A 70,275-nucleotide genomic window follows, 5' to 3' on the forward strand; every position below is an offset into this window, starting at 1 on the left:
AATATAGAGAAAAGAAATAAAAGTAGTAATAATAGTAAAAAAAAAATATTATGCAGCTTTAAGACAAGATAAACTTATGAAGCATGTAATAACATGGATGGACCTAGAGAATATTATGCTGAGTCCAGCCAAAAACTTAGGGACAAATACTGTATGGTCCCACTGATGTGAACGGACATTCGAGAATAAACTTGAAATATGTCATTGGTAACAGAGTCCAGCAGTAGTTAGAAACAGGGTAAGATAATGGGTAATTGAAGCTGAAGGGATACAGACTGTGCAACAGGACTAGATACAAAAACTCAAAAATGGACAGCACAATAATACCTAATTGTAAAGTAATCATGTTAAAACCTGAATGAAGATGCATCTGAGCTATAGCTTTTTTTTTTTTTACTCTTATCCTAATTGTTTTTAATAAGACTGGGACCTGGGGGGTGAGGGTGCTTCTGGGCAGGGAGCAGATCTTTTCACCCCCAAGATAAACTTAGCAGAAGAAGAAGGGCAGGGCAGTCTCACGTGGCACTGGGCGACGCTGCTGGAGGCAGTTTCCTGCTGTCTTGGGGGCAGGGTGCTCCTGGGAGCAACGAGAGCATGTACAGTGAGGCCTCCCAAGGGGTTATCGCGCTCCTCAGCAGGGACCTGGCGGGCAGCGCTGCGCGCACTGAGAACATAGCACTGCGCGCACTGAGAACATAGCACTGCGCGCACTGAGAACATAGCACTGCGCGCACTGAGAACATAGCACTGCGCGCTCTGAACACACGCGTGTTCCCCAGCACGCTGCTAGAGGCCGGCAGCCACCCCGGAGCCGCCTCCCCCGGGGCTCCGCTCTACGAGGGGAGCAGGGTGTGCACGAGCAGCGGCTTGGGGGTGCTGAGGGCCGCTTTCCCGCCAAAGCCGGCCGGGTGGACGGCGCCCACCGCGGCGCATGCGCCCCAGCAGCTCGTCTGCCGCAGGCGCCAGGAAGCCATCCGCGCCGCACGGTGGCGCCCGGAGCGCCTGCTGGAGTTTGCTGGGAAGCGCCTGTGCGCCAGCCTTCTCTGCACCAGACCAGGGCCCATGGCGAGTGAAGCACGTCCTGGCGAGGCTTCGGCTCCTCCGGGATGCTCGGGAAACCTCGTTGGCCCGGCAGGTGGCCTTCTGGTAGGAGAGTCTGTGGGGCCTCGGGGGGAGCAGTCCCAGAGAGCAGCAGCGCAGGGGCAGAGGCGCAGGCCGCAGCCGTGCGGGAGGTGACGGAAGGCCAGCGAGGAGACTGCGATCCTTTGGGTGGGGATGGGGCTGGAGATTGAGAAGCTGGAAGGAAGAGTTGAGATAGAGATCCGGGGCGAGACTGGGCTGGTGAACGAGGACGGAATGGTGCTCGTTGAGGTAGTGGCAGGGGAGCCAGGGGTGCAAGAGTTGGAGGTGCAAGAGTTGGAGGTGCAAGACTTGGAGGTGCAAGAGCAGGAGGTGCAAGAGCAGGAGGTGCAAGAGCAGGAGGATCAGGAGCAGGAGGTGCAAGAGCAGGAGGAGCAGGAGCAGGAGCAGGAGAGCCCCCAGGAGCGTGAGCAGGCCCCGCCTCGGCCCCGCACATCCACGGAGGCGCTAGAGAGTCTGCATTTAGAACTGAGCAGTCTGATCGCACGAGGCAGCCAGGTGCTGTGCCTGGACAAGCGCAAGCTAATACACGAGCTTCAGCCCTACCTGGATTTCAGAAGCAGCAGCATCAGGTGCATTGCAGGCTTCTGGTTGCAAACTGTATCCTTAATGCACTTCGGAGGCGATAGCCTCACAGAGCTGTGGACTATGGAGGAGGGTTTGGGGAGGATGTCCTGGCTGGGGGCAAGGGGACAGCTTTAGTGCGGGGAGAGAGCAGTTCAGGAGGAAGGGGTGGCCGACAGTTGCAAACACAGGCTTTTTGAGAATCCTGATTGTGTTCATAATATGGTTCCATCCTGGTGGGTGGGGAGTTCAGCTTCCTTTGCAGAATTCAGACTGTATCGTGTTCCACTCAACCTTGCTTCTGCGGGGTATTGTTAGTCACACATGTTTAGGGTCAAAGGTCATGCTGCCTGCCTTTAAGGTCCACCTTCTGAGCACACAGGTTCTTTGGCATATAACAGTTGTCTCTTGCGTGGAGCTGCATTCACTGTATGCAGTCCTCTCTACATGTAGTTGCCCTCCATTGCACCCTGTCACACTTCAGGACTCTGAGTACACACATGCCCCACATGCGATTCCAGGGAACACGCGGCCTCCAGTCAACACTCTCAAACCCTCTGTAAGAGCTCAAGAAGTACCCTTCAAGACCTATCCATCATGCAAATAAAATAGAGAGGTCAGGAGTTCTCAAGAAACAGACTGTACGCCCGTGTGAGTTCAGACTCACAAAACACAGGCAACAGAAGGCTTAAGGAAGATTTTATAGGAGTGTGGGTATTGACTGAGATGGATTGGTAATGCCAGGAGGTCTGGCAGATGTGTGATCCCACTTCTGATTGCCCTCCAGATGTGCTCTAGCTGTTTCTACCCCTGCCAACCTAGCATGTTTGAGCTCCTTTACCCAGTACAGATTCTGAACCATCCTCAGCTGTCAACAATGATCACTGACCAAGATCGGGACCTGCTCAGCTACATGATCGACTTGGAGGTGAGAGATGGAAGGCTCAGCCTACAGAAATGAGTGAGGGAGGGCAGGTGGAAACGATTCAGCATGTAATCAGGCAAAGGCGTGTCCCTAGAATGATTTCTCCCTCCTCTGCTTTTCCCTGTCAGGTGGAAGTGTGCATCCCTCCCAAGAACTGCTGTACGATCACGTTTTCCTTTGGGAGAAACCCCTACTTCCGAAACCCGGTGATCACAAAGGCATATGACATTACCATCACTGGTAAGAAGTTGCTGTTCAGACGGTACAAGGGATGGGTGAACAATATAGTATCCCTCATTCTTTCTCTTTCTGCAGGATATCTGTTATCTCAGACCACTCCAATCCAATGGTTCGGGATTGTGAATGCCAGGCCTACAGGTGCAGTCGCCAGAACACCAGTATGAACTTCTTCAACTGGATTTCTGACCACAGTCCTTCAGGTCTAGCACAATTGCTGAGGTAAATCCCCCAGGGGCAGTTTCATAAATGGCTTGGTGTGCTTCCCAGATGCTAGGGAAGTAGAGTGCCAACCCCATTCACACCTTTCCCTCTACCAGATCATCTGTGAAGACCTCTGGCTGAATGCCCTGCAGTACTACCTGAGAATGGGAGGGCCCAGCAGATGGTATGGAGAGGCAGACAGGTGAGGATCTCAGTTGGCCAGAGAATAAATGCGTGCTGCCATCTGTCTGGGTTATTCCTCTTGGAAAGGAAGAGAGAGGATGGCAGTGAATAGCGCCAGGTCATTAGGTCGTCACCTGAGATAGGAGTTCTGGGATAGTGTAATGTAAACCAGCCTGTGGTTGGGGAAACCTCATCGATGTAGCAAGAGCATGACTAGCCATGGGCACTGATGCACACGGGAGTCATTATCTCCACTTCTCTGAGGCATCATTGCATGGGTACACAGGAGCCCTACTTCCGCTCCTATATTATGTTTGGCTCTCCTGAGACTTCCTTGCTGCCCACCCCACCCCCCACCTCACCCAGAACATCTGCACGTCTTTATGGAACTGCTAATCCAAAGACCCATGAGTTTTTTGATTCTCAGAGTTTTCTCTGAATACGAATTTCCATGTCCTGTCCTCCACAGCCAAACCAGAATACAGACAATTGAGTGCATTGAGTGCATAGGAGAATTTTGAGCTCTGAGGTACAATTTAAAGTTTTAACAATGTGAAAATATGGAGAGTTCATTAGGACTAGGATGCTTAAACATGAGCTTTTTTTTTTTTTTTTTTTTTTTTTTTTTTTTTTTTTTTAAGGAAAGACAGAGAGAAGGAAGGAAGGATAGAAGGAAGGAAGGAAGGAAGAAAGGGAAACATTTTTAAACATTTTCTTGTTTTTATTGTATTCTGTTTCTCCGTTTTTGTTACATGGGCTGGGGCCGGGAATCGAACCGAGGTCCTCCGGCATAGCAGGCAAGCACTTTGCCCGCTGAGCCACCGCGGCCCGCCCTAAACATGAGCTTTTAATTTATCATTTTCTGAAAGGGAAGTTTTGTTATCTTTGATGTAGATTTGAGTTGGTGTGCATGTGTTTTCCAGGGAACCCTCTCCATTTGATCTGGGGGCGATAGAGCATCAAACATAGCGAAAATATGGCAGAAGAGCACTTGAGATTTAGAAGATGAGTAACCCACCCCGTGGTTTTGCAGAACTTAAAACTGAAGGATGGAGCAGGTGGTGGAAATAGAAAGAATGAGATTCTTTAAACATTGAATGATAATCCTGGACAAAATAAATACTCTCAAGTGATTACCCGTGTGTGTCTGCAGTGCGTAGTTGTGCTTTGCGGGAGGTGGACCCAATGAAGGAAACGACGCACTATGGGCTTTTAATTTGCTGCCTGGGAATTAGTAACGTATGGAATATAAGCTTAGGAAGGTGAAGAGATGGGAAGTACTTGGGACTCCAGTTTGGTAAAATGGTTTTTCCTGCCTGTTCAGGTATGAGGCAATAGGAGTTTGGAAAAGAGAGGCCAATTAACTGTGCGCTTTTCAGTTTTACGTGGGACGTGAGGGAAGGCAAGCAGAAGGGCTTAAGGAGGAGGGGGTTCACAGTCGAGTAAAACCTAGATTTTGTGCTGTGTTGCTTGCGTGGAGCTTAAACCAGTGTCTGTTCCCTGGAATATTCTCAGGCAAGTTAATACCAGGAAATGCAGGAAATCTTAAAACTCTATTTATTTGTGAACAATATGTTTGCCAGATCCATATTAGTGCAGAATTTTTGGCAGGGTAGCAGTCACCCTGTCAGTACCAGCACGACAAGTAACAGATTGACTAATGCAGGTTGAGGCACAAGCAGGGAAGAAAAACTGTGATGAGGAGTTGGTAAAGGAACTACTGAGTTTCTGGCGGTGGTAAAGAGGCAGAAAGAGGAACAGTGGAGAAGAAGCATGTTTCCTTGTAAACGTATGACCTCATATGAGTTCCTTTGTTTTTCTCAGACTTCATTTTGGGGCAAAAACAGACTTGGACTGAGAAAAAGTGGGACGGTAAACTGGGAAAATTTGCAAATGCAAGGCCATCCACGCTTGTGTGCTGTTCCCTCAGTGACCCCGCCTTTAGACCTTTCTTACTTGTTCTCTTTTCCCGACAGATTAACTTTGGTCCGAGCATCCCTTTGGGTGCTCCACCCCAAAAAGTATACAGTAACCTCAAACTCAATAGGAGAGCAATTCTTGACCACACAACTCAAATTAGGATGTCTCCTATTTCCTGGCTGGTTCTCCACAAACATTTCAAAAACCAGGTCCTGCCTATTGGATGGGACTCCCGTTTTCTGGAATTTTTGCATTCTCTTCATGACGCTCCACATTGGATCGGCAGTAGCAGACTCAATTACACATTTAAAGCCTGTACATGTTTGAAATCTCACCTTGGAAGTGGTTACATTCAGGGTATCCATCATGATTATGTAATTGCTCCCCAGTAACGGCTCTAAGACGGACGCAGGCTAAAGGTTAGACCCTGCTGTCGTTGGAAAAGGGAGGCCGATTGTTTCCACGGGACTTCCTCCCGATTTCCACTTTAAAGACGCCGTATGTGCATCTCTATCGCTCCCTTCTCGCATTGGACTTGCTGTCTGCACAGAGGCCACTTTGCGATGTCGTGGGTGAAGTGTGTTCTACAGCAAACCAGTCGCAGTGGTGAGGTTTGATAGTAGCGTTCATGAAATCTTCCCCACCCCTTCAGACGAGCATAACTCCTTTCTGTACGTGTTGGAAACTTTAGGTAGCGGCATAGTCTCTACTTCAGGAGCCGGCCAAAGCTTGGTGGTGCTTTCCGGATGTGACCTCCCGAGCGGGACTGAGGCTGCTGAGAGATCTGGGGCAGGATACTGAGGTCGGAAGAGCCCATAAAGTCTATTTTGCCTGATGTTACAGCAGCCACCCAAGCTTTTTTTTGCTTACTGTTTGCATAGTGACTTTTTCCATCCCTTCACTTACAACCTATTTGTATCCGTGGGTCTAAAGTGGTGCTCTTGTAAACAGCATCTAGACAGATCATACATTTTAGCCATTCTGCAATCTGTGCCATTTTATTTGCAGCGTAATCTCGTAAAATTCAGTTTTAGTTCTGTTGAAGCTACACTTAACGTTGACCATTTTCACTTGGCTTTTAATTCTCAGCTGTATTGGTTTCCTCTGTTTGTAATACTTTATTAAGTTTGACTGACAGTCTTCACTTCAGTGCTCTCCTCTAAGCTTCTTTCTCTTATTGGTTTTGGTTTTTAAGGTTGTTTCTCTCTCTGTCTCTCTCTCTCTCTCTCTCTCTCTCTCTCTGTCTGTCCCACGCAGTGGAAAGAAATGGGGAACTGGGGAACTGGGAGTTGTGACCAGGACTACGATATGACCCGGAAGCAGATGAATAACAGGAGGCTCTAGGTAATGAGTGAATTGCGGGTCATAGTGAAGAATGCCAGAAGGAATGTTGTCGGGAGGTAAATGGAAATGTGTAGGGGGCCGGATAATTTGGTTAACGAATAGATTGTATGTGCTATTGGAACTATGAAACGAAGAAGAGAACTTAGGTGTTCAAATGAATTCGGAAACTGACAGCAGCGACCTGTCTGATGAAAAGAAAGACGCGGTCAGCCGGGATATGATACCACGTAAAAATGCACAGAGGAAAAAGCTTTTAATAAAAAATAAAAATAAAAAATTGCTGAACAGGAAAACTTTTCTCATTGACGATGACTTGTGTTTCTGACCCCCGATTGTGAGAATGACAGGAATTCTGACTCCTATTTGAGTTGCGGTGCACACAGAATAGAGGGAAAAAGGGGGACCTGGGGCTGATACCTGGTGTTGAGTGTGAGTGGGAATTGTGAGAGACAAGCAGTTTTGTTTGAACTCTGGTTAATGTCTGAAGTGTGGGTGACACATGGAATTGGGGGGGGTCATGGGAATTGTGGGAGTGACAGGGAACTGTGGGTGACAAAGAGAATGATGGGAGGGAAAACGTGGAAGAAGCTAAGAATGCGGACGAGATGGGGCACAAGCAGTAGTATCAGATCATCACAGACAGTCTAATAAACTTGACGTGTGTAAGGAGTTGCGTATAAACAAAACCACAGGGGAAGGAAATGGGGAAAGTTCATTGTGAGGGTGACTTGTCGTACGAACCCGGAAGTGTGTGAATGACAGGGAAGTCTGGGTCATCAGTGAATTGTGGGGGACACACGGAATGATGGGTGATGGAGATAACTGTCGGAGTGACAGGAAATTTGGGGCGGGGTAGGGAACAATGATTAAGACGCCGAATTCTGGGTCTAAAGGGAACGGTGGAAATAACGGGGGAATTGGGCATGTAAAGTGAATTTCATTAGGAATCATACGGCCGCTTTTAAGAATGAGGAACAGGATGGGAAGAAATGGGGAAATGGGGAAATGGGGAACTGGGGAACTGGGAGTTGTGATCGGGACTACGACATGACCCGGAAGCAGATGAATAACAGTCAGACTCTGGGTAACGAGTGAATTACGGGTTATAGAGAAGAATGTCAGAAGGAGGAAATGGCGGTGGGAAGTAAACGGAAATGTGTAAGGGTCCTTGATTGTACGTGCTATGGGAACTATGAAAGGAAGAAGAAAACTCGGTGTTCAGGTAAACTCAGAAACTGGCAGTAGTGGCGGTCAGTATGGCATGACGTCAAACTGCAAAGAAGCTTTCTATACAAAAAAAAAGAAAAAAATTGGCAAACCCCACAGCTGCCATCATCAACCAAGAATTGTATTTCTGACCCGGCATTGTGAGAATGACAGGAATTCTGACTCCTATTTGAGTTGTGGTACACACAGAATAGTGGGAAAAACGGGGACCTGGGGCTTATCCCTGGTGTTGGGTGTGAGGGGGAATTGTGAGAGACAAGCAGTTTTGTTTGAACTCTGGTTAATGTCTGAAGTGTGGGTGACACATGGAATTGGGGGGGGGGTCAAGGGAATTGTGGGAGTGACAGGGAACTGTGGGTGGGGCAGGGGATTGTGGGTACCATACACGGTTATGTGTCCAAGCGCATTGTGGGAGTGACAGGGAATTGTGGGTGACAAAGAGAATGATGGGAGGGAAAACATGGAAGAAGCTAAGAATGGGGACGAGATGGGGCACAAGCGGTAGTATCAGATCATCACAGACAGTCTAATAAACTTGACGTGTGTAAAGAGTTGCGTATAAACAAAACCACAGGGGAAGGAAATGGGGAAAGGTCGTTGTGAGGGTGACTTGTCGTACGAACCCGGAAGTGTGTGAATGACAGGGAAGTCTCGGTCATCAGTGAATTGTGGGGGACACACGGAATGATGGGTGACGGAGATAATTGTCGGAGTGACAGGAAATTTGGGGCGGGGTAGGTAATGGTAGTTAAGGCGCCGAATTTTGGGTGTAAAGGGAACGTGGGGTGGAGTATGGGAATGCGCATGTAAAGTGAATTTCGATAGGGATCATATGGCCGCTTCTAAGAATGAGGAGCACGTGGGGCAAGCAGCAGTACCTTACAGTCACAGACACTATAACAAACTTTGGTCGAGGAACGGGTTGTGTAAAAATAAGACCACGGTGCAAAGAAATGGGGAATTGGGAGTTCTGACCAGGACTTGTGATATGACCTGGAAGCGGTGAATAACAGCAGACTCTGGGTAATGAGTGAATTGTGGGTCACAGTGAAGGACGTCCGAAGAAGGGAATTATGGGAGGAAAACGTACAGGGACTGGGTAATTTGGTTAACACATGAAATATACATCATATTGGACCTATGAAACGAACAAGATAATTTGGGTATTAAACGTGGCTGATGAGAAGGAAGACACGAGGTTTCCCGAGCATCCTGGAGGAGCCGAAGCCTCGCCAGGACGTGCTTCACTCGCCATGGGCCCTGGTCTGGTGCAGAGAAGGCTGGCGCACAGGCGCTTCCCAGCAAACTCCAGCAGGCGCTCCGGGCGCCACCGTGCGGCGCGGATGGCTTCCTGGCGCCTGCGGCAGACGAGCTGCTGGGGCGCATGCGCCGCGGTGGGCGTCCGGCCGGCTTTGGCGGGAAAGCGGCCCTCAGCACCCCCAAGCCGCTGCTCGTGCACACCCTGCTCCCCTCGTAGAGCGGAGCCCCCGGGGAGGCGGCTCCGGGGTGGCTGCTGGCCTCTAGCAGCGTGCTGGGGAACACGCGTGTTCTCAGTGTGCGCAGTGCTATGTTCTCAGTGCGCGCAGTGCTATGTTCTCAGTGCGCGCAGTGCTATGTTCTCAGTGCGCGCAGTGCTATGTTCTCAGTGCGCACAGCGCTGCCCGCCAGGTCCCTGCAGAGGAGCGCCATAACCCCTTGGGAGGCCTCACTGTACATGCTCTCGTTGCTCCCAGGAGCACCCTGCCCCCAAGACAGCAGGAAACTGCCTCCAGCAGCGTCGCCCAGTGCCACGTGAGCCTGCCCTGCCCTTCTTCTTCTGCTAAGTTTCTCTTGGGGGCGAAAAGATCTGCTCCCTGCCCAGAAGCACCCTCACCCCCAGGTCCTAGTCTTATTAAAAAGCAATTAGGAAGGTAAACATGGCAAAGGGAAACTAACAGAAACAGCGTGCGGAGCTCCGCACGAACTTGGAATCGGTTGGGAACAACAAAATCTTGCTGAAAAGCAGCAAGCCATCACGCAGATACTACTCAAGTCAACTCTTGGGGGTTCTGGGTTACAGGGGAGCACATTTCAAGGCCAAAGTCCGTGAGGGATGAAACGTCTGAGAAAATGTGGGCAGAGACTCTGTTTCCAGCCTGGGTTCTGGGTGTCCAAAGCTGCCATCAGACCATTCAGTTATAAGTATCCTTGTATTTGATTGGCTATTGCCTGTATGTACCCATGCATTCATGTCCCGCGTAAGGGATCAGGAGCTCGGCCTCAGCCGAGTGGAAAATCTCCCCAGGTCCATGAAGAACACCTGGTAAATGGGGCCAGGATGTGGGAATTACACAAACACGTTTTTGCAAAAGCGAATAGCGCTTGTTTGCTTCTCTAGTAAGCTTGCTTGCTTACAGCTGAAAAACCAGTATGTGGTACTGTGAAACTAACGTCCCTGCTCTGCTTCTGTGGATAAGGTTGCGGTTTCAGCCTTTATAAGCCTACCTTGCAAGCTGCACGGGGCTGCTCTCTGAATCTTCCTTCTTTGAGGGTTTCTGAGGCAGTCGCTGGCCAGCTAATAAAGACGCTAACTTGGCTTGCCGTTTTTCAATTGTGTGGTCTCTCTCTCGGTACGCCCCACACATCCAGATCAGCTTCCAGCTTCATATAAGAACTTCTCTGCCCTTGCTCAGTAGGAAGAAATTACTAAATATTGGAACTTTTCCCATTTTCCCTTCATAATGTTCACAGATGGTGTTTCTTAGGAGTAAGGGCATATCACGTAGAAGAAGGGGGATTTGAAAGCTGGCTGGATAAAAAAAATACTCAATATAAATCTTTAGCTGTGAAAGGCTTAGTAACCAGAAAAGTATTTCTTATAATCATTTTACTTAAGCAGTAAGTCCTGACTGAGTTATTTTAAACCTAGAAACTACTGCTGAAATAGGCTGCTATTAATTTAATCACAAAAATTTTAGAAGGAGAGAATGAACCTTAATACAAAGTAAAAATTTAAAACTAATCAAGTTTAGACCTAGCTGACAGCGACTTAGCCTCCCTGCACTTACCTGTTGTCCCCAGCAGGTGGTGCTGCAAGGCTCCTCCCTCAGGCTCACTCCCTCCCCATCTGGAGCAGCTGCCCTGCACTTTCCCCAGCTCACCACCAGGTGGCAGGCCTGAGAGCGCTCGTCTATTAGCACGGCCCAGGCTGACCACAGTGGATCGAGTCCTGCCTACCTGGTTGAAGGTTCCTCCTCGCCTGGGCAGCTGGATGGCCAGTCTCTGCCGGCAGCACCGGGGAACTGAGCAGCACCCAGGGATCAAGTGACAATGATGCCAGACACTGCTTCTGTGGGGCTGGCTATTCCTGCACCCAGCTGGGTGAGTGCTGCCTCGCCATGTGGCCTGGGCCCCACAGTGCATCGTCACATCACCTCCAGGGTCACCCTAGGTGCTGTCAAGAATGACCCATGCAGGGAGTTCTCCCCGCCGGCAGCGGAGTCAGGCTGGGGCTGAGGATACTCACTTATTCCTTCATTCCTCCCCACATGCCATAGCCACCCCTTGGGATCACAGCTTCGACACAACCAGCCCTCCCCTCCGGGTGCCCCCCCCCCAACTCCCCAACACAAAACTGCCTCAGGATCCTGTTTGATTACTCACAACCATCCCGCAGTCCCGTCACTTTCTCCCCATCCCCTGTCTTCTTCCATGGAGCACCAGTGAACTGAAGCACTCCACTCTGCTCTACCATCTTCCTGGAAGTCTTCATACCATGTGTCCATCCTGCAAGCTGAGCCAGGGAGGGTTTTATTTCTGTAACAGGAAAGGAGCAGAAGGAAAGTTTTTGAGTTTAAATCGACAGTGAGTAATTCAACAGTAGCCTCTAGGCTTTAAATAAATCAGGACTGCTTGAGTGAAATGATCATAATAACAAGTTTTCTAGTTACTAAGCATTTCCAAGCTAAAGAGGTACACTGAGTATTTTTCTATCTGTCCAGCTGTCAAATCCCCCTTCTTTTGTGTGAAGAAAAGACCGGCATCTTGTTCCCAAGGACCGGCATCTTGGGATCATTTACTAGGAAGGGAAAATGGAAAAGGCGCGCTATTTTGTAATTTCTTCCTACTGAGCAAGGGCAGAGAAGTTGTTATATTCATCTGGAAGATGGTCTGGACATAAATACACAGGCACAGTACAGGCAAGAGCAAATCAAACAGCTAAGAAATTGGTCGTTATTATCCTACTGTCTTACCGGCAACTTAGAAGGCATGAGCTGGTGAGATGAAGACGATGACTGAGAGACGAGGTGGGGGGGGTGGGCACATGGGAAAGAGAACACACCCAACACATGCCAACACAGAGGCTATTTCCTGGCTCTGACATTTCTGTACTACTGCTCTTAAACACGGTGTTCATGCTGGTGCAGCTAACTAGTTTCCATCTTCTACACCCAATGCTATTCCATACTATGGACGTGCTATGCCATAACTCTCCCAGGCAGCAGCTTATACTGCTTAAAAGCCTTTAAAAGCTCTAATCTGAAGGTGTCGCAGTAAAGAAACATAAACACTGAGGGAAGAAATGTTATTACCCAGTGAAATCGTATCCAGGGAATTGGCCCATTTGTCACGAAAACCTGTGCTGTTTAGGGTATTCTGTATTTTCTCGGCAATGCTGAAATCTTCCACTACTATCTATCAATGTATAATTCAGAATGAATAAACTGTCTATCTTCGAAAAAATCATAGGAACTAATCCAGCGCCTCCCTACCTTTGATGGATACGATCAAAATCCCAAAATCACAAAAATGAGGGCCACAATACACATGAGCTGCTGACGCAACAGCTTTTCCTTTTTAATTTTTGTTTTCTCCGTCATTCTTTTCTGAACCTTAGCCAAGTCTTTGTCTGGGCATAGAAAAAAACAACCTTCCCTTCGCACTCTGAATGGGTCTTGGAAAGTTTTCTCTACAGTTCCTTGTTGTTGCATCTTCAATAAATTCACCTTCTCAGCAAGGCAAAGAAATGTGTTCCTCTGGTTCATGCGGGAACAGGCAGGCAAGGATACTTATAACTGAATGGTCTGATGGCAGCTTTGGACACCCAGAACCCAGGCTGGAAACAGAGTCTCTGCCCACATTTTCTCAGACGTTTCATCCCTCACGGACTTTGGCCTTGAAATGTGCTCCCCTGTAACCCAGAACCCCCAAGAGTTGACTTGAGTAGTATCTGCGTGATGCCTTGCTGCTTTTCGGCAAGATTTTGTTGTTCCCAACCGATTCCAAGTTCGTGCGGAGCTCCGCACGCTGTTTCTGTTAGTTTCCCTTTGCCATGTTTACCTTCCTAATTGCTTTTTAATAAGACTGGGACCTGGGGGTGAGGGTGCTTCTGGGCAGGGAGCAGATCTTTTCACCCCCAAGAGAAACTTAGCAGAAGAAGAAGGGCAGGGCAGGCTCACGTGGCACTGGGCGACGCTGCTGGAGGCAGTTTCCTGCTGTCTTGGGGGCAGGGTGCTCCTGGGAGCAAGGAGAGCATGTACAGTGAGGCCTCCCACCGGGTTATGGCGCTCCTCTGCAGGGACCTGGTGGGCAGCACTGCGCGTACTGAGAACATAGCACTGCACGCACTGAGAACATAGCACTGCGCGCACTGAGAACATAGCACTGCGCGCACTGAACACACGCGTTTCCCCAGCACGCTGCTAGAGGCCGGCAGCCACCCCGGAGCCGCCTCCCCGGGGGCTCCGCTCTACGAGGGGAGCAGGGTGTGCACGAGCAGCGGCTTGGGGGTGCTGAGGGCCGCTTTCCCGCCAAAGCCGGCCGGGTGGACGGCGCCCACCGCGGCGCATGCGCCCCAGCAGCTCGTCTGCCGCAGGCGCCAGGAAGCCATCCGCGCCGCACGGTGGCGCCCGGAGCGCCTGCTGGAGTTTGCCGGGAAGCGCCTGTGCGCCAGCCTTCTCTGCACCAGACCAGGGCCCATGGCGAGTGAAGCACGTCCTGGCGAGGCTTCGGCTCCTCCGGGATGCTCGGGAAACCTCGTTGGCCCGGCAGGTGGCCTTCTGGTAGGAGAGTCTGTGGGGCCTCGGGGGGAGCAGTCCCCAGAGAGCAGCAGCGCAGGGGCAGAGGCGCAGGCCGCAGCCGTGCGGGAGGTGACGGAAGGGCCCAGCGAGGAGACTGCGATCCTTTGGGTGGGGATGGGGCTGGAGATTGAGAAGCTGGAAGGAAGAGTTGAGATAGAGATCCGGGGCGAGACTGGGCTGGTGAACGAGGACGTAATGGTGCTCGTTGAGGTAGTGGCATGGGAGCCAGGGGTGCAAGAGCAGGAGGTGCAAGACTTGGAGGTGCAAGAGCAGGAGGTGCAAGAGCAGGAGGAGCAGGAGCAGGAGGAGCAGGAGCAGGAGGAGCAGGAGAGCCCCCAGGAGCGTGAGCAGGCCCCGCCTCGGCCCCGCACATCCACGGAGGCGCTAGAGAGTCTGCATTTAGAACTGAGCAGTCTGATCGCACGAGGCAGCCAGGTGCTGTGCCTGGACAAGCGCAAGCTAATACACGAGCTTCAGCCCTACCTGGATTTCAGAAGCAGCAGCATCAGGTGCATTGCAGGCTTCTGGTTGCAAACTGTATCCTTAATGCACTTCGGAGGCGATAGCCTCACAGAGCTGTGGACTATGGAGGAGGGTTTGGGGAGGATGTCCTGGCTGGGGGCAAGGGGACAGCTTTAGTGCGGGGAGAGAGCAGTTCAGGAGGAAGGGGTGGCCGACAGTTGCAAACACAGGCTTTCTGAGAATCCTGATTGTGTTCATAATATGGTTCCATCCTGGTGGGTGGGGAGTTCAGCTTCCTATGCAGAATTCAGACTGTATCGTGTTCCACTCAACCTTGCTTCTGCGGGGTATTGTTAGTCACACATGTTTAGGGTCAAAGGTCATGCTGCCTGCCTTTAAGGTCCACCTTCTGAGCACACAGGTTCTTTGGCATATAACTGTTGTCTCTTGCGTGAGCTGCATTCACTGTATGCAGTCCTCTCTACATGTAGTTGCCCTCCATTGCACCCTGTCACACTTCAGGACTCTGAGTACACACATGCCCCACATGCGATTCCAGGGAACACGCGGCCTCCAGTCAACACTCTCAAACCCATCTGTAAGAGCTCAAGAAGTACCCTTCAAGACCTATCCATCATGCAAATAAAATAGAGAGGTCAGGAGTTCTCAAGAAACAGACTGTACGCCCGTGTGAGTTCAGACTCACAAAACACAGGCAACAGAAGGCTTAAGGAAGATTTTATAGAAGTGTGGGTATTGACTGAGATGGATTGGTAATGCCAGGAGGTCTGGCAGATGTGTGATCCCACTTCTGATTGCCCTCCAGATGTGCTCTAGCTGTTTCTACCCCTGCCAACCTAGTATGTTTGAGCTCCTTTACCAGTACAGATTCTGAACCATCCTCAGCTGTCAACAATGATCACTGACCAAGATCGGGACCTGCTCAGCTACATGATCGACTTGGAGGTGAGAGATGGAAGGCTCAGCCTACAGAAATGAGTGAGGGAGGGCAGGTGGAAACGATTCAGCATGTAATCAGGCAAAGGCGTGTCCCTAGAATGATTTCTCCCTCCTCTGCTTTCCCTGTCAGGTGGAAGTGTGCATCCTCCCAAGAACTGCTGTACGATCACGTTTTCCTTTGGGAGAAACCCCTACTTCCGAAACCCGGTGATCACAAAGGCATATGACATTACCATCACTGGTAAGAAGTTGCTGTTCAGACGGTACAAGGGATGGGTGAACAATATAGTATCCCTCATTCTTTCTCTTTCTGCAGGATATCTGTTATCTCAGACCACTCCAATCCAATGGTTCGGGATTGTGAATGCCAGGCCTACAGGTGCAGTCGCCAGAACACCAGTATGAACTTCTTCAACTGATTTCTGACCACAGTCCTTCAGGGTCTAGCACAATTGCTGAGGTAAATCCCCCAGGGGCAGTTTCATAAATGGCTTGGTGTGCTTCCCAGATGCTAGGAAGTAGAGTGCCAACCCCATTCACACCTTTCCCTCTACCAGATCATCTGTGAAGACCTCTGGCTGAATGCCCTGCAGTACTACCTGAGAATGGAGGGCCCAGCAGATGGTATGGAGAGGCAGACAGGTGAGGATCTCAGTTGGCCGGAATAAATGCGTGCTGCCATCTGTCTGGGTTATTCCTCTTGGAAAGGAGAGAGAGGATGGCAGTGAATAGCGCCAGGTCATTAGGTCGTCACCTGAGATAGGAGTTCTGGGATAGTGTAGTGTAAACCAGCCTGTGGTCGGGGAAACCTCATCGATGTAGCAAGAGCAACTAGCCATGGGCACCGATGCACACGGGAGTCATTATCTCCACTTCTCTGAGGCATCATTGCATGGGTACACAGGAGCCCTACTTCCGCTCCTATATTTATGTTTGGCTCTCCCTGAGACTTCCTTGCTGCCCACCCCACCCCCCACCTCACCCAGAACATCTGCACGTCTTTATGGAACTGCTAATCCAAAGACCCATGAGTTTTTTGATTCTCAGAGTTTTCTCTGAATACGAATTTCCATGTCCTGTCCTCCCACAGCCAAACCAGAATACAGACAATTGAGTGCATTGAGTGCATAGGAGAATTTTGAGCTCTGAGTACAATTTAAAGTTTTAAAATGTGAAAATATGGAGAGTTCATTAGGACTAGGATGCTTAAACATGAGCTTTTAATTTATCATTTTCTGAAAGGGAAGTTTTGTTATCTTTGATGTAGATTTGAGTTGGTGTGCATGTGTTTTCCAGGGAACCCTCTCCATTTGATCTGGGGGCGATAGAGCATCAAACATAGCGAAAATATGGCAGAAGAGCACTTGAGATTTAGAAGATGAGTAACCCACCCCGTGGTTTTGCAGAACTTAAAACTGAAGGATGGAGCATGGTGGAAATAGAAAGAATGAGATTCTTTAAACATTGAATGATAATCCTGGACAAATAATACTCTCAAGTGATTACCCGTGTGTGTCTGCAGTGCGTAGTTGTGCTTTGCGGGAGGTGGCCCAATGAAGGAAACGACGCACTATGGGCTTTTAATTTGCTGCTGGGAATTAGTAACGTATGGAATATAAGCTTAGGAAGGTGAAGAGATGGGAAGTACTTGGGACTCCAGTTTGATAAAATGGTTTTTCCTGCGTGTTCAGGGATTAGGCAATAGGAGTTTGGAAAAGAGAGGCCAATTAACTGTGCGCTTTTCAGTTTTACGTGGGACGTGAGGGAAGGCAAGCAGAAGGGCTTAAGGAGGAGGGGGTTCACAGTCGAGTAAAACCTAGATTTTGTGCTGTGTTGCTTGCATGGAGCTTAAACCATGTCTGTTCCCTGGAATATTCTCAGGCAAGTTAATACAGGAAATGCAGGAAATCTTAAAACTCTATTTATTTGTGAACAATATGTTTGCCAGATCCATATTAGTGCAGAATTTTTGGCAGGTAGCAGTCACCCTGTCAGTACCAGCACGACAAGTAACAGATTGACTAATGCAGGTTGAGGCACAAGCAGGGAAGAAAAACTCTGATGAGGAGTTGGTAAAGGAACTACTGAGTTTCTGGCGGTGGTAAAGAGGCAGAAAGAGGAACTGTGGAGAAGAAGCATGTTTCCTTGTAACGTATGACCTCATATGAGTTCCTTTGTTTTTCTCAGACTTCATTTTGGGGCAAAAACAGACTTGGACTGAGAAAAAGTGGGACGGTAAACTGGGAATTTGCAAATGCAAGGCCATCCACGCTTGTGTGCTGTTCCCTCAGTGACCCCGCCTTTAGACCTTTCTTACTTGTTCTCTTTTCCCGACAGATTAACTTTGGTCCGAGCATCCCTTTGGGTGCTCCACCCCAAAAAGTATACAGTAACCTCAAACTCAATAGGAGAGCAATTCTTGACCACACAACTCAAATTAGGATGTCTCCTATTTCCTGGCTGGTTCTCCACAAACATTTCAAAAACAGGTCCTGCCTATTGGATGGGACTCCCGTTTTCTGGAATTTTTGCATTCTCTTCATGACGCTCCACATTGGATCGGCAGTAGCAGACTCAATTACACATTTAAAGCCTGTACATGTTTGAAATCTCACCTTGGAATGGTTACATTCAGGGTATCCATCATGATTATGTAATTGCTCCCCAGTAACGGCTCTAAGACGGACGCAGGCTAAGGTTAGACCCTGCTGTCGTTGGAAAAGGGAGGCCGATTGTTTCACGGGACTTCCTCCGATTTCCACTTTAAAGACGCCGTATGTGCATCTCTATCGCTCCCTTCTCGCATTGGGCTTGCTGTCTGCACAGAGGCCACTTTGCGATGTCGTGGGTGAAGTGTGTTCTACAGCAAACCAGTCGCAGTGGTGAGGTTTGATAGTAGCGTTCATGAAATCTTCCCCACCCCTTCAGACGAGCATAACTCTTTCTGTACGTGTTGGAAACTTTAGGTAGCGGCATAGTCTCTACTTCAGGAGCCGGCCAAAGCTTGGTGGTGCTTTCCGGATGTGACCTCCCGAGGGGACTGAGGCTGCTGAGAGATCTGGGGCAGGATACTGAGGTCGGAAGAGCCCATAAAGTCTATTTTGCCTGATGTTACAGCAGCCACCCAAGCTTTTTTTTGCTTACGTTTGCATAGTGACTTTTTCCATCCCTTCACTTACAACCTATTTGTATCCGTGGGTCTAAAGTGGTGCTCTTGTAAACAGCATCTAGACAGATCATACATTTTAGCCATTCTGCCAATCTGTGCCATTTTATTTGCAGCGTAATCTCGTAAAATTCAGTTTTAGTTCTGTTGAAGCTACACTTAACGTTGACCATTTTCACTTGGCTTTTAATTCTCAGCTGTATTGGTTTCCTCTGTTTGTAATACTTTATTAAGTTTGACTGACAGTCTTCACTTCAGTGCTCTCCTCTAAGCTTCTTTCTCTTATTGGTTTTGGTTTTTAAGGTTGTTTCTCTCTCTGTCTCTCTCTCTCTCTCTCTCTCTCTCTCTGTCTGTCCCACGCAGTGGAAAGAAATGGGGAACTGGGGAACTGGGAGTTGTGACCAGGACTACGATATGACCCGGAAGCAGATGAATAACAGGAGGCTCTAGGTAATGAGTGAATTGCGGGTCATAGTGAAGAATGCCAGAAGAAGGAATGTTGTCGGGAGGTAAATGGAAATGTGTAGGGGGCCGATAATTTGGTTAACGAATAGATTGTATGTGCTATTGGAACTATGAAACGAAGAAGAGAACTTAGTGTTCAAATGAATTCGGAAACTGACAGCAGCGACCTGTCTGATGAAAAGAAAGACGCGCGGTCAGCCGGGATATGATACCACGTAAAAATGCACAGAGGAAAAAGCTTTTAATAAAAATAAAAATAAAAAATTGCTGAACAGAAAACTTTTCTCATTGACGATGACTTGTGTTTCTGACCCCCGATTGTGAGAATGACAGGAATTCTGACTCCTATTTGAGTTGCGGTGCACACAGAATAGAGGGAAAAAGGGGGACCTGGGGCTGATACCTGGTGTTGAGTGTGAGTGGGAATTGTGAGAGACAAGCAGTTTGTTGAACTCTGGTTAATGTCTGAAGTGTGGGTGACACATGGAATTGGGGGGGGGTCATGGGAATTGTGGGAGTGACAGGGAACTGTGGGTGACAAAGAGAATGATGGGAGGGAAAACGTGGAAGAAGCTAACAATGAGACGAGATGGGGGCACAAGCAGTAGTATCAGATCATCACACACAGTCTAATAAACTTGACGTGTGTAAAGTTGCGTATAAACAAAACCACAGGGGAAGGAAATGGGGAAAGGTCATTGTGAGGGTGACTTGTCGTACGAACCCGGAAGTGTGTGAATGACAGGGAAGTCTGGGTCATCAGTGAATTGTGGGGACACACGGAATGATGGGTGACGGAGATAACTGTCCGAGTGACAGGAAATTTGGGGGGCGGGGTAGGGAACAATGATTAAGACGCCGAATTCTGGGTCTAAAGGGAACGGTGGAAATAACGGGAATTGGGCATGTAAGTGAATTTCATTAGGAATCATACGGCCGCTTTTAAGAAGGAGGAACAGATGGGAAGAAATGGGGAAATGGGAAATGGGGAACTGGGGAACTGGAGTTGTGATCGGGACTACGACATGACCCGGAGCAGATGAATAACAGTCAGACTCTGGGTAACGATGAATTACGGGTTATAGAGAAGAATGTCAGAAGAGAAATGGCGTGGGAAGTAAACGAAAGTGTAAGGGTCCTTGATTGTACGTGCTATGGGAACTATGAAAGGAAGAAGAAAACTCAGGTGTTCAGGTAAACCAGAAACTGGCAGTAGTGGCGTCAGTATGGCATGACGTCAAACTGCAAAGAAGCTTTCTATACAAAAAAAAAAGAAAAAAATTGGCAACCCCACAGCTGCCATCATCACCAAGAATTGTATTTCTGACCCGCATTGTGAGAATGACAGGAATTCTGACTCCTATTTGAGTTGTGGTACACACAGAATAGTGGGAAAACGGGACCTGGGGCTGATACCTGCTGTTGGGTGTGAGGGGGAATTGTGAGAGACAAGCAGTTTTGTTTGAACTCTGGTTGAATGTCTGAAGTGTTGGTGACACATGGAATTGGGGGGGGGGTCAAGGGAATTGTGGGAGTGACAGGGAACTGTGGTGGGGCAGGGGATTGTGGGTACCATACACGGTTATGTTCCAAGCGCATTGTGGGAGTGACAGGAATTGTGGGTGACAAAGAAATGATGGGAGGGGAAAACATGGAAGAAGCTAAGAATGGGGACGAGATGGGGCACAAGCGGTGTATCAGATCATCACAGACAGTCTAATAAACTGACGTGTGTAAAGAGTTGCGTATAAACAAAACCACAGGGGAAGAAATGGGGAAAGGTCGTTGTGAGGGTGACTTGTCGTACGAACCCGGAAGTGTGTGAATGACAGGGAAGTCTCGGTCATCAGTGAATTGTGGGGGACACACGGAATGATGGGTGACGGAGATAATTGTCGGAGTGACAGGAAATTTGGGCGGGGTAGTAATGGTAGTTAAGGCGCCGAATTTTGTGTAAAGGGAACGGTGGGGTGGGAGTAATGGGGAATTGCGCATGTAAAGTGAATTTCGATAGGGATCATATGGCCGCTTCTAAGAATGAGGAGCACGTGGGGCAAGCAGCAGTACCTTACAGTCACAGACACTATAACAAACTTTGGTCGAGGAACGGGTTGTGTAAAAATAAGACCACGGTGCAAAGAAATGGGGAATTGGGAGTTCTGACCAGGACTTGTGATATGACCTGGAAGCGGGTGAATAACAGCAGACTCTGGGTAATGAGTGAATTGTGGGTCACAGTGAAGGACGTCCGAAGAAGGGAATTATGGGAGGAAAACGTACAGGGACTGGGTAATTTGGTTAACACATGAAATATACATCATATTGGACCTATGAAACGAACAAGATAATTTGGGTATTAAACGTGGCTGATGAGAAGGAAGACACGAGGTTTCCCGAGCATCCTGGAGGAGCCGAAGCCTCGCCAGGACGTGCTTCACTCGCCATGGGCCCTGGTCTGGTGCAGAGAAGGCTGGCGCACAGGCGCTTCCCAGCAAACTCCAGCAGGCGCTCCGGGCGCCACCGTGCGGCGCGGATGGCTTCCTGGCGCCTGCGGCAGACGAGCTGCTGGGGCGCATGCGCCGCGGTGGGCGCCGTCCACCCGGCCGGCTTTGGCGGGAAAGCGGCCCTCAGCACCCCCAAGCCGCTGCTCGTGCACACCCTGCTCCCCTCGTAGAGCGGAGCCCCCGGGGAGGCGGCTCCGGGGTGGCTGCCGGCATCTAGCAGCGTGCTGGGGAACACGCGTGTTCTCAGTGTGCGCAGTGCTATGTTCTCAGTGCGCGCAGTGCTATGTTCTCAGTGCGCGCAGTGCTATGTTCTCAGTGCGCGCAGTGCTATGTTCTCAGTGCGCACAGCACTGCCCGCCAGGTCCCTGCAGAGGAGCGCCATAACCCGGTGGGAGGCCTCACTGTACATGCTCTCGTTGCTCCCAGGAGCACCCTGCCCCCAAGACAGCAGGAAACTGCCTCCAGCAGCGTCGCCCAGTGCCACGTGAGCCTGCCCTGCCCTTCTTCTTCTGCTAAGTTTCTCTTGGGGGTGAAAAGATCTGCTCCCTGCCCAGAAGCACCCTCACCCCCCAGGTCCCAGTCTTATTAAAAAGCAATTAGGAAGGTAAACATGGCAAAGGGAAACTAACAGAAACAGCGTGCGGAGCTCCGCACGAACTTGGAATCGGTTGGGAACAACAAAATCTTGCCGAAAAGCAGCAAGGCATCACGCAGATACTACTCAAGTCAACTCTTGGGGGTTCTGGGTTACAGGGGAGCACATTTCAAGGCCAAAGTCCGTGAGGGATGAAACGTCTGAGAAAATGTGGGCAGAGACTCTGTTTCCAGCCTGGGTTCTGGGTGTCCAAAGTTGCCATCAGACCATTCAGTTATAAGTATCCTTGTATTTGATTGGCTATTGCCTGTATGTACCCATGCATTCATGTCCCGCGTAAGGGATCAGGAGCTCGGCCTCAGCCGAGTGGAAAATCTCCCCAGGTCCATGAAGAACACCTGGTAAATGGGGCCAGGATGTGGGAATTACACAAACACGTTTTTGCAAAAGCGAATAGCGCTTGTTTGCTTCTCTAGTAAGCTTGCTTGCTTACAGCTGAAAAACCAGTATGTGGTACTGTGAAACTAACGTCCCTGCTCTGCTGTGGATAAGGTTGCGGTTTCAGCCTTTATAAGCCTACCTTGCAAGCTGCACGGGGCTGCTCTCTGAATCTTCCTTCTTTGAGGGTTTCTGAGGCAGTCGCTGGCCAGCTAATAAAGACGCTAACTTGGCTTGCCGTTTTTCAATTGTGTGGTCTCTCTCTCGGTAAGCCCCACACATCCAGATCAGCTTCCAGCTTCATATAAGAACTTCTCTGCCCTTGCTCAGTAGGAAGAAATTACTAAATATTGGAACTTTTCCCATTTTCCCTTCATAATGTTCACAGATGGTGTTTCTTAGGAGTAAGGGCATATCACGTAGAAGAAGGGGGATTTGAAAGCTGGCTGGATAAAAAAAATACTCAATATAAATCTTTAGCTGTGAAAGGCTTAGTAACCAGAAAAGTATTTCTTATGATCATTTTACTTAAGCATTAAGTCCTGACTGAGTTATTTTAAACCTAGAAACTACTGCTGAAATAGGCTGCTATTAATTTAATCACAAAAATTTACCTTCTCAGAAGGAGAAATGAACCTTAATACAAAGTAAAAATTTAAAACTAATCAAGTTTAGACCTAGCTGACAGCGACTTAGCCTCCCTGCACTTACCTGTTGTCCCCAGCAGGTGGTGCTGCGAGGCTCCTCCCTCAGGCTCACTCCCTCCCCATCTGGAGCAGCTGCCCTGCACTTTCCCCAGCTCACCACCAGGTGGCAGGCCTGAGAGCGCTTGTCTATTAGCACGGCCCAGGCTGACCACAGTGGATCGAGTCCTGCCTACCTGGTTGAAGGTTCCTCCTCGCCTGGGCAGCTGGATGGCCAGTCTCTGCCGGCAGCACCGGGGAACTGAGCAGCACCCAGGGATCAAGTGACAATGATGCCAGACACTGCTTCTGTGGGGCTGGCTATTCCTGCACCCAGCTGGGTGAGTGCTGCCTCGCCATGTGGCCTGGGCCCCACAGTGCATCGTCACATCACCTCCAGGGTCACCCTAGGTGCTGTCAAGAATGACCCATGCAGGGAGTTCTCCCCGCCGGCAGCGGAGTCAGGCTGGGGCTGAGGATACTCACTTATTCCTTCATTCCTCCCCACATGCCATAGCCACCCCTTGGGATCACAGCTTCGACACAACCAGCCCTCCCCTCCGGGTGCCCCCCCCCCAACTCCCCAACATAAAACTGCCTCAGGATCCTGTTTGATTACTCACAACCATCCCGCAGTCCCGTCACTTTCTCCCCATCCCCTGTCTTCTTCCATGGAGCACCAGTGAACTGAAGCACTCCACTCTGCTCTACCATCTTCCTGGAAGTCTTCATACCATGTGTCCATCCTGCAAGCTGAGCCAGGGAGGGTTTTATTTCTGTAACAGGAAAGGAGCAGAAGGAAAGTTTTTGAGTTTAAATCGACAGTGAGTAATTCAACAGTAGCCTCTAGGCTTTAAATAAATCAGGACTGCTTGAGTGAAATGATCATAATAACAAGTTTTCTAGTTACTAAGCATTTCCAAGCTAAAGAGGTACACTGAGTATTTTTCTATCTGTCCAGCTGTCAAATCCCCCTTCTTTTGTGTGAAGAAAAGACCGGCATCTTGTTCCCAAGGACCGGCATCTTGGGATCATTTACTAGGAAGGGAAAATGGGAAAAGGCGCGCTATTTTGTAATTTCTTCCTACTGAGCAAGGGCAGAGAAGTTGTTATATTCATCTGGAAGATGGTCTGGACATAAATACACAGGCACAGTACAGGCAAGAGCAAATCAAACAGCTAAGAAATTGGTCGTTATTATCCTACTGTCTTACCGGCAACTTAGAAGGCATGAGCTGGTGAGATGAAGACGATGACTGAGAGACGAGGTGGGGGGGGGGGCACATGGGAAAGAGAACACACCCAACACATGCCAACACAGAGGCTATTTCCTGGCTCTGACATTTCTGTACTACTGCTCTTAAACACGGTGTTCATGCTGGTGCAGCTAACTAGTTTCCATCTTCTACACCCAATGCTATTCCATACTATGGACGTGCTATGCCATAACTCTCCCAGGCAGCAGCTTATACTGCTTAAAAGCCTTTAAAAGCTCTAATCTGAAGGTGTCGCAGTAAAGAAACATAAACACTGAGGGAAGAAATGTTATTACCCAGTGAAATCGTATCCAGGGAATTGGCCCATTTGTCACGAAAACCTGTGCTGTTTAGGGTATTCTGTATTTTCTCGGCAATGCTGAAATCTTCCACTACTATCTATCAATGTATAATTCAGAATGAATAAACTGTCTATCTTCGAAAAAATCATAGGAACTAATCCAGCGCCTCCCTACCTTTGATGGATACGATCAAAATCCCAAAATCACAAAAATGAGGGCCACAATACACATGAGCTGCTGACGCAACAGCTTTTCCTTTTTAATTTTTGTTTTCTCCATCATTCTTTTCTGAACCTTAGCCAAGTCTTTGTCTGGGCATAGAAAAAAACAACCTTCCCTTCGCACTCTGAATGGGTCTTGGAAAGTTTTCTCTACAGTTCCTTGTTGTTGCATCTTCAATAAATTCACCTTCTCAGCAAGGCAAAGAAATGTGTTCCTCTGGTTCATGCGGGAACAGGCAGGCAAGGATACTTATAACTGAATGGTCTGATGGCAGCTTTGGACACCCAGAACCCAGGCTGGAAACAGAGTCTCTGCCCACATTTTCTCAGACGTTTCATCCCTCACGGACTTTGGCCTTGAAATGAGCTCCCCTGTAACCCAGAACTCCCAAGAGTTGACTTGAGTAGTATCTGCGTGATGCCTTGCTGCTTTTCGGCAAGATTTTGTTGTTCCCAACCGATTCCAAGTTCGTGCGGAGCTCCGCACGCTGTTTCTGTTAGTTTCCCTTTGCCATGTTTACCTTCCTAATTGCTTTTTAATAAGACTGGGACCTGGGGGTGAGGGTGCTTCTGGCATGGGAGCAGATCTTTTCACCCCCAAGAGAAACTAGCAGAAGAAGAAGGGCAGGCAGGCTCACGTGCACTGGGCGACGCTGCTGGAGGCAGTTTCCTGCTGTCTTGGGGGCAGGGTGCTCCTGGGAGCAAGGAGAGCATGTACAGTGAGGCCTCCCACCGGGTTATGGCGCTCCTCTGCAGGGACCTGGTGGGCAGCACTGCGCGTACTGAGAACATAGCACTGCACGCACTGAGAACATAGCACTGCGCGCACTGAGAAATAGCACTGCGCGCATCTGAACACACGCGTGTTCCCCAGCACGCTGCTAGAGGCCGCAGCCACCCCGGAGCCGCCTCCCCGGGGGCTCCGCTCTACGAGGGGAGCAGGGTGTGCACGAGCAGCGGCTTGGGGTGCTGAGGGCCGCTTTCCCCCAAAGCCGGCCGGGTGGACGGCGCCCACCGCGGCGCATGCGCCCCAGCAGCTCGTCTGCCGCAGGCGCCAGGAAGCCATCCGCGCCGCACGGTGGCGCCCGGAGCGCCTGCTGGAGTTTGCTGGGAAGCGCCGTGTCGCCAGCCTTCTCTGCACCAGACCAGGGCCCATGGCGAGTGAAGCACGTCCTGGCGAGGCTTTCGGCTCCTCCGGGATGCTCGGGAAACCTCGTTGGCCCGGCAGGTGGCCTTCTGGTAGGAGAGTCTGTGGGGCCTCGGGGGAGCAGTCCCCAGAGAGCCAGCGCAGGGGCAGAGGCGCAGGCCCAGCCGTGCGGGAGGTGACGGAAGGGCCCAGCGAGGAGACGCGATCCTTTGGGTGGGGATGGGGTGGAGATTGAAGCTGGAAGGAAGAGTTGAGATAGAGATCCGGGGCGAGACGGGCTGGTGAACGAGGACGTAATGGTGCCGTTGAGGTAGTGGCATGGGAGCCAGGGTGCAAGAGCAGGAGGTGCAAGACTTTGGAGGTGCAAGAGCAGGAGGTGCAAGAGCGGAGGAGCAGGAGCAGGAGGAGCAGGAGCAGGAGGAGCAGGAAGCCCCCAGGAGCGTGAGCAGGCCCCGCCTCGGCCCCCCGCCATCCACGGAGGCGCTAGAGAGTCGCATTTAGAACTGAGCAGTCTGATCGCACGAGGCGCCAGGTGCTGTACCTGGACAAGCGCAAGCTAATACACGAGCTTCACCCACCTGGATTTCAGAGCAGCAGCATACAGGTGCATTGCAGGCTTCTGGTTGCAAACTGTATCTTAATGCACTTCGGGAGGCGATAGCCTCACAGAGCTGTGGACTATGGAGGAGGGTTTGGGGAGGATGTCCTGGCTGGGGCAAGGGGACAGCTTTAGTGCGGGGAGAGAGCATTCGAGGAGAAGGGGTGGCCGACAGTTGCAAACACAGGCTTCTGAGAATCCTGATTGTGTTCATAATATGGTTCCATCCTGGTGGGTGGGGAGTTCAGCTTCCTATGCAGAATCAGACTGTATCGTGTTCCACTCAACCTTGCTTCTGCGGGGTATTGTTAGTCACACATGTTTAGGGTCAAAGGTCATGCTGCCTGCCTTTAAGGTCCACCTTCTGAGCACACAGGTTCTTTGGATATAACTGTTGTCTCTTGCGTGGAGCTGCATTCACTGTTGCAGTCCTCTCTACATGTAGTTGCCCTCCATTGCACCCTGTCACACTTCAGGACTCTGAGTACACACATGCCCCACATGCGATTCCGGGAACACGCGGCTCCAGTCAACACTCTCAACCCTCTGTAAGAGCTCAAGAAGTACCCTTCAAGACCTATCCATCATGCAAATAAAATAGAGAGGTCAGGAGTTCTCAAGAAACAGACTGTACGCCCGTGTGAGTTCAGACTCACAAAACACAGGCAACAGAAGGCTTAAGAAGATTTTATAGAAGTGTGGGTATTGACTGAGATGGATTGGTAATGCCAGGAGGTCTGGCAGATGTGTGATCCCACTTCTGATTGCCTCCAGATGTGCTCTAGCTGTTTCTACCCCTGCCAACTAGTATGTTTGAGCTCCTTTACCCAGTACAGATTCTGAACCATCCTCAGCTGTCAACAATGATCACTGACCAAGATCGGGACCTGCTCAGCTACATGATCGACTGGAGGTGAGAGATGGAAGGCTCAGCCTACAGAAAGAGTGAGGGAGGGCAGGTGAAACGATTCAGCATGTAATCAGGCAAAGGCGTGTCCCTGAATGATTTCTCCCTCCTCTGCTTTTCCCTGTCAGGTGGAAGTGTGCATCCCTCCCAGAACTGCTTGTACGATCACTTTTCCTTTGGGAGAACCCCTACTTCCGAAACCCGGTGATCACAAGGCATATGACATTCCATCACTGGTAAGAAGTTGCTGTTCAGACGGTACAAGGGATGGGTGAACATATAGTATCCCTCATTCTTTCTCTTTCTGCAGGATATCTGTTATCTCAGACCAACCTCCAATCCAATGGTTTCGGGGATTTGTGATGCCAGCTACAGTGCAGTCGCCAGAACACCAGATGAACTTCTTCAATTTGATTACCACAGTCCTTCAGGGTCTAGCACAATTGCTGAGGTAAATCCCCCAGGGGCAGTTTCATAAATGGCTTGGTGTGCTTCCCAGATGCTAGGGAAGTAGAGTGCCAACCCCATTCACACCTTTCCCTCTACCAGATCATCTGTGAAGACCTCTGGCTGAATGCCCTGCAGTACTACCTGAGAATGGGAGGGCCCAGCAGATGGTATGGAGAGGCAGACAGGTGAGGATCTCAGTTGGCCGGAGAATAAATGCGTGCTGCCATCTGTCTGGGTTATTCCTCTTGGAAAGGAAGAGAGAGGATGGCAGTGAATAGCGCCAGGTCATTAGGTCGTCACCTGAGATAGGAGTTCTGGGATAGTGTAGTGTAAACCAGCCTGTGGTCGGGGAAACCTCATCGATGTAGCAAGAGCATGACTAGCCATGGGCACTGATGCACACGGGAGTCATTATCTCCACTTCTCTGAGGCATCATTGCATGGGTACACAGGAGCCCTACTTCCGCTCCTATATTTATGTTTGGCTCTCCCTGAGACTTCCTTGCTGCCCACCCCACCCCCCACCTCACCCAGAACATCTGCACGTCTTTATGGAACTGCTAATCCAAAGACCCATGAGTTTTTTGATTATCAGAGTTTTCTCTGAATACGAGTTCCCATGTCCTGTCCTCCCACAGCCAAACCAGAATACAGACAATTGAGTGCATTGAGTGCATAGGAGAATTTTGAGCTCTGAGGTACAATTTAAAGTTTTAACAATGGGAAAATATGGAGAGTTCATTAGGACTAAGATGCTTAAACATAAGCTTTTAATTTATCATTTTCTGAAAGGGCAGTTTTGTTATCTTTGATGTAGATTTGAGTTGGTGTGCATGTGTTTTCCAGGGAACCCTCTCCATTTGATCTGGGGGCGATAGAGCATCAAACATAGCGAAAATATGGCAGAAGAGCACTTGAGATTTAGAAGATGAGTAACCCACCCCGTGGTTTTGCAGAACTTAAAACTGAAGGATGGAGCAGGTGGTGGAAATAGAAAGAATGAGATTCTTTAAACATTGAATGATAATCCTGGACAAAATAAATACTCTCAAGTGATTACCCGTGTGTGTCTGCAGTGCGTAGTTGTGCTTTGCGGGAGGTGGACCCAATGAAGGAAACGACGCACTATGGGCTTTTAATTTGCTGCCTGGGAATTAGTAACGTATGGAATATAAGCTTAGGAAGGTGAAGAGATGGGAAGTACTTGGGACTCCAGTTTGATAAAATGGTTTTTCCTGCGTGTTCAGGTATTAGGCAATAGGAGTTTGGAAAAGAGAGGCCAATTAACTGTGCGCTTTTCAGTTTTACGTGGGACGTGAGGGAAGGCAAGCAGAAGGGCTTAAGGAGGAGGGGGTTCACAGTCGAGTAAAACCTAGATTTTGTGCTGTGTTGCTTGCATGGAGCTTAAACCAGTGTCTGTTCCCTGGAATATTCTCAGGCAAGTTAATACCAGGAAATGCAGGAAATCTTAAAACTCTATTTATTTGTGAACAATATGTTTGCCAGATCCATATTAGTGCAGAATTTTTGGCAGGGTAGCAGTCACCCTGTCAGTACCAGCACGACAAGTAACAGATTGACTAATGCAGGTTGAGGCACAAGCAGGGAAGAAAAACTCTGATGAGGAGTTGGTAAAGGAACTACTGAGTTTCTGGCGGTGGTAAAGAGGCAGAAAGAGGAACTGTGGAGAAGAAGCATGTTTCCTTGTAAACGTATGACCTCATATGAGTTCCTTTGTTTTTCTCAGACTTCATTTTGGGGCAAAAACAGACTTGGACTGAGAAAAAGTGGGACGGTAAACTGGGAAAATTTGCAAATGCAAGGCCATCCACGCTTGTGTGCTGTTCCCTCAGTGACCCCGCCTTTAGACCTTTCTTACTTGTTCTCTTTTCCCGACAGATTAACTTTGGTCCGAGCATCCCTTTGGGTGCTCCACCCCAAAAAGTATACAGTAACCTCAAACTCAATAGGAGAGCAATTCTTGACCACACAACTCAAATTAGGATGTCTCCTATTTCCTGGCTGGTTCTCCACAAACATTTCAAAAACCAGGTCCTGCCTATTGGATGGGACTCCCGTTTTCTGGAATTTTTGCATTCTCTTCATGACGCTCCACATTGGATCGGCAGTAGCAGACTCAATTACACATTTAAAGCCTGTACATGTTTGAAATCTCACCTTGGAAGTGGTTACATTCAGGGTATCCATCATGATTATGTAATTGCTCCCCAGTAACGGCTCTAAGACGGACGCAGGCTAAAGGTTAGACCCTGCTGTCGTTGGAAAAGGGAGGCCGATTGTTTCCACGGGACTTCCTCCCGATTTCCACTTTAAAGAGGCCGTATGTGCATCTCTATCACTCCCTTCTCGCATTGGGCTTGCTGTCTGCACAGAGGCCACTTTGCGATGTCGTGGGTGAAGTGTGTTCTACAGCAAACCAGTCGCAGTGGTGAGGTTTGATAGTAGCGTTCATGAAATCTTCCCCACCCCTTCAGACGAGCATAACTCCTTTCTGTACGTGTTGGAAACTTTAGGTAGCGGCATAGTCTCTACTTCAGGAGCCGGCCAAAGCTTGGTGGTGCTTTCCGGATGTGACCTCCCGAGGGGGACTGAGGCTGCTGAGAGATCTGGGGCAGGATACTGAGGTCGGAAGAGCCCATAAAGTCTATTTTGCCTGATGTTACAGCAGCCACCCAAGCTTTTTTTTGCTTACTGTTTGCATAGTGACTTTTTCCATCCCTTCACTTACAACCTATTTGTATCCGTGGGTCTAAAGTGGTGCTCTTGTAAACAGCATCTAGACAGATCATACATTTTAGCCATTCTCCAATCTGTGCCATTTTATTTGCAGCGTAATCTCGTAAAATTCAGTTTTAGTTCTGTTGAAGCTACACTTAACGTTGACCATTTTCACTTGGCTTTTAATTCTCAGCTGTATTGGTTTCCTCTGTTTGTAATACTTTATTAAGTTTGACTGACAGTCTTCACTTCAGTGCTCTCCTCTAAGCTTCTTTCTCTTATTGGTTTTGGTTTTTAAGGTTGTTTCTCTCTCTGTCTCTCTCTCTCTCTCTCTCTCTCTGTCTGTCCCACGCAGTGGAAAGAAATGGGGAACTGGGGAACTGGGAGTTGTGACCAGGACTACGATATGACCCGGAAGCAGATGAATAACAGGAGGCTCTAGGTAATGAGTGAATTGCGGGTCATAGTGAAGAATGCCAGAAGAAGGAATGTTGTCGGGAGGTAAATGGAAATGTGTAGGGGGCCGGATAATTTGGTTAACGAATAGATTGTATGTGCTATTGGAACTATGAAACGAAGAAGAGAACTTAGGTGTTCAAATGAATTCGGAAACTGACAGCAGCGACCTGTCTGATGAAAAGAAAGACGCGCGGTCAGCCGGGATATGATACCACGTAAAAATGCACAGAGGAAAAAGCTTTTAATAAAAAATAAAAATAAAAAATTGCTGAACAGGAAAACTTTTCTCATTGACGATGACTTGTGTTTCTGACCCCCGATTGTGAGAATGACAGGAATTCTGACTCCTATTTGAGTTGCGGTGCACACAGAATAGAGGGAAAAAGGGGGACCTGGGGCTGATACCTGGTGTTGAGTGTGAGTGGGAATTGTGAGAGACAAGCAGTTTTGTTTGAACTCTGGTTAATGTCTGAAGTGTGGGTGACACATGGAATTGGGGGGGGGTCATGGGAATTGTGGGAGTGACAGGGAACTGTGGGTGACAAAGAGAATGATGGGAGGGAAAACGTGGAAGAAGCTAACAATGAGACGAGATGGGGCACAAGCAGTAGTATCAGATCATCACACACAGTCTAATAAACTTGACGTGTGTAAAGAGTTGCGTATAAACAAAACCACAGGGGAAGGAAATGGGGAAAGGTCATTGTGAGGGTGACTTGTCGTACGAACCCGGAAGTGTGTGAATGACAGGGAAGTCTGGGTCATCAGTGAATTGTGGGGGACACACGGAATGATGGGTGACGGAGATAACTGTCGGAGTGACAGGAAATTTGGGGCGGGGTAGGGAACAATGATTAAGACGCCGAATTCTGGGTCTAAAGGGAACGGTGGAAATAACGGGGGAATTGGGCATGTAAAGTGAATTTCATTAGGAATCATACGGCCGCTTTTAAGAATGAGGAACAGGATGGGAAGAAATGGGGAAATGGGGAAATGGGGAACTGGGGAACTGGGAGTTGTGATCGGGACTACGACATGACCCGGAAGCAGATGAATAACAGTCAGACTCTGGGTAACGAGTGAATTACGGGTTATAGAGAAGAATGTCAGAAGGAGGAAATGGCGGTGGGAAGTAAACGGAAATGTGTAAGGGTCCTTGATTGTACGTGCTATGGGAACTATGAAAGGAAGAAGAAAACTCCGGTGTTCAGGTAAACTCAGAAACTGGCAGTAGTGGCGGTCAGTATGGCATGACGTCAAACTGCAAAGAAGCTTTCTATACAAAAAAAAAAGAAAAAAATTGGCAAACCCCACAGCTGCCATCATCAACCAAGAATTGTATTTCTGACCCGGCATTGTGAGAATGACAGGAATTCTGACTCCTATTTGAGTTGTGGTACACACAGAATAGTGGGAAAAACGGGGACCTGGGGCTGATACCTGCTGTTGGGTGTGAGGGGGAATTGTGAGAGACAAGCAGTTTTGTTTGAACTCTGGTTAATGTCTGAAGTGTTGGTGACACATGGAATTGGGGGGGGGGGGTCAAGGGAATTGTGGGAGTGACAGGGAACTGTGGGTGGGGCAGGGGATTGTGGGTACCATACACGGTTATGTGTCCAAGCGCATTGTGGGAGTGACAGGGAATTGTGGGTGACAAAGAGAATGATGGGAGGGAAAACATGGAAGAAGCTAAGAATGGGGACGAGATGGGGCACAAGCGGTAGTATCAGATCATCACAGACAGTCTAATAAACTGGACGTGTGTAAAGAGTTGCGTATAAACAAAACCACAGGGGAAGGAAATGGGGAAAGGTCGTTGTGAGGGTGACTTGTCGTACGAACCCGGAAGTGTGTGAATGACAGGGAAGTCTCGGTCATCAGTGAATTGTGGGGGACACACGGAATGATGGGTGACGGAGATAATTGTCGGAGTGACAGGAAATTTGGGGCGGGGTAGGTAATGGTAGTTAAGGCGCCGAATTTTGGGTGTAAAGGGAACGGTGGGGTGGGAGTAATGGGGAATTGCGCATGTAAAGTGAATTTCGATAGGGATCATATGGCCGCTTCTAAGAATGAGGAGCACGTGGGGCAAGCAGCAGTACCTTACAGTCACAGACACTATAACAAACTTTGGTCGAGGAACGGGTTGTGTAAAAATAAGACCACGGTGCAAAGAAATGGGGAATTGGGAGTTCTGACCAGGACTTGTGATATGACCTGGAAGCGGGTGAATAACAGCAGACTCTGGGTAATGAGTGAATTGTGGGTCACAGTGAAGGACGTCCGAAGAAGGGAATTATGGGAGGAAAACGTACAGGGACTGGGTAATTTGGTTAACACATGAAATATACATCATATTGGACCTATGAAACGAACAAGATAATTTGGGTATTAAACGTGGCTGATGAGAAGGAAGACACGAGGTTTCCCGAGCATCCTGGAGGAGCCGAAGCCTCGCCAGGACGTGCTTCACTCGCCATGGGCCCTGGTCTGGTGCAGAGAAGGCTGGCGCACAGGCGCTTCCCAGCAAACTCCAGCAGGCGCTCCGGGCGCCACCGTGCGGCGCGGATGGCTTCCTGGCGCCTGCGGCAGACGAGCTGCTGGGGCGCATGCGCCGCGGTGGGCGCCGTCCACCCGGCCGGCTTTGGCGGGAAAGCGGCCCTCAGCACCCCCAAGCCGCTGCTCGTGCACACCCTGCTCCCCTCGTAGAGCGGAGCCCCCGGGGAGGCGGCTCCGGGGTGGCTGCCGGCATCTAGCAGCGTGCTGGGGAACACGCGTGTTCTCAGTGTGCGCAGTGCTATGTTCTCAGTGCGCGCAGTGCTATGTTCTCAGTGCGCGCAGTGCTATGTTCTCAGTGCGCACAGCACTGCCCGCCAGGTCCCTGCAGAGGAGCGCCATAACCCGGTGGGAGGCCTCACTGTACATGCTCTCGTTGCTCCCAGGAGCACCCTGCCCCCAAGACAGCAGGAAACTGCCTCCAGCAGCGTCGCCCAGTGCCACGTGAGCCTGCCCTGCCCTTCTTCTTCTGCTAAGTTTCTCTTGGGGGTGAAAAGATCTGCTCCCTGCCCAGAAGCACCCTCACCCCCCAGGTCCCAGTCTTATTAAAAAGCAATTAGGAAGGTAAACATGGCAAAGGGAAACTAACAGAAACAGCGTGCGGAGCTCCGCACGAACTTGGAATCGGTTGGGAACAACAAAATCTTGCCGAAAAGCAGCAAGGCATCACGCAGATACTACTCAAGTCAACTCTTGGGGGTTCTGGGTTACAGGGGAGCACATTTCAAGGCCAAAGTCCGTGAGGGATGAAACGTCTGAGAAAATGTGGGCAGAGACTCTGTTTCCAGCCTGGGTTCTGGGTGTCCAAAGTTGCCATCAGACCATTCAGTTATAAGTATCCTTGTATTTGATTGGCTATTGCCTGTATGTACCCATGCATTCATGTCCCGCGTAAGGGATCAGGAGCTCGGCCTCAGCCGAGTGGAAAATCTCCCCAGGTCCATGAAGAACACCTGGTAAATGGGGCCAGGATGTGGGAATTACACAAACACGTTTCTGCAAAAGCGAATAGCGCTTGTTTGCTTCTCTAGTAAGCTTGCTTGCTTACAGCTGAAAAACCAGTATGTGGTACTGTGAAACTAACGTCCCTGCTCTGCTTCTGTGGATAAGGTTGCGGTTTCAGCCTTTATAAGCCTACCTTGCAAGCTGCACGGGGCTGCTCTCTGAATCTTCCTTCTTTGAGGGTTTCTGAGGCAGTCGCTGGTCAGCTAATAAAGACGCTAACTTGGCTTGCCGTTTTTCAATTGTGTGGTCTCTCTCTCGGTACGCCCCACACATCCAGATCAGCTTCCAGCTTCATATAAGAACTTCTCTGCCCTTGCTCAGTAGGAAGAAATTATTAAATATTGGAACTTCTCCCATTTTCCCTTCATAATGTTCACAGATGGTGTTTCTTAGGAGTAAGGGCATATCACATAGAAGAAGGGGGATTTGAAAGCTGGCTGGATAAAAAAAAATACTCAATATAAATCTTTAGCTGTGAAAGGCTTAGTAACCAGAAAAGTATTTCTTATGATCATTTTACTTAAGCATTAAGTCCTGACTGAGTTATTTTAAACCTAGAAACTACTGCTGAAATAGGCTGCTATTAATTTAATCACAAAAATTTACCTTCTCAGAAGGAGAAATGAACCTTAATACAAAGTAAAAATTTAAAACTAATCAAGTTTAGACCTAGCTGACAGCGACTTAGCCTCCCTGCACTTACCTGTTGTCCCCAGCAGGTGGTGCTGCGAGGCTCCTCCCTCAGGCTCACTCCCTCCCCATCTGGAGCAGCTGCCCTGCACTTTCCCCAGCTTACCACCAGGTGGCAGGCCTGAGAGCGCTCGTCTATTAGCACGGCCCAGGCTGACCACAGTGGATCGAGTCCTGCCTACCTGGTTGAAGGTTCCTCCTCGCCTGGGCAGCTGGATGACCAGTCTCTGCCGGCAGCACCGGGGAACTGAGCAGCACCCAGGGATCAAGTGACAATGATGCCAGACACTGCTTCTGTGGGGCTGGCTATTCCTGCACCCAGCTGGGTGAGTGCTGCCTCGCCATGTGGCCTGGGCCCCACAGTGCATCGTCACATCACCTCCAGGGTCGCCCTAGGTGCTGTCAAGAATGACCCATGCAGGGAGTTCTCCCCGCCGGCAGCGGAGTCAGGCTGGGGCTGAGGATACTCACTTATTCCTTCATTCCTCCCCACATGCCATAGCCACCCCTTGGGATCACAGCTTCGACACAACCAGCCCTCCCCTCCGGGTGCCCCCCCCCCAACTCCCCAACATAAAACTGCCTCAGGATCCTGTTTGATTACTCACAACCATCCCGCAGTCCCGTCACTTTCTCCCCATCCCCTGTCTTCTTCCATGGAGCACCAGTGAACTGAAGCACTCCACTCTGCTCTACCATCTTCCTGGAAGTCTTCATACCATGTGTCCATCCTGCAAGCTGAGCCAGGGAGGGTTTTATTTCTGTAACAGGAAAGGAGCAGAAGGAAAGTTTTTGAGTTTAAATCGACAGCGAGTAATTCAACAGTAGCCTCTAGGCTTTAAATAACTCAGGACTGCTTGAGTGAAATGATCATAATAACAAGTTTTCTAGTTACTAAGCATTTCCAAGCTAAAGAGGTACACTGAGTATTTTTCTATCTGTCCAGCTTTCAAATCCCCCTTCTTTTGTGTGAAGAAAAGACCGGCATCTTGTTCCCAAGGACCGACATCTTGTGATCATTTACTAGGAAGGGAAAATGGGAAAAGGCGTGCTATTTTTTAATTTCTTCCTACTGAGCAAGGGCAGAGAAGTTGTTATATTCATCTGGAAGATGGTCTGGACATAAATACACAGGCACAGTACAGGCAAGAGCAAATCAAACAGCTAAGAAATTGGTCGTTATTATCCTACTGTCTTACCGGCAACTTAGAAGGCATGAGCTGGTGAGATGAAGACGATGACTGAGAGACGAGGTGGGGGGGGGGGCACATGGGAAAGAGAACACACCCAACACATGCCAACACAGAGGCTATTTCCTGGCTCTGACATTTCTGTACTACTGCTCTTAAACACGGTGTTCATGCTGGTGCAGCTAACTAGTTTCCATCTTCTACACCCAATGCTATTCCATACTATGGACGTGCTATGCCATAACTCTCCCAGGCAGCAGCTTATACTGCTTAAAAGCCTTTAAAAGCTCTAATCTGAAGGTGTCGCAGTAAAGAAACATAAACACTGAGGGAAGAAATGTTATTACCCAGTGAAATCGTATCCAGGGAATTGGCCCATTTGTCACGAAAACCTGTGCTGTTTAGGGTATTCTGTATTTTCTCGGCAATGCTGAAATCTTCCACTACTATCTATCAATGTATAATTCAGAATGAATAAACTGTCTACCTTCGAAAAAACCATAGGAACTAATCCAGCACCTCCCTACCTTTGATGGATACGATCGAAATCCCAAAATCACAAAAATGAGGGCCACAATACACATGAGCTGCTGATGCAACAGCTTTTCCTTTTTAATTTTTGTTTTCTCCGTCATTCTTTTCTGAACCTTAGCCAAGTCTTTGTCTGGGCATAGAAAAAAGCAACCTTCCCTTCGCACTCTGAATGGGTCTTGGAAAGTTTTCTCTACAGTTCCTTGTTGTTGCATCTTCAATAAATTCACCTTCTCACCAAGGCAAAGAAATGTGTTCCTCTGGTTCATGCGGGAACAGGCAGGCAAGGATACTTATAACTGAATGGTCTGATGGCAGCTTTGGACACCCAGAACCCAGGCTGGAAACAGAGTCTCTGCCCACATTTTCTCAGACGTTTCATCCCTCACGGACTTTGGCCTTGAAATGTGCTCCCCTGTAACCCAGAACCCCCAAGAGTTGACTTGAGTAGTATCTGCGTGATGCCTTGCTGCTTTTCGGCAAGATTTTGTTGTTCCCAACCGATTCCAAGTTCGTGCGGAGCTCCGCACGCTGTTTCTGTTAGTTTCCCTTTGCCATGTTTACCTTCCTAATTGCTTTTTAATAAGACTGGGACCTGGGGGGTGAGGGTGCTTCTGGGCAGGGAGCAGATCTTTTCACCCCCAAGAGAAACTTAGCAGAAGAAGAAGGGCAGGGCAGGCTCACGTGGCACTGGGCGACGCTGCTGGAGGCAGTTTCCTGCTGTCTTGGGGGCAGGGTGCTCCTGGGAGCAAGGAGAGCATGTACAGTGAGGCCTCCCACCGGGTTATGGCGCTCCTCTGCAGGGACCTGGTGGGCAGCACTGCGCGTACTGAGAACATAGCACTGCACGCACTGAGAACATAGCACTGCGCGCACTGAGAACATAGCACTGCGCGCACTGAACACACGCGTGTTCCCCAGCACGCTGCTAGAGGCCGGCAGCCACCCCGGAGCCGCCTCCCCGGGGGCTCCGCTCTACGAGGGGAGCAGGGTGTGCACGAGCAGCGGCTTGGGGGTGCTGAGGGCCGCTTTCCCGCCAAAGCCGGCCGGGTGGACGGCGCCCACCGCGGCGCATGCGCCCCAGCAGCTCGTCTGCCGCAGGCGCCAGGAAGCCATCCGCGCCGCACGGTGGCGCCCGGAGCGCCTGCTGGAGTTTGCTGGGAAGCGCCTGTGCGCCAGCCTTCTCTGCACCAGACCAGGGCCCATGGCGAGTGAACCACGTCCTGGTGAGGCTTCGGCTCCTCCGGGATGCTCGGGAAACCTCGTTGGCCCGGCAGGTGGCCTTCTGGTAGGAGAGTCTGTGGGGCCTCGGGGGGAGCAGTCCCCAGAGAGCAGCAGCGCAGGGGCAGAGGCGCAGGCCGCAGCCGTGCGGGAGGTGACGGAAGGGCCCAGCGAGGAGACTGCGATCCTTTGGGTGGGGATGGGGCTGGAGATTGAGAAGCTGGAAGGAAGAGTTGAGATAGAGATCCGGGGCGAGACTGGGCTGGTGAACGAGGACGTAATGGTGCTCGTTGAGGTAGTGGCAGGGGAGCCAGGGGTGCAAGAGTTGGAGGTGCAAGAACAGGAGGTGCAAGAGCAGGAGGTGCAAGAGCAGGAGGTGCAAGAGCAGGAGGAGCAAGAGCAGGAGGAGCAGGAGCAGGAGGTGCAAGAGCAGGAGCAGGAGGAGCAGGAGAGCCCCCAGGAGCGTGAGCAGGCCCCGCCTCGGCCCCGCACATCCACGGAGGCGCTAGAGAGTCTGCATTTAGAACTGAGCAGTCTGATCGCACGAGGCAGCCAGGTGCTGTGCCTGGACAAGCGCAAGCTAATACACGAGCTTCAGCCCTACCTGGATTTCAGAAGCAGCAGCATCAGGTGCATTGCAGGCTTCTGGTTGCAAACTGTATCCTTAATGCACTTCGGAGGCGATAGCCTCACAGAGCTGTGGACTATGGAGGAGGGTTTGGGGAGGATGTCCTGGCTGGGGGCAAGGGGACAGCTTTAGTGCGGGGAGAGAGCAGTTCAGGAGGAAGGGGTGGCCGACAGTTGCAAACACAGGCTTTCTGAGAATCCTGATTGTGTTCATAATATGGTTCCATCCTGGTGGGTGGGGAGTTCAGCTTCCTATGCAGAATTCAGACTGTATCGTGTTCCACTCAACCTTGCTTCTGCGGGGTATTGTTAGTCACACATGTTTAGGGTCAAAGGTCATGCTGCCTGCCTTTAAGGTCCACCTTCTGAGCACACAGGTTCTTTGGCATATAACTGTTGTCTCTTGCGTGGAGCTGCATTCACTGTATGCAGTCCTCTCTACATGTAGTTGCCCTCCATTGCACCCTGTCACACTTCAGGACTCTGAGTACACACATGCCCCACATGCGATTCCAGGGAACACGCGGCCTCCAGTCAACACTCTCAAACCCTCTGTAAGAGCTCAAGAAGTACCCTTCAAGACCTATCCATCATGCAAATAAAATAGAGAGGTCAGGAGTTCTCAAGAAACAGACTGTACGCCCGTGTGAGTTCAGACTCACAAAACACAGGCAACAGAAGGCTTAAGGAAGATTTTATAGAAGTGTGGGTATTGACTGAGATGGATTGGTAATGCCAGGAGGTCTGGCAGATGTGTGATCCCACTTCTGATTGCCCTCCAGATGTGCTCTAGCTGTTTCTACCCCTGCCAACCTAGTATGTTTGAGCTCCTTTACCCAGTACAGATTCTGAACCATCCTCAGCTGTCAACAATGATCACTGACCAAGATCGGGACCTGCTCAGCTACATGATCGACTTGGAGGTGAGAGATGGAAGGCTCAGCCTACAGAAATGAGTGAGGGAGGGCAGGTGGAAACGATTCAGCATGTAATCAGGCAAAGGCGTGTCCCTAGAATGATTTCTCCCTCCTCTGCTTTTCCCTGTCAGGTGGAAGTGTGCATCCCTCCCAAGAACTGCTGTACGATCACGTTTTCCTTTGGGAGAAACCCCTACTTCCGAAACCCGGTGATCACAAAGGCATATGACATTACCATCACTGGTAAGAAGTTGCTGTTCAGACGGTACAAGGGATGGGTGAACAATATAGTATCCCTCATTCTTTCTCTTTCTGCAGGATATCTGTTATCTCAGACCACTCCAATCCAATGGTTCGGGGATTGTGAATGCCAGGCCTACAGGTGCAGTCGCCAGAACACCAGTATGAACTTCTTCAACTGGATTTCTGACCACAGTCCTTCAGGGTCTAGCACAATTGCTGAGGTAAATCCCCCAGGGGCAGTTTCATAAATGGCTTGGTGTGCTTCCCAGATGCTAGGGAAGTAGAGTGCCAACCCCATTCACACCTTTCCCTCTACCAGATCATCTGTGAAGACCTCTGGCTGAATGCCCTGCAGTACTACCTGAGAATGGGAGGGCCCAGCAGATGGTATGGAGAGGCAGACAGGTGAGGATCTCAGTTGGCCGGAGAATAAATGCGTGCTGCCATCTGTCTGGGTTATTCCTCTTGGAAAGGAAGAGAGAGGATGGCAGTGAATAGCGCCAGGTCATTAGGTCGTCACCTGAGATAGGAGTTCTGGGATAGTGTAGTGTAAACCAGCCTGTGGTCGGGGAAACCTCATCGATGTAGCAAGAGCATGACTAGCCATGGGCACCGATGCACACGGGAGTCATTATCTCCACTTCTCTGAGGCATCATTGCATGGGTACACAGGAGCCCTACTTCCGCTCCTATATTTATGTTTGGCTCTCCCTGAGACTTCCTTGCTGCCCACCCCACCCCCCACCTCACCCAGAACATCTGCACGTCTTTATGGAACTGCTAATCCAAAGACCCATGAGTTTTTTGATTCTCAGAGTTTTCTCTGAATACGAATTTCCATGTCCTGTCCTCCCACAGCCAAACCAGAATACAGACAATTGAGTGCATTGAGTGCATAGGAGAATTTTGAGCTCTGAGGTACAATTTAAAGTTTTAACAATGTGAAAATATGGAGAGTTCATTAGGACTAGGATGCTTAAACATGAGCTTTTAATTTATCATTTTCTGAAAGGGAAGTTTTGTTATCTTTGATGTAGATTTGAGTTGGTGTGCATGTGTTTTCCAGGGAACCCTCTCCATTTGATCTGGGGGCGATAGAGCATCAAACATAGCGAAAATATGGCAGAAGAGCACTTGAGATTTAGAAGATGAGTAACCCACCCCGTGGTTTTGCAGAACTTAAAACTGAAGGATGGAGCAGGTGGTGGAAATAGAAAGAATGAGATTCTTTAAACATTGAATGATAATCCTGGACAAAATAAATACTCTCAAGTGATTACCCGTGTGTGTCTGCAGTGCGTAGTTGTGCTTTGCGGGAGGTGGACCCAATGAAGGAAACGACGCACTATGGGCTTTTAATTTGCTGCCTGGGAATTAGTAACGTATGGAATATAAGCTTAGGAAGGTGAAGAGATGGGAAGTACTTGGGACTCCAGTTTGATAAAATGGTTTTTCCTGCGTGTTCAGGTATTAGGCAATAGGAGTTTGGAAAAGAGAGGCCAATTAACTGTGCGCTTTTCAGTTTTACGTGGGACGTGAGGGAAGGCAAGCAGAAGGGCTTAAGGAGGAGGGGGTTCACAGTCGAGTAAAACCTAGATTTTGTGCTGTGTTGCTTGCATGGAGCTTAAACCAGTGTCTGTTCCCTGGAATATTCTCAGGCAAGTTAATACCAGGAAATGCAGGAAATCTTAAAACTCTATTTATTTGTGAACAATATGTTTGCCAGATCCATATTAGTGCAGAATTTTTGGCAGGGTAGCAGTCACCCTGTCAGTACCAGCACGACAAGTAACAGATTGACTAATGCAGGTTGAGGCACAAGCAGGGAAGAAAAACTCTGATGAGGAGTTGGTAAAGGAACTACTGAGTTTCTGGCGGTGGTAAAGAGGCAGAAAGAGGAACTGTGGAGAAGAAGCATGTTTCCTTGTAAACGTATGACCTCATATGAGTTCCTTTGTTTTTCTCAGACTTCATTTTGGGGCAAAAACAGACTTGGACTGAGAAAAAGTGGGACGGTAAACTGGGAAAATTTGCAAATGCAAGGCCATCCACGCTTGTGTGCTGTTCCCTCAGTGACCCCGCCTTTAGACCTTTCTTACTTGTTCTCTTTTCCCGACAGATTAACTTTGGTCCGAGCATCCCTTTGGGTGCTCCACCCCAAAAAGTATACAGTAACCTCAAACTCAATAGGAGAGCAATTCTTGACCACACAACTCAAATTAGGATGTCTCCTATTTCCTGGCTGGTTCTCCACAAACATTTCAAAAACCAGGTCCTGCCTATTGGATGGGACTCCCGTTTTCTGGAATTTTTGCATTCTCTTCATGACGCTCCACATTGGATCGGCAGTAGCAGACTCAATTACACATTTAAAGCCTGTACATGTTTGAAATCTCACCTTGGAAGTGGTTACATTCAGGGTATCCATCATGATTATGTAATTGCTCCCCAGTAACGGCTCTAAGACGGACGCAGGCTAAAGGTTAGACCCTGCTGTCGTTGGAAAAGGGAGGCCGATTGTTTCCACGGGACTTCCTCCCGATTTCCACTTTAAAGAGGCCGTATGTGCATCTCTATCGCTCCCTTCTCGCATTGGGCTTGCTGTCTGCACAGAGGCCACTTTGCGATGTCGTGGGTGAAGTGTGTTCTACAGCAAACCAGTCGCAGTGGTGAGGTTTGATAGTAGCGTTCATGAAATCTTCCCCACCCCTTCAGACGAGCATAACTCCTTTCTGTACGTGTTGGAAACTTTAGGTAGCGGCATAGTCTCTACTTCAGGAGCCGGCCAAAGCTTGGTGGTGCTTTCCGGATGTGACCTCCCGAGGGGGACTGAGGCTGCTGAGAGATCTGGGGCAGGATACTGAGGTCGGAAGAGCCCATAAAGTCTATTTTGCCTGATGTTACAGCAGCCACCCAAGCTTTTTTTTGCTTACTGTTTGCATAGTGACTTTTTCCATCCCTTCACTTACAACCTATTTGTATCCGTGGGTCTAAAGTGGTGCTCTTGTAAACAGCATCTAGACAGATCATACATTTTAGCCATTCTCCCAATCTGTGCCATTTTATTTGCAGCGTAATCTCGTAAAATTCAGTTTTAGTTCTGTTGAAGCTACACTTAACGTTGACCATTTTCACTTGGCTTTTAATTCTCAGCTGTATTGGTTTCCTCTGTTTGTAATACTTTATTAAGTTTGACTGACAGTCTTCACTTCAGTGCTCTCCTCTAAGCTTCTTTCTCTTATTGGTTTTGGTTTTTAAGGTTGTTTCTCTCTCTGTCTCTCTCTCTCTCTCTCTCTCTCTCTCTCTGTCTGTCCCACGCAGTGGAAAGAAATGGGGAACTGGGGAACTGGGAGTTGTGACCAGGACTACGATATGACCCGGAAGCAGATGAATAACAGGAGGCTCTAGGTAATGAGTGAATTGCGGGTCATAGTGAAGAATGCCAGAAGAAGGAATGTTGTCGGGAGGTAAATGGAAATGTGTAGGGGGCCGGATAATTTGGTTAACGAATAGATTGTATGTGCTATTGGAACTATGAAACGAAGAAGAGAACTTAGGTGTTCAAATGAATTCGGAAACTGACAGCAGCGACCTGTCTGATGAAAAGAAAGACGCGCGGTCAGCCGGGATATGATACCACGTAAAAATGCACAGAGGAAAAAGCTTTTAATAAAAAATAAAAATAAAAAATTGCTGAACAGGAAAACTTTTCTCATTGACGATGACTTGTGTTTCTGACCCCCGATTGTGAGAATGACAGGAATTCTGACTCCTATTTGAGTTGCGGTGCACACAGAATAGAGGGAAAAAGGGGGACCTGGGGCTGATACCTGGTGTTGAGTGTGAGTGGGAATTGTGAGAGACAAGCAGTTTTGTTTGAACTCTGGTTAATGTCTGAAGTGTGGGTGACACATGGAATTGGGGGGGGGTCATGGGAATTGTGGGAGTGACAGGGAACTGTGGGTGACAAAGAGAATGATGGGAGGGAAAACGTGGAAGAAGCTAACAATGAGACGAGATGGGGCACAAGCAGTAGTATCAGATCATCACACACAGTCTAATAAACTTGACGTGTGTAAAGAGTTGCGTATAAACAAAACCACAGGGGAAGGAAATGGGGAAAGGTCATTGTGAGGGTGACTTGTCGTACGAACCCGGAAGTGTGTGAATGACAGGGAAGTCTGGGTCATCAGTGAATTGTGGGGGACACACGGAATGATGGGTGACGGAGATAACTGTCGGAGTGACAGGAAATTTGGGGCGGGGTAGGGAACAATGATTAAGACGCCGAATTCTGGGTCTAAAGGGAACGGTGGAAATAACGGGGGAATTGGGCATGTAAAGTGAATTTCATTAGGAATCATACGGCCGCTTTTAAGAATGAGGAACAGGATGGGAAGAAATGGGGAAATGGGGAAATGGGGAACTGGGGAACTGGGAGTTGTGATCGGGACTACGACATGACCCGGAAGCAGATGAATAACAGTCAGACTCTGGGTAACGAGTGAATTACGGGTTATAGAGAAGAATGTCAGAAGGAGGAAATGGCGGTGGGAAGTAAACGGAAATGTGTAAGGGTCCTTGATTGTACGTGCTATGGGAACTATGAAAGGAAGAAGAAAACTCAGGTGTTCAGGTAAACTCAGAAACTGGCAGTAGTGGCGGTCAGTATGGCATGACGTCAAACTGCAAAGAAGCTTTCTATACAAAAAAAAAGAAAAAAATTGGCAAACCCCACAGCTGCCATCATCAACCAAGAATTGTATTTCTGACCCGGCATTGTGAGAATGACAGGAATTCTGACTCCTATTTGAGTTGTGGTACACACAGAATAGTGGGAAAAACGGGGACCTGGGGCTGATACCTGCTGTTGGGTGTGAGGGGGAATTGTGAGAGACAAGCAGTTTTGTTTGAACTCTGGTTAATGTCTGAAGTGTTGGTGACACATGGAATTGGGGGGGGGGTCAAGGGAATTGTGGGAGTGACAGGGAACTGTGGGTGGGGCAGGGGATTGTGGGTACCATACACGGTTATGTGTCCAAGCGCATTGTGGGAGTGACAGGGAATTGTGGGTGACAAAGAGAATGATGGGAGGGAAAACATGGAAGAAGCTAAGAATGGGGACGAGATGGGGCACAAGCGGTAGTATCAGATCATCACAGACAGTCTAATAAACTGGACGTGTGTAAAGAGTTGCGTATAAACAAAACCACAGGGGAAGGAAATGGGGAAAGGTCGTTGTGAGGGTGACTTGTCGTACGAACCCGGAAGTGTGTGAATGACAGGGAAGTCTCGGTCATCAGTGAATTGTGGGGGACACACGGAATGATGGGTGACGGAGATAATTGTCGGAGTGACAGGAAATTTGGGGCGGGGTAGGAACAATGATTAAGACGCCGAATTTTGGGTGTAAAGGGAACGGTGGGGTGGGAGTAATGGGGAATTGCGCATGTAAAGTGAATTTCGATAGGGATCATATGGCCGCTTCTAAGAATGAGGAGCACGTGGGGCAAGCAGCAGTACCTTACAGTCACAGACACTATAACAAACTTTGGTCGAGGAACGGGTTGTGTAAAAATAAGACCACGGTGCAAAGAAATGGGGAATTGGGAGTTCTGACCAGGACTTGTGATATGACCTGGAAGCGGGTGAATAACAGCAGACTCTGGGTAATGAGTGAATTGTGAGTCACAGTGAAGGACGTCCGAAGAAGGGAATTATGGGAGGAAAACGTACAGGGACTGGGTAATTTGGTTAACACATGAAATATACATCATATTGGACCTATGAAACGAACAAGATAATTTGGGTATTAAACGTGGCTGATGAGAAGGAAGACACGAGGTTTCCCGAGCATCCTGGAGGAGCCGAAGCCTCGCCAGGACGTGCTTCACTCGCCATGGGCCCTGGTCTGGTGCAGAGAAGGCTGGCGCACAGGCGCTTCCCAGCAAACTCCAGCAGGCGCTCCGGGCGCCACCGTGCGGCGCGGATGGCTTCCTGGCGCCTGCGGCAGACGAGCTGCTGGGGCGCATGCGCCGCGGTGGGCGCCGTCCACCCGGCCGGCTTTGGCGGGAAAGCGGCCCTCAGCACCCCCAAGCCGCTGCTCGTGCACACCCTGCTCCCCTCGTAGAGCGGAGCCCCCGGGGAGGCGGCTCCGGGGTGGCTGCCGGCATCTAGCAGCGTGCTGGGGAACACGCGTGTTCTCAGTGTGCGCAGTGCTATGTTCTCAGTGCGCGCAGTGCTGTGTTCTCAGTGCGCGCAGTGCTATGTTCTCAGTGCGCGCAGTGCTATGTTCTCAGTGCGCACAGCACTGCCCGCCAGGTCCCTGCAGAGGAGCGCCATAACCCGGTGGGAGGCCTCACTGTACATGCTCTCGTTGCTCCCAGGAGCACCCTGCCCCCAAGACAGCAGGAAACTGCCTCCAGCAGCGTCGCCCAGTGCCACGTGAGCCTGCCCTGCCCTTCTTCTTCTGCTAAGTTTCTCTTGGGGGTGAAAAGATCTGCTCCCTGCCCAGAAGCACCCTCACCCCCCAGGTCCCAGTCTTATTAAAAAGCAATTAGGAAGGTAAACATGGCAAAGGGAAACTAACAGAAACAGCGTGCGGAGCTCCGCACGAACTTGGAATCGGTTGGGAACAACAAAATCTTGCCGAAAAGCAGCAAGGCATCACGCAGATACTACTCAAGTCAACTCTTGGGGGTTCTGGGTTACAGGGGAGCACATTTCAAGGCCAAAGTCCGTGAGGGATGAAACGTCTGAGAAAATGTGGGCAGAGACTCTGTTTCCAGCCTGGGTTCTGGGTGTCCAAAGTTGCCATCAGACCATTCAGTTATAAGTATCCTTGTATTTGATTGGCTATTGCCTGTATGTACCCATGCATTCATGTCCCGCGTAAGGGATCAGGAGCTCGGCCTCAGCCGAGTGGAAAATCTCCCCAGGTCCATGAAGAACACCTGGTAAATGGGGCCAGGATGTGGGAATTACACAAACACGTTTCTGCAAAAGCGAATAGCGCTTGTTTGCTTCTCTAGTAAGCTTGCTTGCTTACAGCTGAAAAACCAGTATGTGGTACTGTGAAACTAACGTCCCTGCTCTGCTTCTGTGGATAAGGTTGCGGTTTCAGCCTTTATAAGCCTACCTTGCAAGCTGCACGGGGCTGCTCTCTGAATCTTCCTTCTTTGAGGGTTTCTGAGGCAGTCGCTGGTCAGCTAATAAAGACGCTAACTTGGCTTGCCGTTTTTCAATTGTGTGGTCTCTCTCTCGGTACGCCCCACACATCCAGATCAGCTTCCAGCTTCATATAAGAACTTCTCTGCCCTTGCTCAGTAGGAAGAAATTATTAAATATTGGAACTTCTCCCATTTTCCCTTCATAATGTTCACAGATGGTGTTTCTTAGGAGTAAGGGCATATCACATAGAAGAAGGGGGATTTGAAAGCTGGCTGGATAAAAAAAATACTCAATATAAATCTTTAGCTGTGAAAGGCTTAGTAACCAGAAAAGTATTTCTTATGATCATTTTACTTAAGCATTAAGTCCTGACTGAGTTATTTTAAACCTAGAAACTACTGCCGAAATAGGCTGCTATTAATTTAATCACAAAAATTTACCTTCTCAGAAGGAGAAATGAACCTTAATACAAAGTAAAAATTTAAAACTAATCAAGTTTAGACCTAGCTGACAGCGACTTAGCCTCCCTGCACTTACCTGTTGTCCCCAGCAGGTGGTGCTGCGAGGCTCCTCCCTCAGGCTCACTCCCTCCCCATCTGGAGCAGCTGCCCTGCACTTTCCCCAGCTCACCACCAGGTGGCAGGCCTGAGAGCGCTTGTCTATTAGCACGGCCCAGGCTGACCACAGTGGATCGAGTCCTGCCTACCTGGTTGAAGGTTCCTCCTCGCCTGGGCAGCTGGATGGCCAGTCTCTGCCGGCAGCACTGGGGAACTGAGCAGCACCCAGGGATCAAGTGACAATGATGCCAGACACTGCTTCTGTGGGGCTGGCTATTCCTGCACCCAGCTGGGTGAGTGCTGCCTCGCCATGTGGCCTGGGCCCCACAGTGCATCGTCACATCACCTCCAGGGTCACCCTAGGTGCTGTCAAGAATGACCCATGCAGGGAGTTCTCCCCGCCGGCAGCGGAGTCAGGCTGGGGCTGAGGATACTCACTTATTCCTTCATTCCTCCCCACATGCCATAGCCACCCCTTGGGATCACAGCTTCGACACAACCAGCCCTCCCCTCCGGGTGCCCCCCCCCCCCAACTCCCCAACACAAAACTGCCTCAGGATCCTGTTTGATTACTCACAACCATCCCGCAGTCCCGTCACTTTCTCCCCATCCCCTGTCTTCTTCCATGGAGCACCAGTGAACTGAAGCACTCCACTCTGCTCTACCATCTTCCTGGAAGTCTTCATACCATGTGTCCATCCTGCAAGCTGAGCCAGGGAGGGTTTTATTTCTGTAACAGGAAAGGAGCAGAAGGAAAGTTTTTGAGTTTAAATCGACAGCGAGTAATTCAACAGTAGCCTCTAGGCTTTAAATAAATCAGGACTGCTTGAGTGAAATGATCATAATAACAAGTTTTCTAGTTACTAAGCATTTCCAAGCTAAAGAGGTACACTGAGTATTTTTCTATCTGTCCAGCTGTCAAATCCCCCTTCTTTTGTGTGAAGAAAAGACCGGCATCTTGTTCCCAAGGACCGGCATCTTGGGATCATTTACTAGGAAGGGAAAATGGGAAAAGGCGCGCTATTTTGTAATTTCTTCCTACTGAGCAAGGGCAGAGAAGTTGTTATATTCATCTGGAAGATGGTCTGGACATAAATACACAGGCACAGTACAGGCAAGAGCAAATCAAACAGCTAAGAAATTGGTCGTTATTATCCTACTGTCTTACCGGCAACTTAGAAGGCATGAGCTGGTGAGATGAAGACGATGACTGAGAGACGAGGTGGGGGGGGGGGGCCACATGGGAAAGAGAACACACCCAACACATGCCAACACAGAGGCTATTTCCTGGCTCTGACATTTCTGTACTACTGCTCTTAAACACGGTGTTCATGCTGGTGCAGCTAACTAGTTTCCATCTTCTACACCCAATGCTATTCCATACTATGGACGTGCTATGCCATAACTCTCCCAGGCAGCAGCTTATACTGCTTAAAAGCCTTTAAAAGCTCTAATCTGAAGGTGTCGCAGTAAAGAAACATAAACACTGAGGGAAGAAATGTTATTACCCAGTGAAATCGTATCCAGGGAATTGGCCCATTTGTCACGAAAACCTGTGCTGTTTAGGGTATTCTGTATTTTCTCGGCAATGCTGAAATCTTCCACTACTATCTATCAATGTATAATTCAGAATGAATAAACTGTCTACCTTCGAAAAAACCATAGGAACTAATCCAGCACCTCCCTACCTTTGATGGATACGATCGAAATCCCAAAATCACAAAAATGAGGGCCACAATACACATGAGCTGCTGACGCAACAGCTTTTCCTTTTTAATTTTTGTTTTCTCCGTCATTCTTTTCTGAACCTTAGCCAAGTCTTTGTCTGGGCATAGAAAAAAGCAACCTTCCCTTCGCACTCTGAATGGGTCTTGGAAAGTTTTCTCTACAGTTCCTTGTTGTTGCATCTTCAATAAACTCACCTTCTCACCAAAGCAAAGAAATGTGTTCCTCTGGTTCATGCGGGAACAGGCAGGCAAGGATACTTATAACTGAATGGTCTGATGGCAGCTTTGGACACCCAGAACCCAGGCTGGAAACAGAGTCTCTGCCCACATTTTCTCAGACGTTTCATCCCTCACGGACTTTGGCCTTGAAATGAGCTCCCCTGTAACCCAGAACTCCCAAGAGTTGACTTGAGTAGTATCTGCGTGATGCCTTGCTGCTTTTCGGCAAGATTTTGTTGTTCCCAACCGATTCCAAGTTCGTGCGGAGCTCCGCACGCTGTTTCTGTTAGTTTCCCTTTGCCATGTTTACCTTCCTAATTGCTTTTTAATAAGACTGGGACCTGGGGGGTGAGGGTGCTTCTGGGCAGGGAGCAGATCTTTTCACCCCCAAGAGAAACTTAGCAGAAGAAGAAGGGCAGGGCAGGCTCACGTGGCACTGGGCGACGCTGCTGGAGGCAGTTTCCTGCTGTCTTGGGGGCAGGGTGCTCCTGGGAGCAAGGAGAGCATGTACAGTGAGGCCTCCCACCGGGTTATGGCGCTCCTCTGCAGGGACCTGGTGGGCAGCACTGCGCGTACTGAGAACATAGCACTGCACGCACTGAGAACATAGCACTGCGCGCACTGAGAACATAGCACTGCGCGCACTGAACACACGCGTGTTCCCCAGCACGCTGCTAGAGGCCGGCAGCCACCCCGGAGCCGCCTCCCCGGGGGCTCCGCTCTACGAGGGGAGCAGGGTGTGCACGAGCAGCGGCTTGGGGGTGCTGAGGGCCGCTTTCCCCGCCAAAGCCGGCCGGGTGGACGGCGCCCACCGCGGCGCATGCGCCCCAGCAGCTCGTCTGCCGCAGGCGCCAGGAAGCCATCCGCGCCGCACGGTGGCGCCCGGAGCGCCTGCTGGAGTTTGCTGGGAAGCGCCTGTGCGCCAGCCTTCTCTGCACCAGACCAGGGCCCATGGCGAGTGAACCACGTCCTGGTGAGGCTTCGGCTCCTCCGGGATGCTCGGGAAACCTCGTTGGCCCGGCAGGTGGCCTTCTGGTAGGAGAGTCTGTGGGGCCTCGGGGGGAGCAGTCCCCAGAGAGCAGCAGCGCAGGGGCAGAGGCGCAGGCCGCAGCCGTGCGGGAGGTGACGGAAGGGCCCAGCGAGGAGACTGCGATCCTTTGGGTGGGGATGGGGCTGGAGATTGAGAAGCTGGAAGGAAGAGTTGAGATAGAGATCCGGGGCGAGACTGGGCTGGTGAACGAGGACGGAATGGTGCTCGTTGAGGTAGTGGCAGGGGAGCCAGGGGTGCAAGAGTTGGAGGTGCAAGAGTTGGAGGTGCAAGACTTGGAGGTGCAAGAGCAGGAGGTGCAAGAGCAGGAGGTGCAAGAGCAGGAGGTGCAAGAGCAGGAGGAGCAGGAGCAGGAGGAGCAGGAGCAGGAGGAGCAGGAGAGCCCCCAGGAGCGTGAGCAGGCCCCGCCTCGGCCCCGCACATCCACGGAGGCGCTAGAGAGTCTGCATTTAGAACTGAGCAGTCTGATCGCACGAGGCAGCCAGGTGCTGTACCTGGACAAGCGCAAGCTAATACACGAGCTTCAGCCCTACCTGGATTTCAGAAGCAGCAGCATCAGGTGCATTGCAGGCTTCTGGTTGCAAACTGTATCCTTAATGCACTTCGGAGGCGATAGCCTCACAGAGCTGTGGACTATGGAGGAGGGTTTGGGGAGGATGTCCTGGCTGGGGGCAAGGGGACAGCTTTAGTGCGGGGAGAGAGCAGTTCAGGAGGAAGGGGTGGCCGACAATTGCAAACACAGGCTTTCTGAGAATCCTGATTGTGTTCATAATATGGTTCCATCCTGGTGGGTGGGGAGTTCAGCTTCCTTTGCAGAATTCAGACTGTATCGTGTTCCACTCAACCTTGCTTCTGCGGGGTATTGTTAGTCACACATGTTTAGGGTCAAAGGTCATGCTGCCTGCCTTTAAGGTCCACCTTCTGAGCACACAGGTTCTTTGGCATATAACAGTTGTCTCTTGCGTGGAGCTGCATTCACTGTATGCAGTCCTCTCTACATGTAGTTGCCCTCCATTGCACCCTGTCACACTTCAGGACTCTGAGTACACACATGCCCCACATGCGATTCCAGGGAACACGCGGCCTCCAGTCAACACTCTCAAACCCTCTGTAAGAGCTCAAGAAGTACCCTTCAAGACCTATCCATCATGCAAATAAAATAGAGAGGTCAGGAGTTCTCAAGAAACAGACTGTACGCCCGTGTGAGTTCAGACTCACAAAACACAGGCAACAGAAGGCTTAAGGAAGATTTTATAGAAGTGTGGGTATTGACTGAGATGGATTGGTAATGCCAGGAGGTCTGGCAGATGTGTGATCCCACTTCTGATTGCCCTCCAGATGTGCTCTAGCTGTTTCTACCCCTGCCAACCTAGTATGTTTGAGCTCCTTTACCCAGTACAGATTCTGAACCATCCTCAGCTGTCAACAATGATCACTGACCAAGATCGGGACCTGCTCAGCTACATGATCGACTTGGAGGTGAGAGATGGAAGGCTCAGCCTACAGAAATGAGTGAGGGAGGGCAGGTGGAAACGATTCAGCATGTAATCAGGCAAAGGCGTGTCCCTAGAATGATTTCTCCCTCCTCTGCTTTTCCCTGTCAGGTGGAAGTGTGCATCCCTCCCAAGAACTGCTGTACGATCACGTTTTCCTTTGGGAGAAACCCCTACTTCCGAAACCCGGTGATCACAAAGGCATATGACATTACCATCACTGGTAAGAAGTTGCTGTTCAGACGGTACAAGGGATGGGTGAACAATATAGTATCCCTCATTCTTTCTCTTTCTGCAGGATATCTGTTATCTCAGACCACTCCAATCCAATGGTTCGGGGATTGTGAATGCCAGGCCTACGGGTGCAGTCGCCAGAACACCAGTATGAACTTCTTCAACTGGATTTCTGACCACAGTCCTTCAGGGTCTAGCACAATTGCTGAGGTAAATCCCCCAGGGGCAGTTTCATAAATGGCTTGGTGTGCTTCCCAGATGCTAGGGAAGTAGAGTGCCAACCCCATTCACACCTTTCCCTCTACCAGATCATCTGTGAAGACCTCTGGCTGAATGCCCTGCAGTACTACCTGAGAATGGGAGGGCCCAGCAGATGGTATGGAGAGGCAGACAGGTGAGGATCTCAGTTGGCCGGAGAATAAATGCGTGCTGCCATCTGTCTGGGTTATTCCTCTTGGAAAGGAAGAGAGAGGATGGCAGTGAATAGCGCCAGGTCATTAGGTCGTCACCTGAGATAGGAGTTCTGGGATAGTGTAGTGTAAACCAGCCTGTGGTCGGGGAAACCTCATCGATGTAGCAAGAGCATGACTAGCCATGGGCACCGATGCACACGGGAGTCATTATCTCCACTTCTCTGAGGCATCATTGCATGGGTACACAGGAGCCCTACTTCCGCTCCTATATTTATGTTTGGCTCTCCCTGAGACTTCCTTGCTGCCCACCCCACCCCCCACCTCACCCAGAACATCTGCACGTCTTTATGGAACTGCTAATCCAAAGACCCATGAGTTTTTTGATTCTCAGAGTTTTCTCTGAATACGAATTTCCATGTCCTGTCCTCCCACAGCCAAACCAGAATACAGACAATTGAGTGCATTGAGTGCATAGGAGAATTTTGAGCTCTGAGGTACAATTTAAAGTTTTAACAATGTGAAAATATGGAGAGTTCATTAGGACTAGGATGCTTAAACATGAGCTTTTAATTTATCATTTTCTGAAAGGGAAGTTTTGTTATCTTTGATGTAGATTTGAGTTGGTGTGCATGTGTTTTCCAGGGAACCCTCTCCATTTGATCTGGGGGCGATAGAGCATCAAACATAGCGAAAATATGGCAGAAGAGCACTTGAGATTTAGAAGATGAGTAACCCACCCCGTGGTTTTGCAGAACTTAAAACTGAAGGATGGAGCAGGTGGTGGAAATAGAAAGAATGAGATTCTTTAAACATTGAATGATAATCCTGGACAAAATAAATACTCTCAAGTGATTACCCGTGTGTGTCTGCAGTGCGTAGTTGTGCTTTGCGGGAGGTGGACCCAATGAAGGAAACGACGCACTATGGGCTTTTAATTTGCTGCCTGGGAATTAGTAACGTATGGAATATAAGCTTAGGAAGGTGAAGAGATGGGAAGTACTTGGGACTCCAGTTTGATAAAATGGTTTTTCCTGCGTGTTCAGGTATTAGGCAATAGGAGTTTGGAAAAGAGAGGCCAATTAACTGTGCGCTTTTCAGTTTTACGTGGGACGTGAGGGAAGGCAAGCAGAAGGGCTTAAGGAGGAGGGGGTTCACAGTCGAGTAAAACCTAGATTTTGTGCTGTGTTGCTTGCATGGAGCTTAAACCAGTGTCTGTTCCCTGGAATATTCTCAGGCAAGTTAATACCAGGAAATGCAGGAAATCTTAAAACTCTATTTATTTGTGAACAATATGTTTGCCAGATCCATATTAGTGCAGAATTTTTGGCAGGGTAGCAGTCACCCTGTCAGTACCAGCACGACAAGTAACAGATTGACTAATGCAGGTTGAGGCACAAGCAGGGAAGAAAAACTCTGATGAGGAGTTGGTAAAGGAACTACTGAGTTTCTGGCGGTGGTAAAGAGGCAGAAAGAGGAACTGTGGAGAAGAAGCATGTTTCCTTGTAAACGTATGACCTCATATGAGTTCCTTTGTTTTTCTCAGACTTCATTTTGGGGCAAAAACAGACTTGGACTGAGAAAAAGTGGGACGGTAAACTGGGAAAATTTGCAAATGCAAGGCCATCCACGCTTGTGTGCTGTTCCCTCAGTGACCCCGCCTTTAGACCTTTCTTACTTGTTCTCTTTTCCCGACAGATTAACTTTGGTCCGAGCATCCCTTTGGGTGCTCCACCCCAAAAAGTATACAGTAACCTCAAACTCAATAGGAGAGCAATTCTTGACCACACAACTCAAATTAGGATGTCTCCTATTTCCTGGCTGGTTCTCCACAAACATTTCAAAAACCAGGTCCTGCCTATTGGATGGGACTCCCGTTTTCTGGAATTTTTGCATTCTCTTCATGACGCTCCACATTCGATCGGCAGTAGTAGACTCAATTACACATTTAAAGCCTGTACATGTTTGAAATCTCACCTTGGAAGTGGTTACATTCAGGGTATCCATCATGATTATGTAATTGCTCCCCAGTAACGGCTCTAAGACGGACGCAGGCTAAAGGTTAGACCCTGCTGTCGTTGGAAAAGGGAGGCCGATTGTTTCCATGGGACTTTCTCCCGATTTCCACTTTAAAGAGGCCGTATGTGCATCTCTATCGCTCCCTTCTCGCATTGGGCTTGCTGTCTGCACAGAGGCCACTTTGCGATGTCGTGGGTGAAGTGTGTTCTACAGCAAACCAGTCGCAGTGGTGAGGTTTGATAGTAGCGTTCATGAAATCTTCCCCACCCCTTCAGACGAGCATAACTCCTTTCTGTACGTGTTGGAAACTTTAGGTAGCGGCATAGTCTCTACTTCAGGAGCCGGCCAAAGCTTGGTGGTGCTTTCCGGATGTGACCTCCCGAGGGGGACTGAGGCTGCTGAGAGATCTGGGGCAGGATACTGAGGTCGGAAGAGCCCATAAAGTCTATTTTGCCTGATGTTACAGCAGCCACCCAAGCTTTTTTTTGCTTACTGTTTGCATAGTGACTTTTTCCATCCCTTCACTTACAACCTATTTGTATCCGTGGGTCTAAAGTGGTGCTCTTGTAAACAGCATCTAGACAGATCATACATTTTAGCCATTCTCCCAATCTGTGCCATTTTATTTGCAGCGTAATCTCGTAAAATTCAGTTTTAGTTCTGTTGAAGCTACACTTAACGTTGACCATTTTCACTTGGCTTTTAATTCTCAGCTGTATTGGTTTCCTCTGTTTGTAATACTTTATTAAGTTTGACTGACAGTCTTCACTTCAGTGCTCTCCTCTAAGCTTCTTTCTCTTATTGGTTTTGGTTTTTAAGGTTGTTTCTCTCTCTGTCTCTCTCTCTCTCTCTCTCTCTCTCTCTCTCTGTCTGTCCCACGCAGTGGAAAGAAATGGGGAACTGGGGAACTGGGAGTTGTGACCAGGACTACGATATGACCCGGAAGCAGATGAATAACAGGAGGCTCTAGGTAATGAGTGAATTGCGGGTCATAGTGAAGAATGCCAGAAGAAGGAATGTTGTCGGGAGGTAAATGGAAATGTGTAGGGGGCCGGATAATTTGGTTAACGAATAGATTGTATGTGCTATTGGAACTATGAAACGAAGAAGAGAACTTAGGTGTTCAAATGAATTCGGAAACTGACAGCAGCGACCTGTCTGATGAAAAGAAAGACGCGCGGTCAGCCGGGATATGATACCACGTAAAAATGCACAGAGGAAAAAGCTTTTAATAAAAAATAAAAATAAAAAATTGCTGAACAGGAAAACTTTTCTCATTGACGATGACTTGTGTTTCTGACCCCCGATTGTGAGAATGACAGGAATTCTGACTCCTATTTGAGTTGCGGTGCACACAGAATAGAGGGAAAAAGGGGGACCTGGGGCTGATACCTGGTGTTGAGTGTGAGTGGGAATTGTGAGAGACAAGCAGTTTTGTTTGAACTCTGGTTAATGTCTGAAGTGTGGGTGACACATGGAATTGGGGGGGGGTCATGGGAATTGTGGGAGTGACAGGGAACTGTGGGTGACAAAGAGAATGATGGGAGGGAAAACGTGGAAGAAGCTAACAATGAGACGAGATGGGGCACAAGCAGTAGTATCAGATCATCACACACAGTCTAATAAACTTGACGTGTGTAAAGAGTTGCGTATAAACAAAACCACAGGGGAAGGAAATGGGGAAAGGTCATTGTGAGGGTGACTTGTCGTACGAACCCGGAAGTGTGTGAATGACAGGGAAGTCTGGGTCATCAGTGAATTGTGGGGGACACACGGAATGATGGGTGACGGAGATAACTGTCGGAGTGACAGGAAATTTGGGGCGGGGTAGGGAACAATGATTAAGACGCCGAATTCTGGGTCTAAAGGGAACGGTGGAAATAACGGGGGAATTGGGCATGTAAAGTGAATTTCATTAGGAATCATACGGCCGCTTTTAAGAATGAGGAACAGGATGGGAAGAAATGGGGAAATGGGGAAATGGGGAACTGGGGAACTGGGAGTTGTGATCGGGACTACGACATGACCCGGAAGCAGATGAATAACAGTCAGACTCTGGGTAACGAGTGAATTACGGGTTATAGAGAAGAATGTCAGAAGGAGGAAATGGCGGTGGGAAGTAAACGGAAATGTGTAAGGGTCCTTGATTGTACGTGCTATGGGAACTATGAAAGGAAGAAGAAAACTCAGGTGTTCAGGTAAACTCAGAAACTGGCAGTAGTGGCGGTCAGTATGGCATGACGTCAAACTGCAAAGAAGCTTTCTATACAAAAAAAAAGAAAAAAATTGGCAAACCCCACAGCTGCCATCATCAACCAAGAATTGTATTTCTGACCCGGCATTGTGAGAATGACAGGAATTCTGACTCCTATTTGAGTTGTGGTACACACAGAATAGTGGGAAAAACGGGGACCTGGGGCTGATACCTGCTGTTGGGTGTGAGGGGGAATTGTGAGAGACAAGCAGTTTTGTTTGAACTCTGGTTAATGTCTGAAGTGTTGGTGACACATGGAATTGGGGGGGGGGGTCAAGGGAATTGTGGGAGTGACAGGGAACTGTGGGTGGGGCAGGGGATTGTGGGTACCATACACGGTTATGTGTCCAAGCGCATTGTGGGAGTGACAGGGAATTGTGGGTGACAAAGAGAATGATGGGAGGGAAAACATGGAAGAAGCTAAGAATGGGGACGAGATGGGGCACAAGCGGTAGTATCAGATCATCACAGACAGTCTAATAAACTGGACGTGTGTAAAGAGTTGCGTATAAACAAAACCACAGGGGAAGGAAATGGGGAAAGGTCGTTGTGAGGGTGACTTGTCGTACGAACCCGGAAGTGTGTGAATGACAGGGAAGTCTCGGTCATCAGTGAATTGTGGGGGACACACGGAATGATGGGTGACGGAGATAATTGTCGGAGTGACAGGAAATTTGGGGCGGGGTAGGGAAATGGTAGTTAAGGCGCCGAATTTTGGGTGTAAAGGGAACGGTGGGGTGGGAGTAATGGGGAATTGCGCATGTAAAGTGAATTTCGATAGGGATCATATGGCCGCTTCTAAGAATGAGGAGCACGTGGGGCAAGCAGCAGTACCTTACAGTCACAGACACTATAACAAACTTTGGTCGAGGAATGGGTTGTGTAAAAATAAGACCACGGTGCAAAGAAATGGGGAATTGGGAGTTCTGACCAGGACTTGTGATATGACCTGGAAGCGGGTGAATAACAGCAGACTCTGGGTAATGAGTGAATTGTGGGTCACAGTGAAGGACGTCCGAAGAAGGGAATTATGGGAGGAAAACGTACAGGGACTGGGTAATTTGGTTAACACATGAAATATACATCATATTGGACCTATGAAACGAACAAGATAATTTGGGTATTAAACGTGGCTGATGAGAAGGAAGACACGAGGTTTCCCGAGCATCCTGGAGGAGCCGAAGCCTCGCCAGGACGTGCTTCACTCGCCATGGGCCCTGGTCTGGTGCAGAGAAGGCTGGCGCACAGGCGCTTCCCAGCAAACTCCAGCAGGCGCTCCGGGCGCCACCGTGCGGCGCGGATGGCTTCCTGGCGCCTGCGGCAGACGAGCTGCTGGGGCGCATGCGCCGCGGTGGGCGCCGTCCACCCGGCCGGCTTTGGCGGGAAAGCGGCCCTCAGCACCCCCAAGCCGCTGCTCGTGCACACCCTGCTCCCCTCGTAGAGCAGAGCCCCCGGGGAGGCGGCTCCGGGGTGGCTGCCGGCCTCTAGCAGCGTGCTGGGGAACACGCGTGTTCTCAGTGTGCGCAGTGCTATGTTCTCAGTGCGCGCAGTGCTGTGTTCTCAGTGCGCGCAGTGCTATGTTCTCAGTGCGCGCAGTGCTATGTTCTCAGTGCGCACAGCACTGCCCGCCAGGTCCCTGCAGAGGAGCGCCATAACCCGGTGGGAGGCCTCACTGTACATGCTCTCGTTGCTCCCAGGAGCACCCTGCCCCCAAGACAGCAGGAAACTGCCTCCAGCAGCGTCGCCCAGTGCCACGTGAGCCTGCCCTGCCCTTCTTCTTCTGCTAAGTTTCTCTTGGGGGTGAAAAGATCTGCTCCCTGCCCAGAAGCACCCTCACCCCCCAGGTCCCAGTCTTATTAAAAGCAATTAGGAAGGTAAACATGGCAAAGGGAAACTAACAGAAACAGCGTGCGGAGCTCCGCACGAACTTGGAATCGGTTGGGAACAACAAAATCTTGCCGAAAAGCAGCAAGGCATCACGCAGATACTACTCAAGTCAACTCTTGGGGGTTCTGGGTTACAGGGGAGCACATTTCAAGGCCAAAGTCCGTGAGGGATGAAACGTCTGAGAAAATGTGGGCAGAGACTCTGTTTCCAGCCTGGGTTCTGGGTGTCCAAAGTTGCCATCAGACCATTCAGTTATAAGTATCCTTGTATTTGATTGGCTATTGCCTGTATGTACCCATGCATTCATGTCCCGCGTAAGGGATCAGGAGCTCGGCCTCAGCCGAGTGGAAAATCTCCCCAGGTCCATGAAGAACACCTGGTAAATGGGGCCAGGATGTGGGAATTACACAAACACGTTTCTGCAAAAGCGAATAGCGCTTGTTTGCTTCTCTAGTAAGCTTGCTTGCTTACAGCTGAAAAACCAGTATGTGGTACTGTGAAACTAACGTCCCTGCTCTGCTTCTGTGGATAAGGTTGCGGTTTCAGCCTTTATAAGCCTACCTTGCAAGCTGCACGGGGCTGCTCTCTGAATCTTCCTTCTTTGAGGGTTTCTGAGGCAGTCGCTGGTCAGCTAATAAAGACGCTAACTTGGCTTGCCGTTTTTCAATTGTGTGGTCTCTCTCTCGGTACGCCCCACACATCCAGATCAGCTTCCAGCTTCATATAAGAACTTCTCTGCCCTTGCTCAGTAGGAAGAAATTATTAAATATTGGAACTTCTCCCATTTTCCCTTCATAATGTTCACAGATGGTGTTTCTTAGGAGTAAGGGCATATCACGTAGAAGAAGGGGGATTTGAAAGCTGGCTGGATAAAAAAAATACTCAATATAAATCTTTAGCTGTGAAAGGCTTAGTAACCAGAAAAGTATTTCTTATAATCATTTTACTTAAGCAGTAAGTCCTGACTGAGTTATTTTAAACCTAGAAACTACTGCTGAAATAGGCTGCTATTAATTTAATCACAAAAATTTACCTTCTCAGAAGGAGAAATGAACCTTAATACAAAGTAAAAATTTAAAACTAATCAAGTTTAGACCTAGCTGACAGCGACTTAGCCTCCCTGCACTTACCTGTTGTCCCCAGCAGGTGGTGCTGCGAGGCTCCTCCCTCAGGCTCACTCCCTCCCCATCTGGAGCAGCTGCCCTGCACTTTCCCCAGCTTACCACCAGGTGGCAGGCCTGAGAGCGCTCGTCTATTAGCACGGCCCAGGCTGACCACAGTGGATCGAGTCCTGCCTACCTGGTTGAAGGTTCCTCCTCGCCTGGGCAGCTGGATGGCCAGTCTCTGCCGGCAGCACTGGGGAACTGAGCAGCACCCAGGGATCAAGTGACAATGATGCCAGACACTGCTTCTGTGGGGCTGGCTATTCCTGCACCCAGCTGGGTGAGTGCTGCCTCGCCATGTGGCCTGGGCCCCACAGTGCATCGTCACATCACCTCCAGGGTCGCCCTAGGTGCTGTCAAGAATGACCCATGCAGGGAGTTCTCCCCGCCGGCAGCGGAGTCAGGCTGGGGCTGAGGATACTCACTTATTCCTTCATTCCTCCCCACATGCCATAGCCACCCCTTGGGATCACAGCTTCGACACAACCAGCCCTCCCCTCCGGGTGCCCCCCCCCCAACTCCCCAACATAAAACTGCCTCAGGATCCTGTTTGATTACTCACAACCATCCCGCAGTCCCGTCACTTTCTCCCCATCCCCTGTCTTCTTCCATGGAGCACCAGTGAACTGAAGCACTCCACTCTGCTCTACCATCTTCCTGGAAGTCTTCATACCATGTGTCCGTCCTGCAAGCTGAGCCAGGGAGGGTTTTATTTCTGTAACAGGAAAGGAGCAGAAGGAAAGTTTTTGAGTTTAAATCGACAGCGAGTAATTCAACAGTAGCCTCTAGGCTTTAAATAAATCAGGACTGCTTGAGTGAAATGATCATAATAACAAGTTTTCTAGTTACTAAGCATTTCCAAGCTAAAGAGGTACACTGAGTATTTTTCTATCTGTCCAGCTGTCAAATCCCCCTTCTTTTGTGTGAAGAAAAGACCGGCATCTTGTTCCCAAGGACCGGCATCTTGGGATCATTTACTAGGAAGGGAAAATGGGAAAAGGCGCGCTATTTTGTAATTTCTTCCTACTGAGCAAGGGCAGAGAAGTTGTTATATTCATCTGGAAGATGGTCTGGACATAAATACACAGGCACAGTACAGGCAAGAGCAAATCAAACAGCTAAGAAATTGGTCGTTATTATCCTACTGTCTTACCGGCAACTTAGAAGGCATGAGCTGGTGAGATGAAGACGATGACTGAGAGACGAGGTGGGGGGGGGGGCCACATGGGAAAGAGAACACACCCAACACATGCCAACACAGAGGCTATTTCCTGGCTCTGACATTTCTGTACTACTGCTCTTAAACACGGTGTTCATGCTGGTGCAGCTAACTAGTTTCCATCTTCTACACCCAATGCTATTCCATACTATGGACGTGCTATGCCATAACTCTCCCAGGCAGCAGCTTATACTGCTTAAAAGCCTTTAAAAGCTCTAATCTGAAGGTGTCGCAGTAAAGAAACATAAACACTGAGGGAAGAAATGTTATTACCCAGTGAAATCGTATCCAGGGAATTGGCCCATTTGTCACGAAAACCTGTGCTGTTTAGGGTATTCTGTATTTTCTCGGCAATGCTGAAATCTTCCACTACTATCTATCAATGTATAATTCAGAATGAATAAACTGTCTATCTTCGAAAAAATCATAGGAACTAATCCAGCGCCTCCCTACCTTTGATGGATACGATCAAAATCCCAAAATCACAAAAATGAGGGCCACAATACACATGAGCTGCTGATGCAACAGCTTTTCCTTTTTAATTTTTGTTTTCTCCATCATTCTTTTCTGAACCTTAGCCAAGTCTTTGTCTGGGCATAGAAAAAAACAACCTTCCCTTCGCACTCTGAATGGGTCTTGGAAAGTTTTCTCTACAGTTCCTTGTTGTTGCATCTTCAATAAATTCACCTTCTCACCAAAGCATAGAAATGTGTTCCTCTGGTTCATGCGGGAACAGGCAGGCAAGGATACTTATAACTGAATGGTCTGATGGCAGCTTTGGACACCCAGAACCCAGGCTGGAAACAGAGTCTCTGCCCACATTTTCTCAGACGTTTCATCCCTCAAGGACTTTGGCCTTGAAATGTGCTCCCCTGTAACCCAGAACCCCCAAGAGTTGACTTGAGCAGTACCTGCGTGATGTCTTGCTGCTTTTCGGCAAGATTTTGTTGTTCCCAACCGATTCCAAGTTCGTGCGGAGCTCCGCACGCTGTTTCTGTTAGTTTCCCTTTGCCATGTTTACCTTCCTAATTGCTTTTTAATAAGACTGGGACCTGGGGGGTGAGGGTGCTTCTGGGCAGGGAGCAGATCTTTTCACCCCCAAGAGAAACTTAGCAGAAGAAGAAGGGCAGGGCAGGCTCACGTGGCACTGGGCGACGCTGCTGGAGGCAGTTTCCTGCTGTCTTGGGGGCAGGGTGCTCCTGGGAGCAACGAGAGCATGTACAGTGAGGCCTCCCTAGGGGTTATGGCGCTCCTCAGCAGGGACCTGGCGGGCAGCGCTGCGCGTACTGAGAACATAGCACTGCACGCACTGAGAACATAGCACTGCGCGCACTGAGAACATAGCACTGCGCGCACTGAACACACGCGTGTTCCCCAGCACGCTGCTAGAGGCCGGCAGCCACCCCGGAGCCGCCTCCCCGGGGGCTCCGCTCTACGAGGGGAGCAGGGTGTGCACGAGCAGCGGCTTGGGGGTGCTGAGGGCCGCTTTCCCGCCAAAGCCGGCCGGGTGGACGGCGCCCACCGCGGCGCATGCGCCCCAGCAGCTCGTCTGCCGCAGGCGCCAGGAAGCCATCCGCGCCGCACGGTGGCGCCCGGAGCGCCTGCTGGAGTTTGCTGGGAAGCGCCTGTGCGCCAGCCTTCTCTGCACCAGACCAGGGCCCATGGCGAGTGAACCACGTCCTGGTGAGGCTTCGGCTCCTCCGGGATGCTCGGGAAACCTCGTTGGCCCGGCAGGTGGCCTTCTGGTAGGAGAGTCTGTGGGGCCTCGGGGGGAGCAGTCCCCAGAGAGCAGCAGCGCAGGGGCAGAGGCGCAGGCCGCAGCCGTGCGGGAGGTGACGGAAGGGCCCAGCGAGGAGACTGCGATCCTTTGGGTGGGGATGGGGCTGGAGATTGAGAAGCTGGAAGGAAGAGTTGAGATAGAGATCCGGGGCGAGACTGGGCTGGTGAACGAGGACGGAATGGTGCTCGTTGAGGTAGTGGCAGGGGAGCCAGGGGTGCAAGAGTTGGAGGTGCAAGAGTTGGAGGTGCAAGACTTGGAGGTGCAAGAGCAGGAGGTGCAAGACTTGGAGGTGCAAGAGCAGGAGGTGCAAGAGCAGGAGGAGCAGGAGCAGGAGGAGCAGGAGCAGGAGGAGCAGGAGAGCCCCCAGGAGCGTGAGCAGGCCCCGCCTCGGCCCCGCACATCCACGGAGGCGCTAGAGAGTCTGCATTTAGAACTGAGCAGTCTGATCGCACGAGGCAGCCAGGTGCTGTACCTGGACAAGCGCAAGCTAATACACGAGCTTCAGCCCTACCTGGATTTCAGAAGCAGCAGCATCAGGTGCATTGCAGGCTTCTGGTTGCAAACTGTATCCTTAATGCACTTCGGAGGCGATAGCCTCACAGAGCTGTGGACTATGGAGGAGGGTTTGGGGAGGATGTCCTGGCTGGGGGCAAGGGGACAGCTTTAGTGCGGGGAGAGAGCAGTTCAGGAGGAAGGGGTGGCCGACAGTTGCAAACACAGGCTTTCTGAGAATCCTGATTGTGTTCATAATATGGTTCCATCCTGGTGGGTGGGGAGTTCAGCTTCCTATGCAGAATTCAGACTGTATCGTGTTCCACTCAACCTTGCTTCTGCGGGGTATTGTTAGTCACACATGTTTAGGGTCAAAGGTCATGCTGCCTGCCTTTAAGGTCCACCTTCTGAGCACACAGGTTCTTTGGCATATAACTGTTGTCTCTTGCGTGGAGCTGCATTCACTGTATGCAGTCCTCTCTACATGTAGTTGCCCTCCATTGCACCCTGTCACACTTCAGGACTCTGAGTACACACATGCCCCACATGCGATTCCAGGGAACACGCGGCCTCCAGTCAACACTCTCAAACCCTCTGTAAGAGCTCAAGAAGTACCCTTCAAGACCTATCCATCATGCAAATAAAATAGAGAGGTCAGGAGTTCTCAAGAAACAGACTGTACGCCCGTGTGAGTTCAGACTCACAAAACACAGGCAACAGAAGGCTTAAGGAAGATTTTATAGAAGTGTGGGTATTGACTGAGATGGATTGGTAATGCCAGGAGGTCTGGCAGATGTGTGATCCCACTTCTGATTGCCCTCCAGATGTGCTCTAGCTGTTTCTACCCCTGCCAACCTAGTATGTTTGAGCTCCTTTACCCAGTACAGATTCTGAACCATCCTCAGCTGTCAACAATGATCACTGACCAAGATCGGGACCTGCTCAGCTACATGATCGACTTGGAGGTGAGAGATGGAAGGCTCAGCCTACAGAAATGAGTGAGGGAGGGCAGGTGGAAACGATTCAGCATGTAATCAGGCAAAGGCGTGTCCCTAGAATGATTTCTCCCTCCTCTGCTTTTCCCTGTCAGGTGGAAGTGTGCATCCCTCCCAAGAACTGCTGTACGATCACGTTTTCCTTTGGGAGAAACCCCTACTTCCGAAACCCGGTGATCACAAAGGCATATGACATTACCATCACTGGTAAGAAGTTGCTGTTCAGACGGTACAAGGGATGGGTGAACAATATAGTATCCCTCATTCTTTCTCTTTCTGCAGGATATCTGTTATCTCAGACCACTCTAATCCAATGGTTCGGGGATTGTGAATGCCAGGCCTACAGGTGCAGTCGCCAGAACACCAGTATGAACTTCTTCAACTGGATTTCTGACCACAGTCCTTCAGGGTCTAGCACAATTGCTGAGGTAAATCCCCCAGGGGCAGTTTCATAAATGGCTTGGTGTGCTTCCCAGATGCTAGGGAAGTAGAGTGCCAACCCCATTCACACCTTTCCCTCTACCAGATCATCTGTGAAGACCTCTGGCTGAATGCCCTGCAGTACTACCTGAGAATGGGAGGGCCCAGCAGATGGTATGGAGAGGCAGACAGGTGAGGATCTCAGTTGGCCGGAGAATAAATGCGTGCTGCCATCTGTCTGGGTTATTCCTCTTGGAAAGGAAGAGAGAGGATGGCAGTGAATAGCGCCAGGTCATTAGGTCGTCACCTGAGATAGGAGTTCTGGGATAGTGTAGTGTAAACCAGCCTGTGGTCGGGGAAACCTCATCGATGTAGCAAGAGCATGACTAGCCATGGGCACCGATGCACACGGGAGTCATTATCTCCACTTCTCTGAGGCATCATTGCATGGGTACACAGGAGCCCTACTTCCGCTCCTATATTTATGTTTGGCTCTCCCTGAGACTTCCTTGCTGCCCACCCCACCCCCCACCTCACCCAGAACATCTGCACGTCTTTATGGAACTGCTAATCCAAAGACCCATGAGTTTTTTGATTCTCAGAGTTTTCTCTGAATACGAATTTCCATGTCCTGTCCTCCCACAGCCAAACCAGAATACAGACAATTGAGTGCATTGAGTGCATAGGAGAATTTTGAGCTCTGAGGTACAATTTAAAGTTTTAACAATGTGAAAATATGGAGAGTTCATTAGGACTAGGATGCTTAAACATGAGCTTTTAATTTATCATTTTCTGAAAGGGAAGTTTTGTTATCTTTGATGTAGATTTGAGTTGGTGTGCATGTGTTTTCCAGGGAACCCTCTCCATTTGATCTGGGGGCGATAGAGCATCAAACATAGCGAAAATATGGCAGAAGAGCACTTGAGATTTAGAAGATGAGTAACCCACCCCGTGGTTTTGCAGAACTTAAAACTGAAGGATGGAGCAGGTGGTGGAAATAGAAAGAATGAGATTCTTTAAACATTGAATGATAATCCTGGACAAAATAAATACTCTCAAGTGATTACCCGTGTGTGTCTGCAGTGCGTAGTTGTGCTTTGCGGGAGGTGGACCCAATGAAGGAAACGACGCACTATGGGCTTTTAATTTGCTGCCTGGGAATTAGTAACGTATGGAATATAAGCTTAGGAAGGTGAAGAGATGGGAAGTACTTGGGACTCCAGTTTGATAAAATGGTTTTTCCTGCGTGTTCAGGTATTAGGCAATAGGAGTTTGGAAAAGAGAGGCCAATTAACTGTGCGCTTTTCAGTTTTACGTGGGACGTGAGGGAAGGCAAGCAGAAGGGCTTAAGGAGGAGGGGGTTCACAGTCGAGTAAAACCTAGATTTTGTGCTGTGTTGCTTGCATGGAGCTTAAACCAGTGTCTGTTCCCTGGAATATTCTCAGGCAAGTTAATACCAGGAAATGCAGGAAATCTTAAAACTCTATTTATTTGTGAACAATATGTTTGCCAGATCCATATTAGTGCAGAATTTTTGGCAGGGTAGCAGTCACCCTGTCAGTACCAGCACGACAAGTAACAGATTGACTAATGCAGGTTGAGGCACAAGCAGGGAAGAAAAACTCTGATGAGGAGTTGGTAAAGGAACTACTGAGTTTCTGGCGGTGGTAAAGAGGCAGAAAGAGGAACTGTGGAGAAGAAGCATGTTTCCTTGTAAACGTATGACCTCATATGAGTTCCTTTGTTTTTCTCAGACTTCATTTTGGGGCAAAAACAGACTTGGACTGAGAAAAAGTGGGACGGTAAACTGGGAAAATTTGCAAATGCAAGGCCATCCACGCTTGTGTGCTGTTCCCTCAGTGACCCCGCCTTTAGACCTTTCTTACTTGTTCTCTTTTCCCGACAGATTAACTTTGGTCCGAGCATCCCTTTGGGTGCTCCACCCCAAAAAGTATACAGTAACCTCAAACTCAATAGGAGAGCAATTCTTGACCACACAACTCAAATTAGGATGTCTCCTATTTCCTGGCTGGTTCTCCACAAACATTTCAAAAACCAGGTCCTGCCTATTGGATGGGACTCCCGTTTTCTGGAATTTTTGCATTCTCTTCATGACGCTCCACATTGGATCGGCAGTAGCAGACTCAATTACACATTTAAAGCCTGTACATGTTTGAAATCTCACCTTGGAAGTGGTTACATTCAGGGTATCCATCATGATTATGTAATTGCTCCCCAGTAACGGCTCTAAGACGGACGCAGGCTAAAGGTTAGACCCTGCTGTCGTTGGAAAAGGGAGGCCGATTGTTTCCACGGGACTTCCTCCCGATTTCCACTTTAAAGAGGCCGTATGTGCATCTCTATCGCTCCCTTCTCGCATTGGGCTTGCTGTCTGCACAGAGGCCACTTTGCGATGTCGTGGGTGAAGTGTGTTCTACAGCAAACCAGTCGCAGTGGTGAGGTTTGATAGTAGCGTTCATGAAATCTTCCCCACCCCTTCAGACGAGCATAACTCCTTTCTGTACGTGTTGGAAACTTTAGGTAGCGGCATAGTCTCTACTTCAGGAGCCGGCCAAAGCTTGGTGGTGCTTTCCGGATGTGACCTCCCGAGGGGGACTGAGGCTGCTGAGAGATCTGGGGCAGGATACTGAGGTCGGAAGAGCCCATAAAGTCTATTTTGCCTGATGTTACAGCAGCCACCCAAGCTTTTTTTTGCTTACTGTTTGCATAGTGACTTTTTCCATCCCTTCACTTACAACCTATTTGTATCCGTGGGTCTAAAGTGGTGCTCTTGTAAACAGCATCTAGACAGATCATACATTTTAGCCATTCTCCCAATCTGTGCCATTTTATTTGCAGTGTAATCTCGTAAAATTCAGTTTTAGTTCTGTTGAAGCTACACTTAACGTTGACCATTTTCACTTGGCTTTTAATTCTCAGCTGTATTGGTTTCCTCTGTTTGTAATACTTTATTAAGTTTGACTGACAGTCTTCACTTCAGTGCTCTCCTCTAAGCTTCTTTCTCTTATTGGTTTTGGTTTTTAAGGTTGTTTCTCTCTCTGTCTCTCTCTCTCTCTCTCTCTCTCTCTCTCTCTCTCTGTCTGTCCCACGCAGTGGAAAGAAATGGGGAACTGGGGAACTGGGAGTTGTGACCAGGACTACGATATGACCCGGAAGCAGATGAATAACAGGAGGCTCTAGGTAATGAGTGAATTGCGGGTCATAGTGAAGAATGCCAGAAGAAGGAATGTTGTCGGGAGGTAAATGGAAATGTGTAGGGGGCCGGATAATTTGGTTAACGAATAGATTGTATGTGCTATTGGAACTATGAAACGAAGAAGAGAACTTAGGTGTTCAAATGAATTCGGAAACTGACAGCAGCGACCTGTCTGATGAAAAGAAAGACGCGCGGTCAGCCGGGATATGATACCACGTAAAAATGCACAGAGGAAAAAGCTTTTAATAAAAAATAAAAATAAAAAATTGCTGAACAGGAAAACTTTTCTCATTGACGATGACTTGTGTTTCTGACCCCCGATTGTGAGAATGACAGGAATTCTGACTCCTATTTGAGTTGCGGTGCACACAGAATAGAGGGAAAAAGGGGGACCTGGGGCTGATACCTGGTGTTGAGTGTGAGTGGGAATTGTGAGAGACAAGCAGTTTTGTTTGAACTCTGGTTAATGTCTGAAGTGTGGGTGACACATGGAATTGGGGGGGGTCATGGGAATTGTGGGAGTGACAGGGAACTGTGGGTGACAAAGAGAATGATGGGAGGGAAAACGTGGAAGAAGCTAACAATGAGACGAGATGGGGCACAAGCAGTAGTATCAGATCATCACACACAGTCTAATAAACTTGACGTGTGTAAAGAGTTGCGTATAAACAAAACCACAGGGGAAGGAAATGGGGAAAGGTCATTGTGAGGGTGACTTGTCGTACGAACCCGGAAGTGTGTGAATGACAGGGAAGTCTGGGTCATCAGTGAATTGTGGGGGACACACGGAATGATGGGTGACGGAGATAACTGTCGGAGTGACAGGAAATTTGGGGCGGGGTAGGGAACAATGATTAAGACGCCGAATTCTGGGTCTAAAGGGAACGGTGGAAATAACGGGGGAATTGGGCATGTAAAGTGAATTTCATTAGGAATCATACGGCCGCTTTTAAGAATGAGGAACAGGATGGGAAGAAATGGGGAAATGGGGAAATGGGGAACTGGGGAACTGGGAGTTGTGATCGGGACTACGACATGACCCGGAAGCAGATGAATAACAGTCAGACTCTGGGTAACGAGTGAATTACGGGTTATAGAGAAGAATGTCAGAAGGAGGAAATGGCGGTGGGAAGTAAACGGAAATGTGTAAGGGTCCTTGATTGTACGTGCTATGGGAACTATGAAAGGAAGAAGAAAACTCAGGTGTTCAGGTAAACTCAGAAACTGGCAGTAGTGGCGGTCAGTATGGCATGACGTCAAACTGCAAAGAAGCTTTCTATACAAAAAAAAAGAAAAAAATTGGCAAACCCCACAGCTGCCATCATCAACCAAGAATTGTATTTCTGACCCGGCATTGTGAGAATGACAGGAATTCTGACTCCTATTTGAGTTGTGGTACACACAGAATAGTGGGAAAAACGGGGACCTGGGGCTGATACCTGCTGTTGGGTGTGAGGGGGAATTGTGAGAGACAAGCAGTTTTGTTTGAACTCTGGTTAATGTCTGAAGTGTTGGTGACACATGGAATTGGGGGGGGGTCAAGGGAATTGTGGGAGTGACAGGGAACTGTGGGTGGGGCAGGGGATTGTGGGTACCATACACGGTTATGTGTCCAAGCGCATTGTGGGAGTGACAGGGAATTGTGGGTGACAAAGAGAATGATGGGAGGGAAAACATGGAAGAAGCTAAGAATGGGGACGAGATGGGGCACAAGCGGTAGTATCAGATCATCACAGACAGTCTAATAAACTGGACGTGTGTAAAGAGTTGCGTATAAACAAAACCACAGGGGAAGGAAATGGGGAAAGGTCGTTGTGAGGGTGACTTGTCGTACGA

The 70,275-nt window shown here is 49.4% G+C and overlaps 2 protein-coding genes and 3 long non-coding RNA genes across 5 annotated transcripts; all 5 read left to right on the forward strand.

The window, feature by feature from the left end:
- Positions 1–1,240: 1,240 nt before the first annotated feature.
- On the forward strand, positions 1,241–3,033 carry LOC143672532 (testis-specific Y-encoded protein 1-like). The gene is made up of 4 exons (XM_077147133.1): positions 1,241–1,740; positions 2,555–2,632; positions 2,758–2,869; positions 2,945–3,033. The coding sequence occupies exons 1-4, from the start codon at positions 1,276–1,278 to the stop codon at positions 3,031–3,033; spliced, it is 744 nt and encodes a 247-aa protein (XP_077003248.1). The 5' UTR covers positions 1,241–1,275.
- A 36-nt stretch (positions 3,034–3,069) lies between these two features.
- LOC143672583 (uncharacterized) lies at positions 3,070–4,826 on the forward strand. The gene is made up of 3 exons (XR_013169906.1): positions 3,070–3,088; positions 3,187–3,272; positions 4,177–4,826. It is a non-coding gene; the product is annotated as an uncharacterized LOC143672583 (long non-coding RNA).
- A 10,822-nt stretch (positions 4,827–15,648) lies between these two features.
- Positions 15,649–16,648, forward strand: LOC143672539 (uncharacterized). The gene is made up of 3 exons (XR_013169882.1): positions 15,649–15,685; positions 15,783–15,867; positions 16,522–16,648. It is a non-coding gene; the product is annotated as an uncharacterized LOC143672539 (long non-coding RNA).
- An 11,275-nt stretch (positions 16,649–27,923) lies between these two features.
- LOC143672571 (uncharacterized) lies at positions 27,924–29,040 on the forward strand. Its single transcript, XR_013169902.1, has 3 exons — positions 27,924–27,958; positions 28,057–28,142; positions 28,804–29,040. It is a non-coding gene; the product is annotated as an uncharacterized LOC143672571 (long non-coding RNA).
- Positions 29,041–50,340: 21,300 nt separating this feature from the next.
- Positions 50,341–53,875, forward strand: LOC143672533 (uncharacterized). Its single transcript, XM_077147134.1, has 7 exons — positions 50,341–50,364; positions 50,598–51,443; positions 52,258–52,335; positions 52,461–52,572; positions 52,648–52,793; positions 52,892–52,977; positions 53,639–53,875. Exons 1-7 carry the CDS (start codon positions 50,341–50,343, stop codon positions 53,682–53,684), a joined length of 1,338 nt encoding a protein of 445 aa, XP_077003249.1. The 3' UTR covers positions 53,685–53,875.
- The last annotated feature ends 16,400 nt before the right edge of the window (positions 53,876–70,275 follow it).

Source organism: Tamandua tetradactyla, chromosome Y (assembly GCF_023851605.1).
Source record: "Tamandua tetradactyla isolate mTamTet1 chromosome Y, mTamTet1.pri, whole genome shotgun sequence".
Taxonomy (NCBI): Eukaryota; Metazoa; Chordata; class Mammalia; order Pilosa; family Myrmecophagidae; genus Tamandua; species Tamandua tetradactyla.

Coding starts and splice junctions, on each gene's coding strand:
- LOC143672533 (XM_077147134.1), top strand. CDS start 50,341: ATGGCGCTCCTCTGCAGGGACCTG. Junction 52,336..52,460: donor GCTACATGATCGACTTGGAG/GTGAGAGATGGA, acceptor TTTCCCTGTCAG/GTGGAAGTGTGCATCCCTCC. Junction 52,978..53,638: donor TGGTATGGAGAGGCAGACAG/GTGAGGATCTCA, acceptor TGTGTTTTCCAG/GGAACCCTCTCCATTTGATC.
- LOC143672532 (XM_077147133.1), top strand. CDS start 1,276: ATGGGGCTGGAGATTGAGAAGCTGGAAGGAAGAGTTGAGATAGAGATC. Junction 1,741..2,554: donor CAGGCTTCTGGTTGCAAACT/GTATCCTTAATG, acceptor TACCCAGTACAG/ATTCTGAACCATCCTCAGCT. Junction 2,633..2,757: donor GCTACATGATCGACTTGGAG/GTGAGAGATGGA, acceptor TTTCCCTGTCAG/GTGGAAGTGTGCATCCCTCC.